Below are 72,089 nucleotides of genomic sequence, written 5' to 3'. Positions count from 1 at the left end.
CACAATATCTGAATTCACTCCGAGACAAAACATCATGGCTTAGCACATGTATCAAGCCAGCCACTATCAGCAAAGGTAGACAATACAGAAGCATGATGGCCAATTTTTACATTCCTAAATCGGAAGCTAAATTTTAATGTGATAGATTGGTGGTGGCCGTAGTAATGTGGGTGGGTGTTTTAAAAACAAGACAGCGGCAAATGCGTTTCAGAAAAAAACAACAGTAGCTATTCAAAGAAACATAATCTGAATTGTCAGATGGCATTTAAGAAACTTCATGAAATCATCTGTGATCTGTATTTAACAACTTTTCAAATCTTCTGCCATCTAGATGTATTAGATTATAACTTGCACTATTCTCAGGTGTTGGAGGAAATGATGAGCTGCTGTTCAACACAGTGAAGAGCACTCTATTAAAAAAGACAACATTTGCAATTTTCTACACTGGTAGATGAAAAAGTATACTGAAAATATTAGACTAGTGATCAAGCAAAACTGATGTAGCCCAAAACCTCCACCAGTATCATGCAGTATGGATACATAAATGGAGCTGAAGCTCTCTTACTCTTCCATTGACATGTATCTCTGCAATCATTTTCATTGTTTACGAATAACCCCCCCCACAAAAAAAGATTTTGCTCTTTCCATATCTTCATCTTGTGATCTAGACAACTGAGTAAATTCTATCTATGATTCTATTTTGAATGACTTGCATAATTAGATGGGGAGGATGCACAGTTAATCCATTTAAAAGTATAAAGAAATCCATTTAATGAATATTATGGTGCTATTACACTTAGAAACATCCAACCCTTTTGTTGAATAAAAGTTCAATGAGATTAACTTCTTTTAGTTGGTTTTAAGGAATAATCAAACATGTCCTACTCTGATAGCATACTACTATTTCTTAGTGCATGAATTCTGCATACCAATATCTTCAGTGTAGGAGTATAAGAATGAAACTGGATGATATTAGATTTCAGTTAAATAATTACAAATTAAAGAGGATCACTTCTACTTTCCTTGCTTACTATAGTACGATAAGACTGCTGAACTACTTAAACTTGTAATTATTTAACTGAAATGTTAATCTTCTCGTTTGCTATTCCATTTGACTCCATTAACTATTTTCTTAGAATTGTCAAGTTTACTTCTTGACACAGAGACACTTCCATTGGAAGACCTATTATTTTATCACATCATGTTTGACCATGAATACAGCAATAAAATTTTGTTGCCCAGTCTTTTATTACAAAAACAGTTAATAGCATGGGCCTAATATTTAAATAAAGAATCTAGGGCAGAAAGTGCAAATGACTGATATTTCAATTTGCAATGCTAAATAAATCTTTAATTATTTTTACAGTTTTGCTACATTTTTACAAATAAAATAGCAACTATAACTGTCAATATTTAAATGCAGCATTGTCTAGATTGCATTAAATGTTCATAAAAGTGTGGTGTAAAGTATTTATCCTCCACTAAAAAAGACAGCAGTTCTGGCCACAACCTTTCAAGCCTAGCTTTTTTTGACCAGAATACTGTAAGTATAATAAACTCTTAGTTTCAGCTAATGAGATATTTAATATACATTTATCCTCTTGTTTGTTTATTTATCTGTGAACACAAGTCACAAGAATAGAACATCTCTTGAACCAGGGTACCTAAATGTTAGCTCCACCTAATGACCAAATCCAAAATCTGCTCAAGGTATCTACCCAAAGCACTTATATTAATGAGAATACACAACTGTGGCAACACCCTGAGTGCAAAACTAATTCCTTAAGGAGGAATTTCATCATCCTCCAAGAATGGTTCTGGCTTGTATCTTCAACAGGAAAGATGCATCCACCTGACCACTATAAAACTCTTGCTTTGTTGATGTGGTATTCTCTGTAATTCAAAATCATGGAGATACTGATTGGTTCAGTAATTATTATATACACTGCTACAGAATATTTATAGTAGATTTCAGCCAACTTCAGTGATAATGTGTAACAGCAAATCTCTTTTGTCCACAGAGGGACCAACCAGAATTGAGAAATAGATAAATTTTTGTGCAGTTACAACTAAGAGTCAGATAGGTACCATGCTTTTAGCTCCAGATATCATGTACTATCAATTCAATCAATTCAATGTGAAAATGTTCAACCAATGTATTATATCCATGTAGTGCAGGGGTGTCAAACTCACATCATCACAGCATCGTCGCCTGACGTATCGGACTTTTTCCCCTTCGCTAAACTGAGCATGAGCGTGGCCAGCACATGGTGCATCCAGCCCATGGGCCGGGAGTTTGACAGCCCTGATGTAGTGAAAACTTGTTTTCATTATTTTTTTCCCCACCATTCTTTTGGAGTTTGGGAGTGGAATAGTTTTGTTATTGTTGTTTGAGAAAAATACTTGTCAGATTCTTTAAGATGAGGATGAGCTTCTACTTATGTCCATAATGAGGTGTCTGTGGAATGTGTGTCTGGCTACTCTCATGTTCATTGCACAGTCATCTTTCTGGATGTTGACAACCATAATTTTATTACATTCCATGGGAGGTCTTCATGTAGAAGGGAGATCATAGTTGTTGTTTTTTTCAGACCAACAAAGAGGACTGTGGAGAAGGGATGCCTAAGAGGAAGAAAAACAGTATGCTCCATGCAGTTTGCAACCATAAAGAAAAAAAATTGATTTATCGTTATTAGAATGTCAAAATAATTTCTAAACCATGCTGAAAATAAGGTTGAAAAAGCAGAGTTCACAGGGGAAAAAAATTCTGTAGGACTAATCCTACAGAAATGTAAAATCCATGAATAAATGATACCTTTGGAAAATTTGGTGGATGAAGAGAAGATCGTGATAAATGATCCTAATAAATTCACTTAATCCTCATCCAAATATATCCTAAAGATTTTGAAAATACAAATGAAAAAAACCCCAGATATTCCTAAATCAACTTTCAATACAGGGAGATGGTTCACTTGATCATTCCAACGACCCATAAATAAAGGCATCCGGTGAATCTATTTTAAATCCACATTCCTCTCAACTGTTCTGCGAAACACACACACACACACACACACAGAGGAATAACCTGCAAAGCTTCTTAAATTTGTAGTAGCACTTGCAGATCAATATATCTTGATGTGGTTTATAGAGACTGCTTAGATACAATATCATAAGAGAACAGCTTGGGAAAGGCTCTTCGTAACCATTAAAGATAAAGCTTTGGGAACAGGCTAAAACTCTGCCAGGAGAATATAAAGCTGTAAGATTAGTAGAAGATAAATTCTTATTGCTTAGGAGCATGCCCTGCTCTAGCGCTTCTGGAGGAGGACAGAAAAGTTATTAGATATGAAATTAATTCCATAGTACCTAGAATTCCACTGTTATAGACTGGATAACCTAATCACTTTATCCTTACTCCCTAACACATTAATCCACCTCCTAATACTTTACCTAATTAGAGAGAAATTTGGAGCAATGCTGGTCAGGAAGGTAAGGATTAGGGTTAAGCAAACACTTGTATTTGAAACCCACTGCCTCCCTTAGACAGTGTGAAAGATCCTTTAAGAAACTCCCACCCTAGATAATCCATGACCCACAGCAGGGAGGAGTGCTAACAATTTAGTTTAAAACTCACACTCTCAGACAAATGCATTTTTTTAAAAAAAAAACAGATTTGCTTCTTTGATTTATAGGTATTAGTTGTTTTTCCAAGGCCCATTAATGACTCTTCATCATGTACTTGTAAGGAGCATTAAGCAGGAAAAGTTGTTCCCAGCTCTGTATTATTCAAAGGCAATTTACACTAATTATTGGAGTCCATGGTGTTGCCTATATTAGCAGAATGATCAATCCCAGCAGGCTAAAAATACTTTTAAAACGCTGGGGTTTTGTCAAGATACAAAAGCAGGGCTTTCACTGAAGTGGGTTTTTTTTCACACTTTAAATCTCAAATGTTTGTGATGTTCAAAGATGAGCTTGTTTGAAGACAGAGCTTTATTTACTGATGCTAATAATGTATCACATGCAAAAGGGATTAAACAAAATATAAAAATATAACCTGTATATTTTAAATAGTGCTTTTAAAATCTATGTCCCATTCAAGATTTGTTCTAAAATATTATTTCATAATTTCAAAAGTCAGAAATATTTGTGAACCTCTTTCTTGTTAAAAAGTTTTACTACTTGACTGGTCAAATATATTTTAAAATAACTGACATATAATTCCAAACAGAGGATGCTCTGTATGGTAAATCTTACCCTTGTTTTACCAGGCTCCAAACATAAAATAGGAGAAAGAACAAATATTAGATATGTTCACCACCTTGAGTTGTTTATAAAAATAAATAAAGGTGAAATATCTTAATAAAAAACCTATCTATTTCAATGTATACACTACTATAATATGGTCTAAGTCTAATGAGATTTGTAAATTATTCTAAGGTATGTAGGAAGTTAGCACCTACCCCTCTCCTAGAAAAATGAAATATCCTGGGAAATATTAAAAAGGCAGAATATTTCCCCTAAAAAGAGTAGAAACTCAGAAGCAGAAACTCACCTCAGAGTGGCAGAAACTCAGCCCCCCACTTTACTAATGAGCCATTAAGGCTAGGCCAGAGTATTTTACATAATAAAGGCCTCTACCCATCTCACCACCTGGCCTGGGAAGATTGTATCAGCCAACACTCAGGTGAAGTCATGTGGTCCAGACAAAGCCTACAATGTTAGTTAAGACACCACCACCACCCCCGGCACTGGGAGTCTGACAGTCAATGGAATACATTTCTTGCACAGGAACAGGAAACACTAAGGTGGGGCCCACCAGAGGGTGGATAAGGGTCTCTCAGCATCTTGACCCGCCCTTCTCTTTTCACCTTGAAGCATGTGATCATCCTTTTCACTTTGGAGCTCCAAGCCATGTGGTCCTGTCCACCATTAAACCATCTTTCCAAACAGCCTCCATATTTCCAGTGTCTTTTTCCCCATTTGGAACTGAACCCAGAAGGACAATTCTTCCAATAGTAAACTCAAAACAAAATAGTGACTTGCTGGCCAAAAGAGAGAACATATTTGTGCAAATAAACTAGGACTTGTAGCTTGTAGGCGATATTGCAACTCCCTGATTGCACATCAACAGGAAGAAGAAAAAAACTGTTGTGAAAGATACTAAAATATTGAAGGATATTATTTCCAGAATCGTCAGGAATTAGTGTGCTGGTAGAATTTACAGCTATTTCAAAAAATGTCTATTTTACATTTATATGATAGCTGCACCCATTTCTAAACAGGTGTCTATTTCTTTGTCTGCCTGGAGTATAAATTAGAGAAGTTCAAGATTCATCAAGTCAGTTTTTACAGGGAGAAGGGCAGGGAATGGAAATATGAGTCACTTTTCAAAATGAGATAGGCGGCACATCAATTGAGTGAATGAAATTACAATTAATTTTTATACTGTTCAGGGAGGGTGTCTTTTTGACAACAAAGGACGATTAGATGTTGTTTTTAGAAAGTTATAAACAGACTCAGAGTCCAGATGGATTTGAAATAAGATTTTATATTAATTATAAGAATCCTTCTCATGGAAAACAGCTTAAAATGATGAATTGGAGCTTGAAGATTGGACATTAGAAGGAACAAGAAGAAAATGAAGCTTACAAATCAAAAAGTACATTTAAACTCATCTTTCTAACAGTTAAAGATCAAAATACTTCCATAGATGTATTGAAAGATATTTGCAAAAAAATGGACACAGAAGTTAATTTTAAGAATGCCTTTTATTATAGACCATATTCAAATGATGTTATTGAAGAAGAACAAGTTCTACTAGACAAGACTAAAATTGCATTGAATATTGATTTAAAAATGACAGGCTATAAAATGCTATGTGAAAGGCTATATGGATATATAAATGAAAGCAGCTGCTGTCTTATGCACATACAAATAATAAAACAGAAAAGTAACTTGGAGAACTTTTCCATATTGGATTTACAAAAGAGACCTGTTAAAGTTTAAGGATTTTATGACAGAGACAAAGAAAAAAGAAAAAGACATTAAGTTGTAGGACATTTTTTAAAGGAATTAAAGACTGAGATTGTTAAAAGTAAAGGGGAGGAATATAAAATTGATTCATTTGATCAAAATTAAAATAAATATTTTGCTATCCCTGTTAACCCTTAATGGACTTTTAAACTAGGGCTGAGTAACAAGATTTTTTTTTTTTACAGAAGTGGCATGGGATATGGGAACAGGAGATCATTTGTTATATTTTAGGAGGTGCTGATAAGTTACTTAAATATTTATATTTGTTCTGACAAAAGAAGTTACAACTTTATATTTTTTTCCTTTACTATATTCTTATTTTTTCTTTCTATTTTTCTTTCTATTCTTTTTTCTTTACTGCACTTTCTAATTTTTCTTTTTACTCTTTCATTTTTAGCTCATATTAGCTTTTAACTTTTTAATTTTAACATTTAATAAAATTATTGCAAAAAATCTGCAGTATTAATATTTTACTGTGAGACTATGATGGTTAAACTACCTTGTTAATTTACATAGGAAATGTAGAACTGCAAGAGAAATTAACACTAGAAAAAGAATGACTTTGCAGTGAAAATAGTCAGAAAAAAATAAGCTTTAAAGATAATTGGCCTATTTATAAAACGTTTGCAGCACTTTGATCCATTAGTAAAATGATCTGAATATTGACAGAACTATGTATTTATTATCACCAGATTTCTCTTCTCTGGATGCTATGGGAAAAAAAGAAAAAGAGAGAAAAAAGGTGGGGGGATGAAGGGAAGGGAAGATAAAGGGAAGGGAAAGGGAGGGGAGGGGAAGGAAAGGAGGGAGGGACGGAGGGAAGGAAGGAAAATGTTTGAGGCATGATAGAAAAACCTTTGTGTATGCTACATGTAGATTTCCTAATGTTAAAACTAGTTATGTCAAAAATTAAAATAGATTTTAATTTTCCTTAGTAGCCACTTGCATAGCTTATGGTATGCATGAGGCAAGAGATCATGTTTCAATTCTCCATTGATCCAAAATTACTGTATGGTTGAGCTGTTCTGTATTCTCATTCCACTAATAATTCCTCATCTGAGCCGTCTTTCCATATGGCAGTAATCTTAAATGTGATTTGGAATGTTCAAAATGAAGTGTCCTCTATGTTCAAAGGATTTTGAAGTGTACAGAGTTTCAAACTGTGTTATCAAAAATTGAGTTGCAGAAGTGGTATGATGTAAAAGTACCCTAATTAAGTCCCACTGATTTTAGTAAGACCGTTCTATGTATGACTACATCAGGCAATGCATTGGACTGAGATGTTGTCATAAATGGAAATGTCTCATTAAAATCAATAGGACTTAATTAAGGATATTTTTACATTTGACCATTTCTGCATCTCAGTTTTTGATAAAAACAACTTCAAGCTGTCTACACTTCAAAATCAGTGGTGGGATTCAAATTTTTTTATTACCAGTTCTGTGGGCATGGCTTGGTGGGTGTGGCAGGGGAAGGATATTGTAAAATCTCCAGTCAGAGATGGTATTTGCTGGTGCTCCAAACTACTCAAACTTTCCTCTACCAGTTCTCCAGAACTGATCAGAACCTGCTGAATACCACCTCTGTTTAAAATTCTTTGGACATATATAGGGAACTTCATTGGTGTTCATGTGTTTGTCTCCAGTTGGCCAATAGGAGTGTGCAAAATTGTTATTCAATCTGTATCCTATCCCCTGACATACTATAACAAAAGTTCCTCATCCACATACTTAATCCACATTGTAAATATATTTGACCATTTGAGGGAAAGAAAAAAAAAACCCACCCCGAAATGCTGATTAGTTCTTATGAGGAAAAGCTTTTCTTGCAGTTACTGCAAAGCTAACTGGTACAATTACTATCTTCTTGAAAGCTATAAAGTAAAAAGAACAGGTTACAATTTTGCAACCATTTTGCAACACTACCCCCACCTGATAATAAGCAGTTAGACTGGGGTGATTGTGGGGAGGGAAGGGGGTTAGAGAGAAGCATTACTTAAACTGCCGACATCCGGGAATATGGAACTTGATTAGAAAGATCAGGGAAAAGAGAGATTGGGGACAGCATTATTCACAAGCTTTGCAGAGCTTCTGTGTTGCAAATGAAATTATTACCTCTTTTGTTATTCTATTTCCAGCATATATCACAGCTGAGCCAGGAATAAATTATCTGAGCCAAAATGATAACACTGGTGCAAAGTATTAGAGCAGAATAAACATCTTATGTGAAAGGGACTTCAGTCAAGACTAAATTACGTTCAATTAAGTTCAGTCTTTATTTTCTGCCAGCTCACATTCCCTCGTTTCAAGAAGTTGCAAACTCAAGTAATGATAGTTGCAAGGCCATGGCCTTGAGGTCATTCTGCTCCAAATATGGTTCTAAATCTAATATCAGAATATAAATTGAATAAATAAATTGAAAAGCAGCTTAATTAATTGCGTGGTATTCTACATGTTTTCTTTAAATCGTTTTAGAAAATTCACATATCACACATAAGCACACTCTACAATTAAGAAATCTTCGTTTGAAACAGACATAAAGAAATTAATGCGTAAGGGGGTTGTAATCATCAACAGACGTCTGATGCATTAGTTTTTTCACAATTCATATTTCAACACAGGAAATGTTGGAGTTGAGTAAAAAATGTGTGATGTTTAAGCCTTTTTAAAATAAAACAAACTTTTTTATCTTTGTGGTTAGACTGCAACCCCACATCCTAACAATTATCAGAAAGTGTGGATCTATAGTCTAACTATTTAGGAAGTTAGGGACACGGTATTCATTTATTTTACTAATGCAGTGAAAGTGGTCATCTTATTCTTATTTTTAATATTAATATTGTAGCCAGCAGTCATATTATCATCATCATCGTCATCAACATCTAGCATTGCTTAGCTGTAGCAACACTTTTCTATTACACGTAGGCCTTGATTTATAATATTTCATTTAGTGACTATTCAAAGTTACAACAGCATTGAAAAAGTAACTTGTGACTATTTTTCACACTTATGACCGTTGCAGCATCCCTTCGGTCACATGATCAAAATTCAGATGTTTGACAACTGGTTCATATTCACATCCAATGTTGTATGCAAGATCATGTGATCAGCTTTTGTGACTTTCTGTCAAGCAAAATCAATGGGGGAGCCAGATTCACTTAACAATTGTGTTAATAACTTAACAACTGCAGTGATTCACTTAGCTGTGGCAAGAAAGGTTGTAAAATAGGGCAAAACTCTCTTAACATGTGTCCCACTTAACAACAAACATGTTGGCCTCAATTGTGGTCATAAGTGAAGGACTACCCATACATCCAGTAGATTTTTAGCTCTACCAGTTGGCTGATCAAGAGAAACCTGATTGGATCTTCGCACTACACTAGGTTGTTGCCACCACTATTTCAAAAAATGAAGATCTACCAACCTACAGCATGCAGTCCCTAAACCTCCTGTCACATCTTTTGTCTGGTAATGGAGGAGTTTTAGGAGCAGATAATATTTTTCTAATGAAGAATTAAAATAACATTGCATCTGTAATATAATTTTAAAAGCAGATAGATGATCTTCTGAAATATAAAAGACAAATAACAAATGTGTGGGAATCACTTCACCAAATGCAAAATGACAGCATCCCAAATCCTGGGTTGGTTTCTCAAGACAGATGAGATAAGAAAAAGGAAGTACTTATGAGATTTTACTTTCTGTGACACATATTAGAAATCAGTAGCGGGTTCCTGGAAGTAGAACACAATGTAATAGAATGCAATGCAATGGAATAGAATAGAATGCATGGATGACCTTTAGGAAAGGGGAGAAGAGTTACTGCCTAGGAAACAGAAATCAGACATGGGAGGCAGAAGCTCCCAGTGTCTTAATGGTCAGAGGAAAAAAAACTAAGTAAGTACCATCCTAATAGAGCAAGAAGTTAAAAGTGGACATATACCTTCACACTTGGCAAGATTCTGTTAATAATGTAGCCTAAAGTAGATTTGTTTCATCTGGTCATGTTTCCTGTCTGGTTAACCCAGGAAGGTCAACACACGGCCACCTCATATTTATGCAACTATCTCAGTCTAAGCCATAAGCCTTGTAACATATATGCAGAGTTTAGAAATTTTTCCCCCAACTGCACCTGCTTCAGACTTTTTGATGGAGGAAGGATGTAAAAACAACCCACTTGAAAAGGATTCAGAGTTTTAGAATCATTCTTGACCACTGGGGACAATAAAAAAAAAATCACACAGGTTGTGAACATCTATTATGATTATATTAATAAGATTTATTAAATATTTAATATATATTTAAATATACTTATTACTTATATATTTTTTTAAAAAGATAAGAACAGAAAGAAGGGAGTAAGGGAACTTATGAATGAAAAAATTGTGAACTATAGCTACATCAACACATAACCTCTGTATTTGTAGCCAGGGTTGGAATTCAGAATAGTGTTTTGCTTGCCATTGGGATCACATAGCAGCTGTGCATCATGCATTGTATGTAATGCTGTTGGCACTGTACTTGTTCTAATTAATACAAGTCAGACTTCATCATCGAGATGGGGAGGGGCACCAATTTTCTACCACCACTTGGAAAAAAAAATCCTCACCCAATTCTGAGAGAGAGGGAGTGAGAAACAGATCTTCCCACAATTGTCTCTGTTATGCCTAATGCCAGCTCATCTGCATAATATAAGAGACACCAAATATGCAAACAGATGTTTCTCTCATTAAAATAGTATATGCAAATACCCTGGATAGGAGTGGTAATGTTGTTTTAGGGTTGAGAGGTCATTGGGGGTAATTAAAGGTTAATCCAGTTTTCTGTTCACAGGGTGTAAGACATGAGTGGCTGTGAAGAGAAATTGTCACTTAACCTTCAATTCATTACCAACAGGCACAAGGATTTCCACTGAAATAACATAAACATATATGCATTTATCCATTATCCACTGTCTAGGCAGGGTGCATCTCACTGGAGATAGCTCAAAATGATTTGTTGTTATGAATCTAGTTAAGTAGGTGCTGGAATGCATTAATTAGGCAAACTGGAATTTGATCAGAAATATTCAGACCCCAATCTAATGTTGTAATCTCATTAAATGGTTTCAATTGCTGTGAGATCTTGTCAAATGTTAATAGAAAACTGTCTGAAGTGGTTGCAGAACCATCCTCTTTTCAAAGATAATTAAAATTCTAGCATTTCAGGTGCCGGGCAGTGGCAAGCATCTGAATGTTGAAGGCAAACAGGAGCCAGCAGGCAGCGAATCAGCACTTTCGCTTGGAGCGTCAGACAGATTGAAAGCAGCAAACAGGTTAACACTTTGAACTGAGTTCATCTCTGCCAGAAGAAGTCCCCCCCTCCCCCCCCCCACATTTTGCACCCAGGAGGAAATAAAGCGATAACTGTTTGGCACTGCAATCTACCTTGCTTCTTCTTCTTCAGTCAGGGTGGAGGGAGGTGGAAGCTAGGCAATGTAAACATCCACCCGTCCTTCTGGAAGTGGGAAGGGTTTCATAGAGACAAAGAGAAAAGTTTACACTTTGTTGTAAACAAGGGTTTGGCTGCACATCTGTCAGTCACCTCTTTAGCACCACCATTAAACCCTCTCCATTCTCATGATAAGAGGGTCTGTAAACAGCATACAAATACAATTGTTAAAATAAGTGATGGATTCAACACGGGAAAGGCAGACAAAATGGATCACTGTATATTGAAACAATCAGCCTTGTTTATATTGATGATTTATTTCATAAATGATAAAAAGATACTTGCAGGAGATCAGAAAATCAAAATGTATTTCTAGGTATGCCAAATGAAAGCATTCATTATTTCTTTGCAGTACACCAAGAAAGCAATGTTTGGTCATTGAAAGTTATAACCCATTGACCTACCATCTGGACTGATTTTTTTTTTTTGTCAGCTAAGACTTTACAGCTTGTGTGTGAGTCTCTGTGTGTGCATGCCTGGGTGGATGCATGCCTGCGACTATAGATTCACGTAGACATTATTGACTTTATCATCTTACTATGATTATTCTGGCTTTATTGTACAATGGATTATTTGTGGTGGGGTGAAAAAAGAGTGAAAAAATATAAGGTAATTTTAATCGGACGACAGTAGATGTGGTTCCCCCTCCTAAAATGTTATAAAGCAAAAGCGAAAGAATTGTAAATAGATTTTTGAATAAACTGACTACAGTATAGAAATTGATCTAATACCTAACATTATTATTTGAGCTATGGCAAATATCTCTCTATTTATTCATTCATTGGAAACTGGCTTTCAAGAAGCATGCAAAAAGAATAAAGAAAATGAGAACAGGTATTAGAACAGTAAGACCTTGAGTTGTGCACAACTAATTGCTGCAATTTATTAAAGAAACAAAACAGAGATCTTTCCTGGCTTTAGCCATATCCAAGGGGATTAATTTGTCACTCTTCAAAAACAACTCATTGGAGGAATACCCTCTGATTCTTTATTCTCACATTAATTAGGAGTAATAAGAACACTAAATACACGTGGCTTTTAAAAATTAAGAGCAATAAATCTAAAATAATCTCAAGAGGGGAGAAAACAACAAAGATATAAATGAAGTATATTTATGTATACATATTTGTATACACAAGCATGTCTATGTATATACAGCCACATATATATTGTGTATAGATGTATATAATAACAAGGTTGGAAGGGAATTTGGAGGTCTTCTAGTTCAATCCCCTTGATCAAGCAGAAGATTCTGGCCAAATGGTTGTCCAACCTCTTCTTGAAAACTTTGAACAATTGAGCGCCCACAACTTCTGGAGGCAAGTTGTTCTACTGATTCTTTATTAATGTTAATTTTAACAATTAATTAATTTTATTATTAAATACTGGTTATGTAATAATAATGATTAATAATTGATGTGTGTGTGTATGCACGTGTGTGCACAAAAATGTATGTAGGTATGTATATGACATCTGACCACTACTAATTTTAAAAGTTCTAATACTTGGAGACAGGAGAAAGATTTTGATCAGTATTCCTCAACTAAGTCATTCCATTTTTCACTGGTCATATTTACCAACAATTCAGGGATCTTTTATCCACTTATACTGAAGAGCACCAGGTTGGGAAAGTTTGTGTTAAGTCAAATTTGAATAGAATGGAGCTGAAGATTTCACATGCTAAAGAGAAAAAAACTGAAATCACAGTGTTAAAATAATGTTAATCTTAATCCAGTAAAAATAACTATGATTACCAAAGTGAGCCTAAATCACCTCAGGAAATGGTTGTAGTATCTTAATAATCTGTTGGGGTTGGGGGATGAATATATATATAATAAACTTTATGTGGCCACTGTCCAATAATTTTATTCTTGTGTAGTTCTTTCTCATGGTAAAAAATCTGGGATGATTGCAACCAATTGAATACTTTGATCAGTGCTGGCTGAGGGGATTCTGGAAATTGAAGTCCATACATCTTAAGGTTGCCAAAGTTGAGGAATACTGGTCTTGATTTTAGGAAGGTAGCTTATACAAACTTAGACCATTAGTTTAGTTCAAAATATTTTGGCAATTACCCCCCAAGATTAGAGACAGAAGCCATTCCCTCCAGTGGTGGGATTCATTTTTTTTTATGACTACTGGTTCTGTGGGCATGGCTTGGTGGGCATGGCAGGGGAAGGAGACTGTAAAATCTCCAGTCAGAGGTGGTATTTGCCAGTTCTCTGAACTATTCAAAATTTCTGCTACCAGTTCTCCAGAACTGGTCATAACCTGCTGAATACCACCTCTGATTTCCTCTCTCTGTCTCAGTGATTATTTAATATATGATCACATATTCTCTGAGCAATATTGTACAGTATGTGTTTGGAAATGTGAAAATATGATTTTAAAGCAGCGTATGACATAGACCACAAATAACAGGCTTTGATCCAGTCTGTGATTATGAGGTTATACTACAGTCAAGAGAGAACTGTTCTAAATAATCTGAAAGGATATCTCAGGTATTATTCTCTGTGCTCCTGGATCAATTTATAAACAGAGGAAATGGCTGGTCTGAGATGCTTCTCTCAATAATGCCGTCTTGTTAGTAGCAGAAGAAAAGGTTTCATTTTATCAAAGCTGAGTTAGCTAGTAGAAGAAGCCCAATGAGGCTTTCCTTGGGTCTACAGGATTCTCTTAGGCATGGCTTCTTAAAAATATAATAGAGATTCATGGTATTTCCAGAACCTGGTACTTTCCCTGCCTTTAGTTTCAATAGTCTTTGAGGCCTGAACTGATTACCTTGGATATCCTGAATATTTCAACTACTTGTAATACTTATCTTACTGGGAACTTTCCATGCAAAATGCACAGTTTTCTGTCTGTTGCGCCTTCTTCCCTTTCAGATCTTGATGATCCCACAATTGTTAGAACATTCAAGATATCCCAACAAAAAACAGATTGCAGAATGCCCATCTTGGATCACAGTGCTTGAGGAAGACACGACATCGGCATGATGAGAGCTCCCCCTAGTGTTTGAAAATAAAATGGTGCTAGTGGAAACTCCTAGCTACACCCTGTAATTATATCCTGGGAAGCATTGTGAACTATGTCCATGATAAAAGATCCCAGGTTTTGTATATTGTTGAAGGCAAGCTTTTTAACTAGATTAAAGAAACACCCAATGAAATTTAGAGGTCAGCATTTGCTGGAATTAGCTGCTCTGAAAGCACTCACCTTAAATATTGGCTACAGTGTTTTGTGTTACTGCCATGTAAGTATTTTTTTAATGGCTGATTGAATTTTAGTAGAATAGTTTAGAAGTTTACTCTTGCTCAAACTTTACTTGCTTCTTTTTTATTAATCTCACATTCTTTGTCTACTGATGTATTTATCACATTTGCACAGCTACTATCCCATAAGTGAATGTCTCTGGCATAGAACACTTAAACAGAAAAGAAAAACAATAAATACATATAAAGACAATCATTGTAAAAATATAAAAAACACAAACAAGAGAGGATGTTAACTGCAGCAAAGGAGCCATCGCAAGATCTCTATTCTTGAGGGGCCTTGCAAAATGTTAAGTAGAATGGGCTAATCTGGACTGAGATTTCACAAGGTTGGCACCATAGCAGAGAAGGGCCCACCTCCTGGGACCCCAGCAATTGCAATTCCTTGACACTTTCTGTCAAATCTGATGGGGGCACGCTTATGTAGGGTGAGATCAGTGGTGGGATTCAACCGGTGTTACTAACAGTTCGGTGACATTTTGCTGCGCGCACGTTTTAAAAAAACCTTTAGCTGTGCTGCCCGGACAGCTGAAAAGCGCTGCACGCAGGTGCGCAGTTTGGAAAGCCTCTTTTTTCCTGTTTTTTCAACCTTAGCTGTGCTGCGCAAAGCAGCCGAGGTTGAAAAAGCAGGTGGGCCAAACAGCAGGAAACACAGAACCAGTTCTGTGTCTGCTGCTCTTCAGAGCTACCGGTTCTATAGAGCCGGGCAGAACTGGTAGCATCCTACCCCTGGGTGAGATGGTTCCTCAGATAACCCACAACCGTATGCCATGAAAGCCTTTATAGGTCAAAACCAGCAGTGAGTGAAAATATCTTCATATACTATGGAATATGAAGGCCTCTTTCTATATCTTCATATACTATGGAATATGAAGGCCTCTTTCTATACATGAAAAAATTCAATTGCCACTAAGTGTTTGCTTTACAACCTGCTTGCTAAAGGTAATTGCAAAGATGATTTCCATGCTTGTAGTTTTTTTTTTTTTTGACACATCTAAAGTACTATCTTTTAATTTTACTATTCCAAATGTAAAGGGAAAAAATGCATAGTATTTTGAGTATGATTTCCCCCTCCTATTTTTAAGGGCAGATGATATTGTGATGCCTGATGGCAACATTAATTTGTCAATTTCGCAATTGGCTGAAGAGAAAATCTCATTTGAGGAGCTGAGTTTAAAAAATTTCCTTATTTCTTTATTGATAGTTCTTTGTTTGAAATTATGCCTAGCTTTTCTGAGAAATTTAAATAAAATACAATTTCATTTATTCAATAATGAAATGAAGAATTAGTGATAGAGAATCTAAAATGAGATTTAATGTTAAATAAATTTGTACTGCTAAAAGAGATATCAAAAACTGTGCCACTGAGTTTCAAAGAGAAATGGAATTGATCTGATTAACAAGCTACTTAATGGAAACATACAGCTTTTATATGCGGGGAGCAGGGAAAACAGGTATATTCATGGTTAAAAAAAGAAAAATGTTTTCAAGTTGATACTTTAGAACAACTTTTCTATCTATCTATTATCTATCCACCTAGCTAGCTAGCTATAAATGAATACTGAAATTCCTCATTTGATGACTACTGGATCTAATTAAAATATGTGTTGACTTTCTACTTTTTCCTTCCTCTCCTCCAATAAAGAACTGCAACCAATTTGTATGTTACTCTGATGTAACAGTTTAAACTGGAGAAAATGAAGAGTTTAAAAAATAAAAGAACCTTCCAAAGACAAATGAAGTGCTATCACTGAAATCTGTATTTATCTGGAAAGAAAGGGCTAAAACATTACCTCAGAATTCAAGATTACAACTTCACTGGGGCATAATGTAAATCCATTCTAGTGGTGAAACATCAGAAGACATAATCCTTTTTCAAAGACCTTTTGTTATTTTAATGTCTGACAAATTATACTTTTTTAAAAAGAGTGAGAGAAACAGAAAGAGGGAGAAGGAAAACACTTACAGTTAAGAGGTTTCTTTTACTTCAGAAAAGGAATTTCCCTGTTTAAAAAGTTTTAATTCTCCTTTACCAACAGTATCTACTAGACTGGATATGTATTAACATAAAAGTGGAGTTATTTACTTTCAATAGGATTCAATACAAAATTGCCACCAAAGATTTTTTGCATCAAATTGTTGTGGCAACTCCACTTTTGAAAAGCACTTAAAATTTAGCAAAGGCTTGTTTTGTGAATGATAATTGTTGGTCCTTAGACTTAAATTGTTTCTTTAAAAACTGTATCCATATAAATTGTTGATATTTGCATGTGAGAGAAAGACATTAAAGTGCACTAGAATTTTGCATTTTATTTTTATTAAAAATAATATGACGGAATTAATGTATATGAGCTATACTTCCATAGCCTTGGAATGTGAACTGCATTTATTTTTGAAATTAAAAAAAATACAATTTATAAAATAAAAGTTGGAGGAATGAAGTGAATCTAAATGCAAGCAAAATGGGATTGACCTGAAAGTGCTTATTTATGTATAAATCATATTTGGAAGCCAACCATTCAAAGCAACCCTGGACAAGGTGAAGTTTAAAAATGAAAAAAGAAAAAAAGATTGCCAAACAGGAGCAGCCAAAAAGAAATAAAAAGTAACTACAAAACTATCATCCAATAAGCTGACACTATCTATTAGCCTAATATCTGGGAAGGTTGAATGTCATCAACCAATGTAATCAAATACAATTTCTGGACAAGCAGTTCATCCACCTTCACCAAAAGAAGGTGAAAAGTGCAGTCAATCTATCATATATATAGAAATGTCTATTCCAGCGTTTCTCAACCTTGGGAATTTTAAGATGCATGGATTTCAGCTCCCAGAATTTCCCAGCCAGCATTGCCTTCTCAACTAATTGAACTACATAGTAACATTGCAGCTAAATAAAAATAGGTCCACAAAGGTCCTTTGTCAGACACTATTTTATTGTAAAGAGGAGTTATACAGTAGTCTACCAGCTCCTTCTTATGTAACTTTTATATTAACAGTATTGTAGTGGCCATGAAGTCAGTGTTTTTCTCCCTCTTATTTAATGGATAGAAAATTTCAATACTAATGTATGCTGATGGCTTGGGTCTTATTTCCTGTAAAGAGATTGGCCTTAGAAATTGTTGGCCAAACTAGCTAATGAGTGTTAAATAGAAAAACTGAGGATAAATTAAAATAAAACAAAGTTAGTGGTTTTGGCAGAGGTAGTATTAAAGAAAGATGGACAATTAATGCCCAACAAATACAGCAATGACTTTCTTTAAAATGCCTGGGCATCATCTTTTATAAGTTCCTTTTATGGAAAGCCAATTTAAGTAGTGTTTTAGCAACTGCATTATTCTGAAATTTCACCATTCTAAAGGACAATTGATAGCTCATGCAGTTAGAATACTTCAGACAACTTTATAACTCATATGTTGTATGGGGGTAGAAGTAAGGATACCTTCTATCACCATTAGAATAGACGTGGCATTATTGGGACACTATCAACGTACTACTAAAGCTATAATTAAAAATGAAGCTTGAATTTGTACCTTGTGGCCTCTCAAATTCATATTAATTCTTAGACCAGAGAAAGCCACATTAGGTATCAGAAAACAGAATACTATTATGAAGAGACCTTATATGCACTCTTAATTGCTCTTAATAATTTTCCAGCATTTTCCCTGTTTCATTTAAATGGGCATTTAACACTAGTATTAAATCTCAGTATTGAATAGAGGATTAGTAACATCCGACAAATCTCCCGACCAACAGTCTTTAAAGTAAAATTTTAATATTTACTATGTAAATGCCCTTCTATTTCAGCTGACTAGAAATATCAGTGGAAAAATAAAAGTTATAAAAAATGTAAAATAAAGCAAAGTAAGTAAAAAAATAATAATGAAGTTTTGCTGAGTTTAAAATCAGTAATATTTGAGTTCCAAGAATTATACTTACTGCAACAGCAATACAAAGTGGATGTCACAAAGGTAATAGAGCTAATACACAGTGACTCAGCTGAACAAGCATGCCTTCTTCGCAAAGCAGCCAACAAATTAATGAGGTTAGTTTGCAACCAACTGAAGCTTTCTAACCCAAATGGACAGAAAAAATCAAAGCAACAGAATGAGGAAAAATATGATTTGTAAGATTTACAGAGAAACATGCTGTAGAGCTCCTTTGGTAGGTTAATAGATGCTGATTATATTCATTTCTGCCTCCAGAAGCAGTTAATGGGTCAACAGAACAATGCAGATAACCCCTAAGCTAACATTTTACTTCCTCCCTAAAGTACCGGTTGGCCTGAAATGAAAATTATGTGCTTTCCACCATCAGATCATTCTTCCAAAATGCCTACTAGAATTGCTGAGTTCTATTGAATTGTTAGAAAATTCTGGGTTGGAGGTCAAGGCTTGGTTAGCTAAATTAGGTGCAGACGGTTGGTTCATTTTTAACATTTGCAGGGTTCTCTATAATGTGTTCGTTTTCATCCTTTTTTTGGGGGGGGGGGGCTTATACTGCATTTGTGTTTTTCTTTGGGTCTTCAACTATAAACTTAACCCATTGACAATAATAAACCTCAATGTATAGCATGTTGTATAGCATCACAAAGATTTTGAAGGGATCAACCAAATCAACTCATGGAAACTGTACCACTTTCATTTTCATAAAGTTTTGAAATATGAGTCAGGAGCAGGAATGCACAACTTCTGCCAGCTTGAAGATCACATCAGATTTTGCATACGTCAAAGGTCACATTTCAAAACATTTGCAGCAAAATAAGCAAGAATAGTAAAATATTGCATACTTTTAAAAAGTAAAAAAGTAATTTTTATGACAATAAATAATAGGCACAATAAATCATGTTTATTTTCAATCTGTGGCCAGAAAACAAAATAAATAACCATACACTGAAGATAATGACAATTTTTGGACATGAAATATTAATGGTGCATTGGTGCAGAATGATGTGATTTATCATGAAAAGGTGCAGTATTAGGTAAGTCTCCTTGTAAATTCTTTTGCATGGCTTATGAAGTCACTTTTACTTTATCAGATACTTAGGACTGCAGAAAAAAAAAACAATTGCAACCAGCCTGTCTTCCACTGAGGACCTGTATACTGCAGGCTCCTGAAAGAGGGCTGAGAAAATATGTAGAGGCCCCTCACATGCTGGACATAAACTGTTTCAACTCCTTCCCCTCAGGATGTTACTACAGGGCATTGCATGCCAAAACAACTAGACATAGTTTTTTTCATTCAAGCCACCACTCTGCTAAACACCTAATTCCCACCTCATTGTCTTATGCCTAAGGATGCAGTAAGGATGCAGCCCATGTAGTATTGCAGTTATCTTTATCTTTTCTATTATCTTCTCCTATTGGTATCTTATGACATCACTTTGTTGTTTATCTCTTATGATTTATTTTATGTATTTTATAATTTATGCTACAATATTTCATTCTTTTCTAAAGAATATTCTATTCTTCTTCTTGGAAATGCTGGCAGAAGCCTCAGAGCATAGTGATCAAGAAGTCATCTCCCTTTGAAGACATTCTTCTCTTGAAACAAGGTTGAAATGAAACATCTCTTTATGCCATGCTACAACCAACACATTAGTTCAAGCAATGACATTTCATTATTTAAAATAATTTCCAGTTGTTCATTTTCCAATAGTTTCATATTTTATCTGTATAATTGTACCTATTGTAGTTCTAGTACCCATTCACTTTTGCATAGTGGGGTCTTGTTCTTTGAATTACTTCATTGGATCTTAGGCAGGGATGTCAAACTCGATTCATTGAGGACATCAAGGTTGTGTTTGACTGCAATGTCAGTCGTGTTGGGGTCACCTGCAGTGGCCAAGTGCTAAAGCAGGACTTCCCTCAGACCCTCCTCCCTCTCATTATAATCTTCTTTCCTTCCCTCATTTCCTTTCTTATTCCTTCCCCTCTTTCCTTCCTTTTCCTTCCTTGCTCACTTCCTATCTTTCTTTTTCTTTCCTTTTGCCCTTTCTCCTTTCCTGTCCCCCTTGGATGCTCAAATGCAAAAGGGAAAACATTTTTCCTTTTGTTTTGCTTTTAGTTTGTTTTGCTAGCCAGCTGCCAGCAAAAACAGAGTGTGGGGGGGGGGCAAGCGGAACCGTGGGCCAGTTCTTTGCTGTTTCCAGGGCTGCCCCACAGGCCAGATCTACACACCCTTGGGTTTGAGTTTGACATCCCTGATCTAAGGCATGAAAACATTATCCACATAATGTGCACAGCAGATTTCGTTTTGGCTTGTCATAGTCAGTGCGCTAGGAGTTGGAGATAATTTCCCCTGGATTCAACTTAAACATGTCTATATGGTAAAAATAAATAGGAACATTCTGTGAAAGTACCTGTATTTTAATACAGGTAGCTTTAATACTGAGCAGTCAAAGATTTAGAAGACATTTCAGAATTGTCTACCTGTTTTCCCTTGTGGCAGATAATAACTGTTAATTGATTTGCTTATAAAGTTTATTTAAAGAGATATTAAACGATCATTTTTCATGGAGGTGTGAACATTGCTAAGCTTCTTAAATCTTCATCAGATAGGTTCTTTAGGATGCTAATATGTGTTAATATGAAATTTGGAAATCAATTTGTAGTGTTATTACCTGTCCTATACAATACTAATACTGCAAGAATTGGAGGTGTGTGTAAGTTTGTGCATGTATCTAAATACATAGATGGACAGACACAAATTCTTTCAAGCACATTTATAACCCTTAGTACACTCTATTATGCAATCCTCACAACACTGCATAATTAATACTTACCATTTTTATAGGTCTATACCTATTTTTTGCCAGCAAAATGTTGAGATTTCTGGATGTAAAACATTTTTAAATCCTTATTTTTTTGAAGACAAATTTATTTTTATGGCTGTACTGTGTATGTTACGGAACTGCTAATGCAATTGTCTTGCTTTCTGCTGCTTCTTTCAAAATTCCCTTTGATCTTACTGTTACAAATTGCCTATAAAATACACCTTGTATAACATAACTATTCAATCAGAGATCAACAGACAGATCAAAATATACTTTTTGTAATCTAAAAAGTTCTAAAAGATGTAATTTTTTAAAATGTATGATCAGTACCTTGAAAAAACTTTCAAAATATTATTTTGAGCAAAATAATATACAACCTAACTAGCAGCTGAATGGCTTTTTCTACAAATACAACCAAAAACACTGTAGATAAGAAAAATCAAGAATTTTTTTTAGATTTAACCAAGGAATAATTTCATTCTGTATCCAGCTTGGCATAATGTTTAATTAGATACTCTGTAAACTCCACAAGAATTAAAAGCAGTTTTAATACCTGCCACAGATTTCATCAAGTTTTCTTATGTTAGCTTCAACATTCAATTACAGTTGACATGCCAACTGCTGTCATTCACTGATTAAAACATCATAAATAATGTTACTGCTGTATACATTCTGCGTACAACTTCTCTATTGTTAAGATGCACCATTTTTAAACCCAAATTTTAGATTGCAATAAAAGATTTTAGTATCCAGTAGAATTAAACATCTAATATCCATTTACATGGATTTCTAGTGGTAGGAAAGGCTACCTCACAGTGTTATACAACTAGTCAGGATTAATCATGTAGGCCATCTTTCCCATTTGATTGTTTTCCTGCTCAAAATCGATAATTGTAAAAAGATATATACAACTCTAGCCACATGATTTTGGCATCCAAATTCAGAAAACAGTTTAGAACGACCATATTGCCTGCTCAGCAACTTAACAAAGTCTGTTGAAAAGTCATGTCTTCCCTTGATAGAGATATAGAGAAGGCACTGGCAGACAAAATAATTATTTTAAGGTACTGAAGAAAATAGATGGGTTTTAGTCTTATGTACAGGAAATTATTATCACTTCTAGCTACAATTTTAATGAACTGTTTGACAGAACCAGCAGAAAGCAAATGAGGAGAATTTTTTATTTTGACACGGATTGCAATAAATGTTAGTGATGTGCAGAAATATATTTGACAACTCAAATTTAAAGTGTTGGCTACAAATGCCCCTTTTAATGTTGAGATCCTCGTTACAGCTGAATTAAGGCTTCAAAAATTACTTCCTATAATCACTGAAAAGTTTTGTTAGAAAATGTCACTGAGAAGAAAAAACCTGAAACTTTGAATGCTGTTTTGCCAGTTTAACCACACCAGTAAAAAAATTATTTGGAATGCTGGAAGCTTATGATTCACACCAACAATTTGTGATTCATCAATGACAGGTTCCCATTACTTAAGGGAACTAACATCAAATGAAATCATGCCAATTTTTAATAACTAAATCTATTAAAATATTAGGCATAAAGTATTCAGATAGGCATCCAATGGACTCTCAAAAAATGCCATTGCCCTTCACACATATATCAAATATATACATACAGCATATATATCAAATTGTATATGTATATCTTTATAATTTTATTTATATTAATTAAATTTATATGGAAAATTACTCTGGGTAGTGTACAGCAATCCAGTAAAACAAAGCTTTACCTAAAACTATTAGAAACCATTAAAATAAAGTGTTACCTAAAATCATTAGAAAATAATTATTAAATAGGCATTAAAAACTATAAAAGCAGAACTTAAATAAGAAAAGAGAATACACAGAGGGATAATAATATCAACAGCCACCTCACGAGATGATCCCATCCTCTGAACACACTGTGAGTTTGACACTCAATTTAGACAATTATTTAAAGCTTACAATAGATAATTCTCCTGTACAAGGAATCTAAAATTATCCATGATCATTTCAGATACAGTATATCATCTGTATTATTTGTGACACATACTATAAATCAACTGAAACAAAATTGAAAGTGTACTTCAAAATTTACTTGGGTACTTATGATCATTGACAAACTACATCTGCCCAGAATATGAATATCATGTGTGAAAAATATAACATTGTTATATGTCATGTTCCTCATTTCTTTCAATAAATATAACTGCTTTTTACCACTTTTAGTTGTAAAGATTATTATCCTGCAAATATTAGTTTCTAGGGTGGATGGATAATAAAAATAAATGTCATTTAGATAGGTAGATATAGAAAATCAAACTTAGTTTAAAGTGGTTATATCATGCCTACAGTGAAATAAACCTTAATTTAACTGAAATGCCTATATATTCTTTAAAAGCCATTAGTGCTATTTGCTATAAAAAGATAAAATTCTTAGTGCAAGGTAAAAACTTGGATAAGCAGGTTTATATTTTTCAACTGTTTTAATGGACCCATTAAATGTTAATAATGCGATACCCTACATAAAATCTGTTTAAACTGTTCTTGAAATGCTCTTATTTCACGCAAAACTTTTTTTTTTTAGTTTACTTTGTCATTGCACCTCATACAATGAAATCAAACACCATCTTCAGTGCACATCATGACCATGACCATGAAAATAAACACAAACACACATCCTTCACACATTGAACCAGAAACCCCCGACACCACATCAACACTGCACTATACAGCAGAATTCAAAAGAGATACTGCCCTGGGATAGAAGCTGTTTTTCAGCCTATTTGTCCTTGTTTTTATTATTCTGTACCATCTGCCAGATGGTAATAGTTTTTAAAAAAAGGGTTCCCAGGATGAGATGGAACTTTAAGAATGTTTTGAACTTTCTTAAGGCTGCGGGAGCTCTCAAGCTCTTCCAAAGAGGGGAGAGGGCAACCAATGATCTCCTGAGCAATGACATTAACTCTCTGGATTGCTTTCCTATCTGCCACTGTGCAATTGGCAAATCGCACAGAGGTGCAGTATGTTAAAATGCTCTCTGCAGCAGTAGAAGGTCACCAGCAGTTTTTCATTCAGTTGTTGTTTTCTGAGAAGTCTCAGGTAGTATAATCTCTGCTGGGTCCTTTTGACCAGTGCTGTGGGTCAGGTCCTCTTTTACGGTAATGCTCAGAAACTTAAAACTGGCCGCTTGCTCCACTCGGTCTCCATTGATAAGCAAGGGCTGGATGTCTGATCTGTTCCTTCTATAATCCACTATAGGTTCCTTGGCCTTATTGGTGCTGAGGACCAAGTTAATGTCTCCACACCACGAAAGCAACCGGTCCACTTCATCTCTGTAGGCAGACTCATCTCCCCCATAGATAAGTCCCACCACTGTTGTATCATCTGCAAATTTAGCAATAGTATTACTAGCGTGAGTGGGAATGTAGTCATGCACATACAGAGTATAGAGTAAGGGACTCAACACGCAACCCTGTGGTGTACCAGTGTGAAGAATAAGGGCTGAAGAGGTATAATTACCTAATCTGACCCTCTATGAGCAGCCAGACAGGAAATCCATAATCCAAAGGCAGATTGGATTAGAAAGCCCAAGGTCCAGAAGTTTAGACACTAGTCTATGTGGAAGAATTGTGTTAAACACAGAACTAAAATGCACAAAAAGCATCCTTGCATAGCCCCCCCCCCCGCTGTCCTAGATGAGTCAGAGCAGTGTGAAATGGTCTGAATATTCCATTAATAATGTTATAATGGTCTTAATCAGTGAGTACCTGTTACTTCAATCAGTATAGGAATTATGGAATTATATATCCCATAACCTTTAGTTATCATGGCAGTGTCTAAGGCTATGAGAATTGGTTTGAAATATCAGGAGTGTTCCAGGTTGCCTATCGTTAGTCTGAACAAGGAGACAGAATTAAAGCAAGCTAATCACATAGTTGTATATCAGTGATTAAAATTGTTCCAGTTGGTTCCTATAAAAATATAAATATCACCTACTTTGTAAACATGACATCAACTAACTATCCGTATCAAAAAGATGAGATATAATTGAAATAAAAGGGTTACTGAGAGATACTACATATGCAGATAATCTTATTCCCCAAACTAAGATTGCTACACTAAATCCCAAAGAACCAGTCTTCTTTTTTCCATTTGTTCTTCTAAATTGTTTTAAAAGAAAAGATTTGGTATATCTCTTACAGAATATACACCATTTCTACCATGTTTGATGCAATTCAGATATCAAATTAAAATTGGCTTTCTAAGCCTCAGCATTCTGTTCATGCTCTTCATTGCTACATATTAATATTTATGAAATATTATTAAGCCTTTCCCAATATTAACACAGCCCATTTCCAGCATGGCTTTATGTAACCTAACCTAGACATGTCAACTTTTGATTCCTTACCCAAGGTATTTTGGACCTACTAGGTAAACTTGAGCTTTTTTCTAAATAATTTCATATCAGCAAGTGTTAGTAGTAGGTAGGAACAATCTATTTTGAATCTATTGTATCAACATCGTTTTTTAATTGCTGTTTGCATTTTTGATTCTACCAGCTCAAGTATTTCATCTCAACTGGAAACTGGAAACTCAAACTGAGTGTGGTGAAAGAGATACTTTTCAAATCTCCTGATAAGGACTGTTTTTCTAATATGTGGTAGATGACCATCTCCCTAATTGTCTCTAGGTGTTGATGGCAGCTCTCTCAGGAGTTGCATTTATTCCCCAACGTTCTCATCATTAATAGATTCATTTTTCTTGCAAGACTTTGTTAATATTAATGCTAATTTTGTTTTCAACTCTTTAGCTTATGCCTTTAGTTTTTATTATGTGTGTGTGTGTGTGTGTGTGTGTGTGTGTGTTTTTCTTAAGTTCTCGCGGGTATTTATATATATGGTATTCAGCTTTGTTCGGATATTTTCCCACATCATTATAGTTGTGCTTTTAAAGTTGTAGCAATGTTTCGACAGAATCTCATCTGCCATCATCAGGCTTCTGTATTGTGTTTGTCTGAGAGTCAGACTTTTAAAGTTGTTTCAGTTTTAAATTTGGGGCTAGCCTACTGCTGTGCCAGAATGTTTTTTTCTTCATCCTGATTGGTTGGGAGTCTTGGTCTGTGTTTATTGGTCTTGGAGTTTGCTGTGTTCTGCTTGATTGGTGTTTCTAATATCTTCTGTATGTTTTGTGGCTTTTTTTGTGTCTTGATTGGCTGACAACATTGTGTTCCTGTATTGGAGGCTTTTAGTGCAGCTTGGCTCCGAGTAAATGGGCGGCTATCATTTGTTAGGAAGCTAGGTTTCATCTGGGTGCCTGGTTGGGGTGTGTTGGAACTGGAGGTATCAGGGGGGATCTGTTTGTGCCCAGTGTTTGTCTGACTAGTGGTGTGGAGATTTTTGTTTGTGAGTGCAGGCTTCCAAATAATTGACAGTCTGGTGGAATCTTCTATTCATGCTTTCAGGTCTTTTTTCAATCTCTATGGCTTCTCTGATAATTCTGTGGCTGGAGTTTTCTATAGTGGCTTGGGTTTTGGTGCCACTGAAGTTGATGAAAGCCACAGGTCATAGCATCAACTTCAATGGCACCAAAACCCTAACCACTATAGAAAACCTCAGCCACAGAACATATATGGTATTCAGCTTTGTTCGGGTATTTTCCCACGTCATTATGGTTGTGCTTTTAAAGTTGTAGCAACGTTTTGGCAGAATCTCATCTGCTATCATCAGGCTTCTGTATTGGGTAGTGATCTTTTTTCCATTAGCCTCTCTTGTTTTAACAGCTTGGGTAATGGGTTGTGTGATGACTTGCAAGTTCTTTTGTTGTGGTATCCTGGGTCCTGCGTTGTAATCTGGGTCGTTTGTTTTTTCATCTCTTTTCCATGAGCCTCCTGTGTAGTAACGGCTTGGGTAATGCGTTGTGTGATGACCTTGTGAGATTTATTGCTGTGGTATCCTTGATCTTGTGCTGTGATATCCTGAATCATTTGCTGTGTTGCAACTTCTTGAGTTCTTGTGGTGTAATTTCCTGAGTTTTCTGATGTGATGTCCTGAGCGGGTAGCTGTGATGTAGCATTCTGAATTTTAGTCTGGCTTCAAGTTTAGGGTCTGGGTCTGTGTTCTTGGCGTGTGTCAGCTTGTTTGGTTTTGGGGTCGGGGGATGCGACAGCTGGCGAAGCAGCCGTGGTCTGTTTTCTGGATAGTGGTTGTCCTTCATTTATAGGATGGGCTTGGGCCTGGGTCTAATGAGAGGGATTGGCGGTGGTGTCCCATGTTATTTTGGGTCTGGTGTTGATTTTCGTGGCTGGGACTCATTTGTTGGTGAGGGCTAGCTTCCAGATGTTTGGTAGGCGGGAGGTATCGTCCCATCTATTCATGTTAAGGAGGTGTTTCTCTATCTCGATGGCTTCCCTGATTATTTTCTTGCTGGAGTGTTCAGTGTTGGATATTAATTTGGTTCCTTCGAAATTAATTTCATGTCTTATGGCTTTAAGGTGCTGGAAGAGGGAGGAAGTATTTTCTTCTCTTCTGACTGCATTTTTGTGTTCTGCGATGCGTGCATTTATTATCCTGTTGGTTTGTCCAATGTATGTGGCTGGGCAATTGTTCACAACAAAATCATTACAAAAGAAATGACCCAGCAGATTACAGCACAAGATCCAGGATAAATCCACAACAAAACTCACAAGGCCATCACACAGCCCATTATACCAACATCAACTCCATCAACCAATCAAGAGGCAGCAGCGCAGCCAACCAGCCCAGCACACCAGACCCCACCACCAGTATTTATAGAGAGACGGCAGCTCCGATCACACACTGCTTGCACTGGCATGAAGCCGAAAGCACCAGCCTGAGGATGGAGAGTGGGACCTCACCGAAACATCGCCAAGGTACTCTTAATCTTACACGGGAAAAGACCCAAACACACCTAGACCTACATACCTGTACCCGTGTAAATCTACATACATATATATATATATATATATATTCATTCTTTAGTTTTAAGAAACTTAAGCTGAATACCACATACATACATACATACATACACACACACACACACATATATAATTTGCTAGAGTAGCAGGATGAGATATAAACTGACTACATAAATTACATCATTAAATTGAACAAGATTTATCTACAATTTCTCTGTCATATCTTTCTTTTCAAAGAAGAAATAAGGCAACTCATTTGGGAAAGCAAGGAAAAATAATCATTATTTTCTCTAGTCATACATTTTCCTTAGGCTATATTGTATTGTCAGTTACAAACTAATGAAAATATTCCTGTTACTGTTTCAAGGAAACTGAAATTTCCCCACTGCATGTGTGTTTTATTTGTTTGTTGGTTTGTTTAGTCTACCATCCATTTCATTGTTCTACTGGCAATGCCAAATCAACACAAAGCTGTTATTTGTATATACAAAGTTTGAAGGAGAACAAAAAACATTGTCCTCAATTTGATTTAGATTCCAACATTATTCATCACCATCCTGTAAACAATTCAGAATTACAGGAAAGCTTTCTGCACTAACTCTGATGGTCAGCTGAGTAAAACAAATTAGGACAATGAAAAGTTAGTTCTAAAGTAGCAACAGCATTTATGCATAGCCATCTTGTTCTTCGCAATGTTGATGTTTCTGAATTGTCACTCAAAGGTTAACTATATTCATATTTCCATTGGCATTCATCATAGAACTCCACTGAAGTGCGATCAAAAATATGATGAATGCCAATATGAATATGAACTGTTGCTGCAACAGTCATAAAGATTGATTATTTGCAAAGATTGATTATAAGCCCTTTTTTCAGTGGTGTTCTAATTTTGAAAGGTTGCTAAACAAATGATTGTAAGTTGAGGAGTACTTGTAGCGCAAAAACACTTGTCATAAAATAAACATAAGTAATGACTCTACGTGTCGAGTTCCTGTTCTAAACTGATGGCAAGAAAAAGATGGCAACTCTATTTTGTTGGCTGTTGAAGAACGTAGAATTTATTTATTTATTTTGATATTGTCATTAAACTAGTTGAAATTCTAAACTCTAAGGAAAGAATCTAACTACATGTTGAAATTTATTGTATATGTTGATGATACTTTGATAAGGTTTTACACTCAAATGGGTCCTTCAGTAGGTTAATTTGTCTTTGAATATCTAACTCTAGCAACATTATGTACACTTGTAATGTAACTCAAGTTGGAAACTTTTCCTATTTTCTTTACAACAGCCTGTTCCCCTTTCAGTAATTCTTCAGAGATTTATGATACTATGCAGTAAACCTGCTTGGTCAATAATTTATAGAATTTGCTGTGTATTTAACTGTCAATATAACTAATAATAGTTAATTCCACATTACTTTATGGAAAACTCATCTTTGTAAAATATTATGTTTTACGGAAAGGGATGAAGGAAATCACACATCCTGAGGCTACAAACAAGAAAAATATCTATATTAGTACAGAAAACCAAGGACTTGCCATAAACCTTAAAATTACTATTTCTTTATAAAATGTTTAACCCAAGTTTTCAAAAACAATCAGTTATTGTTAGATTTATATTCCTTATCCTTGAAATATATCATCTTACTTGATAAGGACCAGAAACCTTGCCTTCTCAGTGGCAGCCCCTGACTTTTCAAGCAATTTTCCACCTAATCAACAATCGGCCCTGCAGGACTTCAGAAAGCAATTAAGACATGGCTGTTTGTCCAAGCATTTGATTCAAGATAAGCCAAGCTCCTCTTCTGTAGGGGGAGGACTAGATTCTGGTAGCCATTTAAGGGTTTTAGTTTATTTTAGTGGCATATATTGTTGTTTTTCTGAATTTTTATTTAATTACTATACCACCAGGGTCACATGTTTTAGGGTAGGTGGCTATATAAATGCTCTAAATAAATAAATAAGAGAAATTTAAATGAAATGTACTTCAGAAATTACTGAAAAATTTACTTGATGTTTTCAGAAAATAAATAATTTTATATAAATATTTAAAGAAATGAATTTTAACATATTGTTTAATTTAAATTAAGACAATTTATTCATATTAAAAATAAGTTAATAAAGCTGTTATATTTTAATGTTAATTATTTTTGATAAAACACTTTACAATTTGAATGTTTGTGTAATGAAAAAGACAGAAAAGTTAAAAGGTTGAAGGTAGCAGGCCTGAAATATAGTAACATTTGGAAGAGAAACCAATTGTTCAATGACTCATTCAGCAACAGAAACATTACAAACTAAAACAAACAAATGTATAATTTATGTATCATATATATTAACAAACCTTTCCACCTGCTTTACAATTTTTCAGCTTTTCTAGACAAAACTAATTACATGTATCCCATGTTGCTTTTTGTTTCCCATCTTTTCTTTGCTTCAAAACTGTAAAGAAATACAAGCATATGTCAGTTTCCACTGAAGTACTCTTCAGAAATTTTCAGAAAAAATTCATTTAGCAGCAATGTCTAAATTGTAACTAAGTTTTTAATATTTCAGCAATGAAAAAGGAAAAGTGTAAACCAAGGGTATTCAAACACCAAGTTTGAAGTTTAAGACTTGTGGACTTCAACTCCCAGAATTCTTGAGCTAACATGACTGGAAGAAGAATTCTGGGAGTTGAAGTCCACAAGTCTTAAAGCTACCAAGTTTGAAGACCCTTGGTGTAAACATTTGAATAAAGTGTCAGTTGCACTAAAAATCCTACACAAAATAAACTATTCAAAGAAAAAGCCAAATTTAGAATTAAACAAATATGGCTCAATCTGAAGAAGAAAAACATTTAAGTCTAATAATCAACTAGCTGCAAAAAGAGATACCCACTTACCCCCATGCAAGTTTCTTCTTTTTTTGGGCCTCTTGAATAACCTCTACATCTTGCTTAGCTTTCACAAAATTTCGGCAAGCAACAGCTTTTGCAATTTTCACACCAAGCTAAGGAAAAAAGAATATAAGTAAGTCCACAGAAGTTAGACAAATTAAATTAGGCAAAGCATAACCATTTTTTTTAAATAAAAAAAAAGATACTTGGGGAATGGTTGCATGGATCAAATTTGTCCTATATCTACCATGGAAACTATATATATTCAGTGGATGGTGTGGTCAGTTCTGATTTTGTGAAGTAAATATGAATTGTATATCTAAAAGACAACATAAAAGCATAAAATTGAAGCTAGCAATACTCATGGTAGGCTGACTAAAATTATATATATATATTAAGCTAATTATATATATATATTAAGCTATATTAAGCTTATATACATAAAGTTTTTCCAGCTGAAAATAAGGCAAAGTGGACCTTATAGTACAAATTTATCTGTTAAAATCAAATTGTCCCTTGAGTTTTGCTTATACATATAATACTTGGGAACTGGGCACAAATGGGTCTATGACTGGAATTTTCTGACTTTCTTAAGTTGGATATACTAAAGGAGGAATACTGAAAGACACCAAAAGGTTAGAATATAAAAAAATGTATGGAGGGAATATAGACAAGCAAGAAAAGAACCAAAAGTTATCATCAAATCATGCTGTTAAGTCTTAATGTAAACAGTAAATAAGCATGCTATTCTTGGTTCATATTTTTGCATAGAAACATAAATTGTTCAATGGAGAACTTGAGGAAGGATATACAAAGCCATTAGAGAAGATGTACATACATAATGGAACATATATGATTGGTTAGGAGAAAAGGGGAAAACATGCTAGCATGAATATGTATACATAGTGCATGCTAGCATGAATATACATGTGTTTTATACAAATATTCACTTCTATTCATGTACATATACAAATGCAGAAAAGCAATCTTTTCCTCAAGAATAACCCCACCTATAATTTATTTTACAATTAGAAGACAAGTCTGTCTATTTATCTCAAGGCTGTGCATGAAAAAAATGTGTTATCAAATCAAAGTAATCCCATCCTCCCAAGGATTTTGTGCAACAGCCTTGAGGGATTTCCTCACCTATCCAATGTATCTTTTACTGAACAGCAAATCCTGGCGGAGTTTTATTTCATTAGCGCTCTACAGAGAGAATCCTAGAAGCAACCATGCCAAACATTTAGGAGGATGAGACTATATAATCATTTTGCTTAGTCTCTCTATGAAGACTCCATACAGTCTTCCTATATATATATTTAACACTATATAAAAACAGTAATTTCATTCTGGAACTTCACTAACTGATAAATCTCATTCTCTCAATTTTTCGTAATTAATATTGTAGATACTATAGCTCCTATACTATAGACTTGCAATTTTATGAATACAGGTGGTCCTTGACTTATGACTATAATTGAGCCCAAAATTTCTCTTGCTGTGAAACATTTGTTAAGTGAATTTTGCCCCATTTTACAACTTTGCTTTCTTGCTACAGTTGTTAAGTGAATCACTACAGTTGATTAGTTGGTAACATGGTTTTTAAGTGAATCTGGCTTCCCAATGACTTTGCTTGTCGGAAGGTTGTAAAAGGTGATCTACATGACCCTACAACACTGCAACCATCATAAATATTAATTAGTTTCCAAGTGTCTGAGTTTTGATCAGGTGACCATGGGGATACTGCAATGGTCATAAATATGAAAAATGGTCTAAACGAACTGTTGTAAGTTGAGGACTACCTATACCTCAAAAATAACACTTATTATGAAAGGAATGAACAATGAACTTTAATGGAAAGGATTGAGAGTCTTTTGCCAACACCAGAGGGCTACATCTGCTGGGCAATTTTGATTCGGAGGGAAATGCTTAATATACAGTATCATTAACCTGGATCATTAAACTCATTTTAGACCAGGGAACTCATGTTTATTGTTTCCACAACAAATCTAGCATAAGTACCATGAAGTCTAAGGACATTAAATGTCACATATGCTTTTTCCTGAAGTCTTCAAAAACAATACAAATGGAGTGAAGTGCTCTACAAATGGCTTTCCTCAAATATTATGCAGAGTAACATTAGGTGCTTTGTTTTGTTTTGAATATTGTATGTGGAGGTTTGATGAATATAACTGCATCACTAATAAATTAATGAATTGCTTCCAACATATTTTCTAATTACAAATAGGTAAACTCTTTTAAAAATGGCTTATCAAATAAGTCTCCCAGATGAAAAGGATTACATTTCTTTGTTGTCCAAAAATATATTTTGCAGGTTACTTTTATTTTTGTTAGTTAAAATATATGTTACAATACCAGTGAGGAATTCTTCTTCATGGACAACAAAATGGGTTTATATAGGTTGTCACTGACCTTAATGAAGTGTGCCCCTCATGGTTGTAATCATAATCATAATCAATTGGGTCACCACATGACTGATCTGATTTTATGACTTTTGAAGCAGACTTTAAGTGCATGCTATATTCGTTAAGCAAAACAATGGTTTGCTATAGGGTCAGTTTTGCTGAAAACCAAAAGTAAATGCTGGTTTTTGGCAAGACCAAGGTAAAATGTGGTTATGTGACTGTGGGATGCTGCAAACAGCTATAAATAGGCTGAGAGTCTACTGACTACCTTCTATCGGAGTTCAATTGAGAGTATATTATCCTACTGTCTCTGTGTATGGTTCTCGAGCTGCACAGTGGCAGAGAAAAAGGCAATTCAGAGGGTGATTAAGATGGCCCAAAACATCATTGGCTGCTCACTCCCCTCTTTGGAAGAACGGTATAGGAATAGATGTAAGAGGAAGATATTTAATATATTGAATGACTCCTCTCATCCGGGACATCAGCTCTTTGAACTATTACCATCGAGAAGGAGATTCAGGGTATTAAGAACAAGGACGACTAGATTTAAGAACAGTTTTTATCCAAGTGCAGCTTTGAGTTTGAATGCAGGGTCATAAGATTTTGTGGAATTTAATGGCTGAGAGTAATGGGGTATTTACATTTTTAAATTGTATAGAGATTATTGTATCTGTTCTGTTGTGTTTAATTTTATTTTTCTTTCAATAGTGTTGTCCAGTTTTACTTGTGGAAGAGCACCTCATTTCGTTGCACCCGCTTGCGAGTGTAATGACAAATAAATTCTTATGTCTTATGTCTTATGTCTTAAATGCAACTTGGCTGCCAAGCACATTAAGTGCAGTCATGTGTCTGTGGGAGGGGGAACTGGCCACTGAAGCTTTGAATCTGGAGGGTTAAGTACTGCCCCAGGTTGGTCCATTATAAATTCAAATGTTAGCTAAGCCAAGGACTACCTGTACTCAAACAAGAATTATGTCCACTGATTTTTATTATACTTATTATTTGATAAAAGTATAATATACTAACATAAAATTACACATATAGTAATGGTATTAACCATTAACCCAAATATACAGGACTTATTACACAGGGCACATTATATTTTGAAATTTCATATCCACATTCCCATATTTCTGCCATTAGACTGTCTGAAAAGATTTTATAATATCAAATACAGCCTAATTGTGATGTAGACACAAGCACTTACATAGAGGCCCTACAGGTGCAGCTTTTCTGTCTTTCAATATCACCAATTAGGCTTATATAAATTCTTTGCATTGCTATCTTTTGTTTTGATTTGTTAGGAATGAAATAACTCCATGTAATTACCAAAGCATAGATTCAAAAGGGCTTAAAATGGTACATACTGTTACAGACGGAAAATATGTTTGATAATTTAATAAATAAATAAAAGTGATATTTGTATTGGAGTAAAAAGATATTACAGAATATTAAAAGTAACCTTTAAAAAATTAATTGCAGAGAAAGCACATAAAATAAATCACTGACTATGCCTTAGTGAAATGAACATTTTATGCTTCCATATACACTCATGCATGTAGTTTCATTTCCCATTTTAACAGGACCCCCCAAATCTTGGTCTTTATTTTTTTTTTAAAGGTCATCAGATAATGTAGCAAGCTGCAATGCTATAAGAAGCAATAAAACTTGAATAAAAATATATACAACACTTTCTTATGTAGTCAAAGTATCAGCATTTTCCATATAGAACATCCAATATTTTGCTGCATTTTAATTAAGGTGTCTAAACATTATCACAAAGAACTGCAAATTGGTCAGAGCATGCAGTAAAGAAAATTAAGCTCTAAAGGCTTTTTATCACCACATTTCAGGAACCAAGGGTGTAAAATGTTCTAATTTGGGATATATTAAAAGCCATAAAAGGTCTTTCAAAAAGATTAATGGTACTTTGCTTGGATTTAAGATAAGGGCTTTAGCTGGTTGGAAAAGCAGGGCCCTGGCTAGACCCTTGAGGCATTCATCTTTACAGCCACTTGGAAGATTTGTAAAAGCGTCTGTATAACCTCAAGCAAATGCATTGCAACATTTTTTTTTAAAGATCCGGTCAATTTTATACATTTAATATGTGAAGTTGTATTTAATATGTGAAGAGTAATGTTGATATAGTGATTCATCTTCATTACCATTTTTAAGAGGAAAACTTTTTTAATCAAGTAAGTTTTTCATGAGGCAAAAAGCATTCATTCATATTGAAGTTCAAAGATAATCATTTCAGAAATCTTGCTCTAGCAGCTTAAAGAGAAGAGCACAAATTTCCTATCCATTATTTTTCACAAAGAAAAACTAAATAGCTATCAAGAATACCTGGTGACAAATTTTAAAATCTTCATTTTCTGTCAAACAGTTTGAAGGTATTCTTTTTTTTTAAAAAAAGAGCCAATTATCATATTAAAGTTGTTTTGTGTCTATGTGTAAAATAACAGGTTTCTATATAAAATATTCATGCTATTCACTTTTGTTCTTTAATTAAATGAAAACAGATGTTTTCTAAAGTAAAGCGGAACCATTACTGAAGTACTTAAAGTGCTAAAGTCTTTAATTTTTATATCAGTTTGGTCTACAATTCCTTATTGTCTTTACTCAAGCTCAACATTAATGTCAAGCAAGTTACCTAGGAGACGAAAGAGATCAAAGAGACAAAACCCCCTCAAATGTCTGATTAATCAAGCCTGCAAACAGCTTATTTCTTTTAGCCTGCATGCAAGTATGAAAATGAGATTCAGGGAGCCGTACATTGTGCAGATTTGTTCATTCTTATCAGAACAAAGCCAGCGGCAGCTTATTTCATGGATCATTGGCACTGTCATCAGTGCTACACAGAACGGGTGACAGCTCCTCATTTTAAGGCTTGAACAAAATTAGCAAAAAGTCGGCACAAATTAGCCTCTCATCTTTTTAGTAATATGACATTATTCATTTACTTTTTATCCAATTTTTAATTTTTTCCTTTCCTCAGCTATCCCTCTCTAGTGTTCCTTGAGCAGCATCATAAAGCCCCCTTCTTTTTTTAAAAAATGCTATGAAACAGATGAAGTTCAAATGGTAAATAAAGTTGAGGCAGAAAAAAAAAACATTATCTCATTCAGCTGCAAAGATACTTAACTGAAACTTTCAGAAATCATTATAAAATTATTAAGATGTTTGGTGAAAATGTTTAAAGATGAACATTCATGAGCTGTATGGGCCTTGATATCCCCTAGAAATGCTCTTCTAGAATTACCATTTATGTGTCAACCAAATTAGGACACTGGAAGTATGGAAGCTAACTATTACAGTAAAGTAAAAGTCATAAAACTCATTCCTTTTGGAAATTTGTGTACACAGAGTTGTCTATGGGAGAGGTGGGTGGTATGTAAATTTAATAAATAAATTATATTTATAATAAATAATAGTAAATAAATAATAATCCTGACTTATTTCCAGGGGTAATACAATGCTATTTTGCTTAAGCTGGTCTTTAGTGGACTCATAACTGTGGCTGACCTTATAAATATTTGTATTTTACTTTTTGAATACCTCGTTGGGCCTTAGTGGTATCAAATTCAAAAAAAGCAACAAACAGTGAAACAGCCAGGCAGTTAGAGATAAAGATTTATTTCAAAGACCTATTGTAATATACACACTCTAGGATAAGAATAATTTGATGGAACATTCAAAGCTAAATTCAAAACTGTCATATAAGATCTGTTCTATAAAAGGCTAAACCCAAAGGGGTTTTAGCAGAACATCTCTATTCTAACAGGTCCTGAAGCATCCTGTGGTCTATCAGAGAAACCAAACAGCCTTTTAATACTGTATTACAGTTTCTCATCAAATATGAATCTAGTTATTTCAGATTCAGCCTTTGGCAATGATTTCCCCCTTTTATGTTATGGAATGTTATCCACTACTGATGTATATTAAATATATAAAGCAAACAAGAATCTCAGTTGATTTTGAAAGAGAAAATGATAATCTCCCAATTGTTTGTTCAACTTCAAAATACTCCAATCTCTTTGTTGTGTGCTACTGCTATTTATTGTATGAAAATAACATTCTACTGCTGGATATTTATATAAAAATATAAAAATACAATACTGTTCATATATTTTAGTTTTGCTTTTTATTAAAATATTTTAATGCAAGTAAATTCTTCCATTCATAAAAAAATAAAAAATTAACCATAAGCTGTTAGATGTTTTACAGTTCCCTTGTAAGAAAGGCTGCTTTAAAAAAAAACTGTAGTACTGTTTTCAGCAATTTCTTTATCTCTGTTCTTCTAAGTAAAGAAAGCTTATTAACAAGCTTTGAACTTAAAATCACATTTACAATAATGTGCCATCAACAGTTTTATAAGCTAATTAGAAAAAAAGATTAATTAATGACTGGCTGCTAATAAAATGGCAATCATGAAGAAAGAAACCAAGGGTGCTAAGCTTCAACTACCACCAATTAAGAGCTAATTACAAACAAATTATATATGTGTTTTGCTGTGGGCTTTAATTTACTAAAATGGTTTTAATTAAAAGAGAAAACATGCTGATTAATTGAACTGCAGAAAAAATCTACAGTATAAACTGTGCTTTGTCTCTTTAATTAGACTTGTAACATTTGATTTTTTTAAAGGTTTGTTAAAAATGATATACATAATTAAGAGGGCACATGCTATACAATCATAGGTGATAACCCCTGTCATATAGTAAAGTTTAAGGCAAAACACCCTGATCAAGGGAAAATGATTCGATTAAGAAAACAGAATAATTAACAATACAGTGCAGTATTTGTCCATAATTCTTTCCAAATATAATAAATAATTTGAAAGTTATATATGGTTTTTGTCATTAATTTTTTAAAAATATTTGAAAAGTTAAAATATTAATAAACTATATTTCTTTATATTATATAAACTGTTTCTTTTAAGCATTATTTTTGCTGAAATTGTGGTATATAAATTTAAATTTTTTTTCTATATTATGTGCCACAAAATTCTTCTACATAAACACTTCAGATAGAGGGTATAATGTATAGGAGAGGAAATCATTAGCTTTCTGTGGGCTTGTACCTATGAATTACCACATTGCGCTCCATATTAAATACTGCAATAGAACCTGATGGTTGATTCTTTTAAAGTGGGAAACAGTTTAAATGTTGATAGGATACTTAACATAAATGGCTATCAAGCATACAGTTATTTATATATCAACAATGTGAGTAAAAGTCAACAGAAAGAATGTAAAAATTAGGAATTACGATAGAATACACAAATCAATTTGAATTATTTCAAACAAAAATAAAGAGCATATTCAAACAATAATTATAATTGTGAAATCATTCATATCAAATGCCAGAAAGCACTGGCTGATATCTAGAACAGTTTTGATAGTATTATTTGTATTTAGAAAACAACTAAAGTAATGTAGGATGTAATTCTATAGTCATTTGCTTAAGAGTAATCCCTGATATACTCAATATAATTTACTTCTGAGAAGACATGAGAAGAATTAACCTATCAAGTTTCTCAATAGACAGTCAAATAAGAATTATTTTTTCTCTTTTCAAGACATAGTTATTTATTTTTTTAACCAAAACACAAAAAGCAAAAATATAGCAAACCTACAGGTTACTTATACTTATGTCATCACACAAGCAAAATTTTTCATCTTAGAAATCTGCAAGACTGATTTCATTTTTTATATCCCTTGACTTTTAAGGCATCCATATAACAGCAACTAATACTTGGGGTATATAAGGCTTGAATGGGTTATCTGCTTTAAGGAAGCCTCAATCATACCACTGCACTGAAGGAGATTCACAAACTGAAGTGGGTAGCTGATTTAAAGCAACAAACTGAACTGATTGGCTCTAAAGCTTTTCAGAGATTCCACAGCTTTTTCTGATGCTTTTAGAATTTTTGCAAACACAGAATATTACAACCTCAGTTCCATACCTTGGGGGATATTTGAGTGTTGTGATAGGCTCTCTATTATTATTATGAGCAACCAGTAAATAAGATTTACCACTGCATTAAACTCTAGGGTGATTCGCGCTCTTTTGGAGTAGCAAGGCTAACATACTTTGGGCTTCATTCACTTTTTCACCTCTCAGCTTCTTTAATGTGGCTAGCCATAAGCCCCAACTTTGCTCTCTCTTTTTCTAATGGAATGTTATATTTCCATGCTGTTGCTGCAAATGCAATTAGGGCTCTAATTCAGTTTTCAGCATTCTAAATATTGGCTCAAGGCTGATCTTACTTTTACATTCTACATAATAGGGCAGATATAAGCCTTGATAATGAATGAATGGCCACCAGATTAACATGGCTCAAATTTACTGCTTTAAAAGTAGAAATGATCTGTAGCAAGACTACAGATATTCTTTCTCTGAGTCTCTTTTTGTTACATTGTATCAAGCTACTTCTGCTGCTTCTCCAAATACTTGCCACAATTCTGGCACAATCAATTACCGATATTGAATAGGTCATTTCCACGAAAGCCAAACTTGCCAACAACATACATGAACCCCCCTGACTCCGTAAAAAATTCAGTGATCACCTTCACAACCCCTATAAATCTTCCTTCCTGGAAGAGGCCCAGCTTTGTCAATGTGCCCTACCCAGCTTGGCACTAGGCTAAGGCCAGTGAATGTGGATCATTCCCAGGAGGGACCATCTTTTCAACCAGCTAAGCCAGCACTTCTGGCAGTGCTGAACACCTATGCTATGTTTCCCACTACTTCAGAAAATCTTGTAATCAGATAAATTCTATGACATGCAAAAAAAAAAAGCAAATAAAATATATGTCATGACTGAACTGAGATGCATAAGAGCAAGTAATGACCATCAATAGAAATTGTAAAAAAAAATACCCTATTGACAAAAAAGGTTCCTATAAAACAAAATGACCACTGATTTAAGATCAAATTGTTCAATTGGACAAATGTGCCAGCCAACAATAGGTAGGAAAATAGTGAACACTGAAGGAATCAAGATGCCCTGTAGAAATAATATCAAGAGTTTGGATGAAGAAGATCACTTTAAATATATTCAGGTTGAGAACATCAAGCACACTGAAGTTAAGAAAGTTAGTAATGAAAATGGGTGTGGAAGGTAGCAAATAACCAGAAAGGTTAAGGGGGGCAAGGACATTGGAAGAATATTTGAAGAGGATACACTGAAGCTACTACATCATGAAGGCTTACTGAACACCAAAGAGGTGAAAATGGTCTAAAAGTAAGACCAGATGAAGAATAGAGAAGAGACATGGCAAAGCAAAATATTACACAGCCATTTAATAAAAAAAAGAACCTGCAAGCAAATCAGGCAACAACATCTGGCAATGGCTAAGAACAGGAAAGTCAAAGCAAAAAACAATGAGGCTAATTTTGGCTGCACAAGAGCAAGCATTAAGATCAAACGTATACAAAGCCAGAATGGAGAAGACATCAACAGAAAATACCATCTCTGCAAAGAAGCTAAAGAAACAGTGGACCACCTGATTAGCTGCTACAAGACAATTGCACAGACTGATTACAAGCAGCAGCATAACAAAGTAATAACAGTGGTGCATTAGAATTCACCAAGAAATGTCTTGCCTACAAGCAAGAAATAACTTTATAAAAATGAAATTGTTGTTGTTGTTTATAATAATGTGATATTACAGCTATAGTTCTTTAACTGATGTTGATTTTCAGATACATCAAGTTCTTCCCAACAACCTAGGATGTGTAATATAGTAGTGGATGTATGTGCAGATCTCCACAATGTGATATGTTGTAATTGACAATATGGATATTTTGTCAATGTGCTGCTTTTCTGAATGCTGTCAAAGATCCCAGTGTGCTGATAACCACTGGGATCACCACAGGTTTACTGGATTTTTATCCTGCCTTTATTATGTTATAAGGAACTCAAGGCAGCAAATATACGTAATACTCCTTCCTGCTCCTATTTTACCCACTCTTAACAACCCTTAAGGTGGATTGGGGTATAAAAGGGTGACCTGCCCAAAGTTGTCCAGCTGGCTTTCATAATTAATGCAGGACTAGCTTTCTAGGACACCACTTTAACAACACACCAAAGGCCATAATCTTATTATGGTTAGCTGCACAGTCAACCAGGTATTTAGACTGAAAATGGCATTTTATCTACTCATTGAGTCCTTCCCAAGGACCTGTGACAAGTAGGTGTTGTTTGATGGATGTTAAAAATACTGTCACAAGATCTAAGCTGTTCCATATAAAGCTACCTTTTGCAATAGGCAACGGGCTGATAGTGATTTTGTCAATACCAATGATATTCAAGTGGTGCTCCAGAGGTTTTGGGATTGTACCCAAGGCACTATTATTATTATCTTTGTTTTCTTTTGGCATAATTTTAATTTTTGTCTTCAACTCTGGTATAATTTGGTACTGCAATGTCCAATTTATGGACTTTTTATTTTTCTTACTGACAATTGAGTTTGGGGTGTTATGTGGCAACTCTATTTGAATTCTAAAGTCCCAGAATACTTGAGCTTCTTCATTTTCTATAACTTCTATTAATCCCACCAGTTCTGGCTTGTGGGCAGATGGTGCTTCTTGAAAATATTAATAACAGATCACTATTTCTTTGTGTTAATTCTTTGTATAGTTGTGATGAGTATACAACTTTCTTCCAGTAATCCACAGCTGCTGGTCCTTGTTTGACAACCAACAGTCCAGAATCCTGTAGTTCATTTGTCCCCAGATATCCAGGTACATCCAGCAGAATCCTTATTGACCCAATTGACAACTATTCTGGTATAAATTACTTCTTACCATATTGCTTATGGCAGAGACATTATTTGCATGGCTCCTCTAATGAGACCTATACATTATAGCTGAATCTCTAGATGTCATCTTCCTCAGAATACAAATGCCCCACAACCACCTCAAGGTAGTGCTTACTGAGGGTCACAGCTGCTAGTTCTTTAACTGATGTTGATTTTCAGATGTTTCAAGTTATTTCCCAGAATCTAGGATGCCATAATATATTGGCGCAGTATATGAGCAGATCCAAGCAATGTGGAATCTTGCAACTGATAGATGGAAATTTTGCCAATTTTCTAAGATTTATGGATATGGCACCCACTGTGCTGATAACAACTGGGACTACTATGGCCAGTTTAACTTCAATTTTCAAATCCTGATATCTTGATACCAATTTTTAAAACTTCTCCCAAATCTTTATCATTTATTCTACTATCCCCTGGAATTGTCAACACAATTTTGAACCAAGCTATATCCAGCATGTTATGACATTATTTGATTAAACATTAATATTGGTAAAAGGGAAGGAATATAGCATTTGTCTATTTGATCAAAGTTAAACCAGATGTTATTACTCATTAATAGGCTTTTGTTGACCAAGCTGAATGAGGAGGGTTTAAGAATATGCCCATTGACAACAGATATATGGGATAAAGTGATGGTTTCCTATATTTTAAGAGAAAATGTTGTTTAAATTGTTTATACTAGTTGAGATGAAGAGGGAAGTTACTATTTCTTTTTTATTATAGTCTTTTTTCTTTTTCTTTCTTTACTCTTTCATTTTCTTTTTTGTACTTTGTACTTTTTCTTTCTACTTTATTTTTTGTCGTTTGTATTAGCTGTCTTCTGTACAATTTAGTACTTAATAAAATTATTTGAAAAAAATATATTAAGAGCACTACTGACCATGAACACAGGTAAATCGGCAAACACTGTTATGCTGTATAGTATTTTCCCCAAAAGCTTTTGAAGAAGATATTCATCAAACAGTTGACTATTACAGTATCTCAAAATCTTACAAAGATACGCAGATAACAAAAATATCAACAAATCTGATATTTATCTGACTATTTTGTAAACATTATTTGTTGGCAATTCACAGAAATATAACAAATGTACCACCCATACAATAAAAAAATTTTTTACACAGAATATCCTAAACTATTCTATCAATATTCACTTTAGGAATAAATTAAAATAAAATATTTCTCATAATTCCTGATGCTTCAGAGAAAAGTTCACACTTGTTAAAAAAAAAAGCACCCCAAACTCTTCTGAATATTCATTTCTTAACACTATTATATCAAATTAACAATAACAGTGCAAAGAGGATTGTCAGGTATATTAAAATGTAATTGCATCAAGTGTAGCATAGTAAAATAAAGTTACTCATGTTTCAATCTGCTGTTTCTATTCGGATTATGTATATTATTTATAATTTCTTCAATTCCCAGGCAATCTGATTCCATAAAAATTGGTTCTCACTGTGACATAATGATAGTACACTGACAGCTGTATTTTAGCATTGCTTAGCTCTTCAGGGCATGTGTCATAGCTTCTCTTAGCCATCTCTTTATTTTTGGCCTCATTTCCCCTTTAAATACTCATGCTGCTCTATCTGTTTCACAGGCTTATAAATGTTATACATCAAAATTAGTTTCACTTATTATAGAAGGAAACATTTTAAAGCATTCTGGAATCCATGCCTCAAAGCAAAGGCTTTATCAGCGGGTTCCTGTTACTGCTTTTTGAGAAAGGAAAATATCAGTGATCAAAACTGTACCTGATCTCTACAGAATACTTACTCACTAAACATTCATTCATCAAATTCAAAAGAAAACAACTATATCAAGAAATTTATTTATTTTAGTTGAAAATACATAAAAGCAATAGTGACACTTAGTAACTTGTAGTCAACCTTTATTATTATTTTTTAGAATTTGGTCATCTAAAGAATATGAAATAAAGAAGAATAGAAATCTGCAAACAATGTTACCTAATATTCAGGCCACTGATTACATTTCTGAGAATTCAGAATTTCAAAAATAGTAAGGAAACATCTTTGTTAAATGATTGCATCTCAAAAGGGGAATTGAAATTTTGTTTAGCGTTCTCAGTAGAGAACAATTAGTAACTGTACTTGCTGTCTGTCTATTCATCCCATCCATAAAAGAAAATAATAATGTGCCTCAAATATTAATTATACAAAAAGTCATACAAAACAAGGGCTGTTATTCCTCAGTTAACAAAAGCAATTTGGGCTAGAACTGAAACCACTAAGTGAAACAATCATAAAGCATGATGTCATGTTACCCCTTCATTTAGTGATGGCAATGCTAGTAGTCCTAGAAGTCATTATTAAAGTTGCAAATTGCAATCATGTGACTACAGGGATGCTGCAATGGCCCCGAATGCTAAGGGCCAGTCATAATTACCATTCATTCATTTATTACTGTTTCAATAGTGAACTACTGAATGAATAGCCATTAACAGAGGACTACCTGCATTATACTTTATATGAAAGTTGATAATTAATTAGATAAAAGGCTGGAAATAAACAATATCAAATTTTTCCCCTTAGTTACCAATTTCATCATAAAACTTTTTATTCCCAAATAACATAATTGACTGTTTTTCTCTCATTAAACCTGGTAGGCTATCCTAAATCAGGTCAAATATATAGTTCTTCACCTCTTCAATCCAATTAATTAATCATAGCTCAATAAATAATAGCCACAGACTATTGATGTATCTTTTTACTTTGTACCTTGGCACTATCCCTTACCAGTTTATATAGTCTTTCAATTAAGATTGAGAAATTATTTTAATTAACTCATGTAAAACAGCTAATAGAAAATATAGATTTGATAAACCATACATAATATATAGTATAATTTACCATTTAGATACAAGAGCAAAATCTATTATGTTATGGTAATTTATTTGTAGGCTATGACATCAAATTGTAAAGAGGATTTCTTAATGTGAACATTTAGAATTAATCAGAGTGGCCTCATTCTTTTGTATTATTATGGAACATTTATAATCTTGATATACTAAAAAAATCCTTTTTCCACTTTATACTGCTCAATATATATTGCCATTTCCCAATTTTACACCAGTAGTCCCTATAATATTTAAGCATATTAAAATCTAGCATGAAGTAGTAGCTAGAGGATAATCAGTAGAGCAACTTGGCCATTCAAGAACTATGTCTTTATATCTATTGGATCCAAGTATTCATTTAAAACTTGTCTCTTGTGTTCTGGCACAATTTATTTATTTATTCCATTGCACCACAAATTGCAATAGAGACAATTAAGAATAGAATATATCCACAGGATTTCCTAAATAACTCCTGCAATTCCCAAGCAATAATAACTTAAAAGCTGTTCCATAAAACAATTGTAAATTATGTCTAATAATATAATTACCATATTGAAAATATAACAAAATTGTAACTTACCTCTCGAGTAGCTAATCTATCACTTAATTCCTCAGCTTGGGCAATATTGCCTTCAGCTACACATTTATCTATACTGATTTCAAGGCCAGACTAGAAAACATACCAAAAAGAGAGAAAAAAATGAATGGTCCTCCCAGAATATTAACTGAACATTACAAAAATGTACTAAAAATCTATCAATTCCAAAATAATATGAACATCATATCTGTAACTTTCATATATAGCAAATCACATGAGAAAAATTAAGAAAAAAAGTAGATAAGGAAGCAATGACTGAGTAGGGCTCAAAATCTGCTAATTATCGAGACAAATCCATATAGTTTTCTTGCCAAAAAAACTGAAGTAGCTTGCAATTACGATATTCTTTTTGGGATATTCTTGACATTACAGCTTAATGAGTAGTCCTGGAATGTCTTCCATCCAGGTTGGAATCAAGTCTGACCATAAGTGGGTTTTGATTTCTAATTTGACTAGTCTGCCCTATTGATAGTTACAGAACTGTTGTATAAGAACAAACTTTTGTATTATTTTCACTTTACTTTTTCAATAAATTCAGCATTTTAAAATGTTAACTAGCTTAGGTGTATCATAATAATATTTCATTTCAATATCTGATTCATCCATTTTTTCCTGAACAAAATATGATATATCTGTATAAACTGCATGGAAAATCCAAATTATTACTGTATCTTTGTAATTCTTAGTTTTTATATTAATCAAGAAAGTGATTTCCAAAATGGCACCTCTCATTTATTTCACTGTATTATTGAACTCAAACCCATAAATTGTTAGATGTAGGAAAAGGATACACTTTTAGTTTCTAAAATCAAACATTAAGAATAAGCTTTAAAAATACAACAGCAAATCCTAAATTATTTTAGCTTTTACAAATCAACTGCAAGTGGGACCAGAATTTCCATTCCTAAGCAAAAGAGTTGTTAAGTGAATTGTATTAAATTTTGTGACTTTCTTTGCCATGGATGTTAACCAAATCACTGTAGTTGTTAAATGAAACACATGGTTGTCAAGTGAATCTGGTTTCCTCCACTGACTTGCTTGTCAGAAGCCAGCTGGGAAGGTTGCAAAAGATGATCACATGATCCAGGAATACTGCAACTGTCGTAAAGACATGCCAGTTTCCAATGGTCATTAAGCGTGACAAATACTTGTAAACCACATTTTTTTCAGTGCAGTTGTAGCTCTGAACCATAAGTTTATTAAAATAATTATGTCTTCCAATTAAATTTCAGTAACCAATATGACCCTTACCATATTAAGAAGTGATAATCTTGTCTTTCTTTTTCCTTAACCATTCTTTTCTTTTACTTGTGTCTTTCTTAAACAATTAACCTGAAAGTGGGCATTTTTTTTTTACTGATTCATAAAACAAAAGGTTTTTCCAATTGATGTGTGAAAATGAAAGCTTTAAATGAATATATATATTTTATACTGACATGTATCACTGACCATGGAATACCAGAAGACTGTACTCTCATTCTTAGTCCAAAGCAAGAGCACAAGATCAACTTTGTCACTATACGGACCTTATTTTCCCCATTCTTGCTTTACTTTGGCCATACCAATCAGCATGAGTAATTTATGGCTGCTGGGTTACATGGGTTCTGTGTGTCTATGTATAGGCATGCATATACATCACATTCCACCTTACCTCGTTTACATATTGGTCCTTTTTATATAGTTTGCTATTAATTTTAATGTTTTAATTTTTAATGCCTAATGTTGAGATGGGCAACATATACACTTTGTAACGCAAGCTTAAAATCAATTTTTAAAAAATCTAGCAATCACCTTTTGAGTAGTTTCCTTGCTTTCCAGTGGTTTAAACCTATCATTGATTCCAAAATATTGAGTGAGCTCTTTGAAGTGTCTTTCTTTTACAGACTCTTGGCTACAAAGAAAGGAAAAAAGAAAAAAAAAGTTGGGCAAGATCCTACCACAAGAAAAGTCACACATATAAATATGTAACATATTTGCAGTACATTAAATTAATAATTTTATTATTGGCTTATGTAAAGAATATGTATTTTACAGAATGGTCCTCCTAGAATATTAACTGAACTACTGTACAATTTTACAGAAATTGTATTTTCTTCTATTTTGTGACTGTAATACAATTCAATTTTATTTGCATTTGCATATTTGACATAAAAGAATGTACTTATTTTATGAAAACAAAACCCTCCATATCTATTATTTAGCAGATGGGCATAAGTAATATTTCTTCAAGTAATATTACTTGAAGGGATCACTTCTGTACAAAAATTCAGCGATTTCTGAATCACTCAAAGAGAATGAAGAGAAGCGGAAAATTTTTGACTATGTAAAAATAAATTTTAAATAATCGTGTCATAGTTTCAAATACCTTTCAGTTATTTCTTCACTGCTTTTCATTTTACCTAAAATAAAAATCAAACTCTAAAATTTAGTATGAAAAATTTATCACAAATTGATACAAATGTTTTAGGACTTAATTCTGATGCAGTAATAGACATGATAAAAACAGTGGTGTTTGAGATATAATTAACAGTGAAAAACAAAAATTTAAAATTAAATTCCACCTTAGACAGTCTACTTCCAAAGCACTAAACACAAATGTGTACTGACACTTAAGTTCAGAGGCAATTAAAGCTTATATGCTCTGAAGAATAATATATTTAGCTGTATGTGGATATTAAGCTAGTGGTGGAGGGACCACCTAATAGAAATCTGAGAAATACACTTTATAGTATTTCTTACATTGCCGAAGTTAAGACAGTGATGGAGTGATACAGCCAGAGGTAGGTGTTGTTTTGTTTTGAAGGTTCAGACTGAATGGCAGAATCAGTTTTATTATACATTGCCTTTATACCTACAGCCAAATAATTTGTAGAAAAGTTATTTTTGGTGCTTTAGTTAATCAAGCCTCCTTATAAGATTTCCTTAGCCATATAAAATTGGGAAAAAATATTAAATAAATAAAAGACAGTCAAAAGAATACTTCATAAATGGGAAAGGTGTGTGTGAATGAAGTAAACCCTTTAAAGGTAAGAACACTATCAGGAAACAGGTCATTAACCACTGAAGATACATATTTTCAATCATAATCACTTACTACAACTACAACTTCCTGCATAAGCATTGTGTGGATATTACCAAAAGTAGCATTATTCCAAAACAGAATAATAATTACAGAGAGAAATCAGCTTAATGAGTTTCTAGTACAAAGTTCAGACTAATTTGCATACAATATAAATATGTGAATACCCAAACTGCATAGTCCACTGTAGCCCATAACTCCTGACCTTAAGTGATTTGCCAGCCTCAGCCTGTAGAATAACTAGATTACCAGATTTATAGCACTGCATATAAATAAAATGTTAACTCAAAAGCCACAACTGAAGAGTCCTTTTTAAAATTCTATATGGTCCAACCATTAAAACTCAGAAAAGAATGTCTGGGATATAATTAACAGTGAAAAAGATCAAAATTTAAAAAAATGCAGTGTGGAATTGACATTTGTTCTCTTTCAGCCTACTTCCACAGTAAAACATAAGATATCCACCTGTAATGCCACATGCAAAAATTACAATAAATGAACAAAAATGCATAAACCTATTTCATCCATGTGAATATTTTCTATGATGAATGACTTCTCTAGCCTTATCAAAAAAAGTTTAGAAAAAGTGCTCATAAATTCCATCATGATTTGTTCTACTGCAAGTAGGCTGTGGTTTAGAAAAAAATGCCAAAGCTTCTATGAACACCTGGAGTTTAGGTAAATATTTATATGAACTAGACTACGGTAAATATTTTTTTCTACTAGATAACAATGAAATAACATAAAATCAATAAGGCAATAAAATTACCTAATCCTAACACCAAGTTATTTGGGAACTTTATTGTAGTGTTCCCTACATTTTAACAACTGGAAACAAACCACCTTTTGGGGAATGTTTTCTCTTTTGTCGTTTATTTCTTTGACGTTTTTCTTGATTTTTCATGTCAAGGTTTTTCTTTTTCAGATTCTGAAATTTCTGTTGAAAGAAAAAAATGATTTCTTTTACTTTTGTTTCATTACTGTAAATTGGGTAACATAAAACAAAAAAATATTTTAATTGATCCACAATACCAAAAAAGTACAAATATTCATAACGCAACAGTAAATGAAGATGATTACAGTATACACTGAACATACACAATTCAGTTCTCATATATTCAAGAATTATCCTGATATTACTAAATGATACTTTTCACTTTCTTATGTAGGAACATTCTTTCGACATTGACTTTGAAACTCTAAATAAAAGCTAAGATCCAAAAAGTTTAATATAAGCAAGCATGGCCAATGGGATTCTATTTTCTCCTCTAAAAAACATAACATCACTGAGCATTATGATTGTGGAACACTTCAGAATACATGGGAATGAGAATACAGCAGTTGTCTATAATAATTAAGACAGCCACATCTTCATTTAGAGTTATCTTACTGAACATACCACTTTTGAACTTTTTTCTATGTGTAATTAGTCTTTCACACTATCCTAAGAAGCTGAGTTTCTGAAGTTAAGGTAGCTCTAAAACAGCTACATCTCTTTCAAGTTCATGTGGAAGCAATATATATGTGTGTGTGTGTGTGTGTGTGTGTGTGTGTATGTGTATATGTAATGTTTTATTGAATAGGAGAGATGCTATCCTGATGATACCTGAAGCATTTCTTCAAAATCGTTCTTAAAATATGCAAGCCTTAACAAACAAGTGTGAAACACATTTAATGAAGATAGTAAGTAATCATTTATGAGCAAGTTAAAATTCCATAACATTACTACAGAGAAACACATATAGCAACAAAAGACAAAATCTATTTTGAAAACCCCAAAGAAGATCAAAAATATTCCAGTATATAAGCACTGAAGTGCCTACATATTTGGTGAAAGGGAATTATCACAACATCTTCCAATCTTACTTTAAGACAGAAGTTTGTAAAACAATGTTATTAAAATATTTCTTCTCTATAACTGAAAAGTTTAAAAAGATTACATTTCATTCAAAACATATTTAATTTACTCTTGCCAGAAGGATTACGTGCCTAGATATCACAAGAGGAATAACTAACCTAATATTTCAGGTTCAATTGAATACAGAGTTGTAAACAAACCTACATTCCACATATCTAAGGGAACTCCAGGAAGGCATGCCAGACATTCCTGTTCTGCAGAAGGAAGTTGGTTTTCAGCCATATTTTTTTCCTCATGATCACAAGTCTGTTTGTCTAGGAACTTCTTTTCTTCTTGCTTTTCATTTAACATACTCTCATGAAGAGATACTGTTTCTTCATCATCTGAACTTACAGCAACATCAGCTTCATTCACACCAGGAGGTAGCAGACCACTCCACATCTCTACAAATGAAAAGATCAAATACTCACTACCTTCATGAAGAAATCTTCAGCAAAATTATTAAATGCACTGCACTCCTCCATTTTTATTCATTATTGGAAATTAGTTTGTTCGTTATTAGAAATTGAATATGAGAATAAATTAGCCATATAAGGATTGAGAAAAAAAAAACAAATTACAAAAATAACAGTGCTTCATTTAAATAGCTGAAAAATACATTAAAATTAATGTCCAATAATGTCCCTACAAATTATTTTTAAAATTAGCAATGTGCTCAAGTAAATTAAATATTACATAAGTATTTGTTTGAACTGCTGTTTTAGCAGTTATAACAATAAATATTTTGAATCATATTACACTTTTTTTAAAAAAGAGGAGGTACAAGAAAGTGCAAATTCAGATGCATTTGAAATCTTTGAATAAATGTGCAGCACATTCTCTATGATTATTTAACAAGATAACATACAGTGCAACACAAAATTTATCAAAGTTTAACCTTGTGAATAAATTAGTATACTACAATAGAAAGAAAAAGAATAAAAATATAATAAAAGTAAAAAATATAAATAAGAAAAAGGCAACATGGCTTACATATTTAAAATGAAAAGTAAGTGAAAAGATAAATTAATTAAATGCTAAATATTTGCTGATATTTTCAGAAGTCTTTAACAGTACCTTGGAAGAAGATGACTAATTTCCAATTCAATAGCACTACCACTGAAAAAGCCTGTCTCCTAGTTCTAAAAGGAGAAAATTCTCAAGTTAGAACAAAATTTTATTTTGGTCTTCAAATGTACTTTAAAGCACTTGGTACAGTACCGAAATGTTTTTATACATAAATAAGTTCAAGGTGGACTATTGTCTTTACATTTATAAAAGTTGGCAATTGCATATTTTCCCTAGACAGATTTATGATTGACCAGCTTTTCAAACAAAACATTCTGTAGATGTTCTAGATGTCCTTCTTCAATTTATGTGTATATGTGCAGTACAAAAATATGGAAGAGGACAAAAAATACAGAATGGAAAATGTCATTTCAATACTTTGCATTGTTCCATGAACATAGAAAGCTATTTTGGACTCAGTCTGTTTCAGTTATAATTCTGAATGGTATGGCACTCTCCTTGAAAAATATCTGGGCTATCCTTCTGCGAAGCTCTAATTCTTTTGGCAGACACAGAATATGGCCAGATAGGCCTATATCGAGCTTCAGCATTTGTTCCAGTTGTAGCCATATCTTGATTGAGTGTCCAGTGACGGTAGCCATGCCATATCACCACCAAACTAGACAATCTCAATGGACTCAACATAGCAAAACTACTCAAAATCATAGGTGCAAAATACTAGTAGAAGATAACCATCTCACTCATGTTTTACCAATATTGCAGAAATTGCATCGGTTGCTTGTAGTTTATGAGGTTCAATGTGTTGGTTGAGACCATTAAAGCTCAACTTGGCTTGGTACCTGGGTTCCATCATGACCATTTTCTCCAAGAAAAAACATGCTATCCACTGTATTCATCTCAGTTATCTGGTGAAATTGAAGGAAGTATTTTTCAGTTATGGAACCTTTATAAAATAGCATCCCTCTTAGGAGATTTTAATCTAAATTGTAAAATTAACAAAGGATAATTCATTCTACATGATGTTGAATATTTCAGGTGCTGAAGGTGCTTACAGATGAGGCATTAAACTGTTTTTACTAGGTTTTTTTTGTCTTATGAATTATCAGTTATATTTTATTTTTATTGCCCTAATTTGTTATTGTGGACCATTATTAACTTTCTCAAATTGGTGTTATGTAAATAAATACCATACCACACTCTCTAAAATTTTGTGTAGTTTTCCTTTGAATGACTCATCATCCTTTTTTTACAGGAATGTTTTTCTGTTTGCTTATTACTACATTTTGGTTTTCTTGTTAGTCTTTCAAAAACAGATAGTCAATTGAATATTTGTTACTTATAACAGCAACATTATAAACATTTCTCTCCATTTGTTAGGTTTTATTTTAGAAAATTCTGATAATTTTTAATAAAATAAGATTGTGCAGTCTAGATAAATAGATAGAAGACTAGAGATCTCCACATCAGAGGTTTGATAGTCACCTATCAGGATGTTTTAGGGATGCACTGAGCAGGAGATAGTACTAGATAAGCTCCAAAATCCTTTCCTACTTTGTTCCACAATGAAACAACACATTAATTTTATTCTTGATATACACTACTTCTGAATGGAATTTTTAATTGTTAGCGTTTCTCACATGTGTAGCATTTCTAAGAATAAACTAAAACCCAACTGATTTCTACTAAACTTGATAAATGTATATAAAATTATGTATTGCTGAACTTTGATAGTCCCTTACTCTGAGTATGCTTAAAACAGTGAAACAATACAAAACAATTACCTTTGTCCTTTTTGTTTTCCTATTCACCACTTATTTGTATTATTAAGAGTCCGATAGATTATATTTAGGCACACAATTTGAATATACACTTATTTATGCTTCATTGAAGAAAAATCAACAGTTTACCAGTTTAGAATCCCAAGATTTCTAATCCAAAAATACATAGAATGCAAAAGGATAGCTACAGATTACAATAGGTGACACAAGACCACATTATCCTACAAAGATTAAAGCAGCAAAGCAACACCTGAATATAAAGATGCCTATCTTCCTTCACAGAAGAATATTATCTTTTTTGCCTCAAATCTCATTATAAGGGCAAACCTACATAGAGATATAAATCCAGCATTACTACACTTAAGTACAGAGCAGGTACAGGAGGATCCTGTTTTTAGAGCAAACATACTCGTATGGAATGAGTATAGCTAAAACTTCTTTCCCCCATCAATCAATTAATCTGCTACATTTAATTTATGGGATTGCAGTATTATAGCCCATCTGAGAAGGAAATAATCAGAAACATCTTAATGTTTTCAAAACAGAAAAGTAAACGTGCTTATCACCATTCCTCTTTTATTCCCAGACCACCCTTGTCATTCATTGCAACAGGTCTTAATCTAAAATTATAAAATAGCCATGTTAAGCGAACTCCCTTCCATTACACACTTTGTTTATAAGTTATTTCTATTACTGACCAATCTTACACTAATGTGTGTGTGTGTGTGTGTGTGTGTATTACACACGTATGTATGTATGTATGTATGTACACAGACTCGTTTCGTATATTGCAGCAAACATTTATGATGTTAAATGATTCAGCACCTGGATTACACCCCCCTCTATGTCCGTGTTGCAGTTCATGGTTATCCCGCTCTTTAAATTCCTCACCAACTTATCTACGCAAAATGTTCTGCAGCTAGTATGAAATGCTAAGGAGCCCCGAGACCGTGGAAGCTGAGGTGATGTGTAGCTCGTTCTAGTTTCCTTTTACACAAAAGCAGCACCACAACCACCGCCTAACCTAAACGCAATTTCCCTTTTCCCCCAGACTACCGTTGGCGGCTTTTGCTCTCACCTCACAATAGCCAACACATCGACCAGTCAATAAAAACAACTGAAAAACAGGGTGAAAAGAGAGAGGGAGGACGAAACTCCGGCACAAAAGACGTTTCAGAGTTGGGAAAGGAACGCCTAAGGCGCTTCTTTCACAACAAGTCGTGTCGGCCGGGCTCATCTTTCCCGTATTGCACACCCGCGTCTGCCACCGAGACGCCTTGAACCCAAAATCCAAGTCAAACCGCCCAAGCAACTTACTTTTCTGGTTCCTTTAAACCACATAGTTGTTCCCCCCCCGCCGCCAAAAAACCCCACTCAAATTACCAGCCTGACTTACCGCCGGATCTTGTTTACATTGCCGCCATCTTGGAGCTTCTCCCTTGACCGTACGAGCTCCGCCTCTCCGCCGAAGCGCATTGGCCAGTCTTTTGGCACGAGCGTCTCTATAGCAACCGGGCGTTCTTCTTTTTCCCCTGCCGATAGGCTCCTGTCGAAAAATTCTCAGTTTTTTCTGGCGGGCCGTTCTCTGGGTTCGCGGAAGCAAAGTTGAGGGGGAGATTCAGAGGAGCCAAGAAGATTGAAAATGGTCTCGGTATCACCTCTAACACACATACACACTTACCCAAAATTATATTAAAATACCATTCTGAGAGTACCCGCATATTTAGGCTTCGCCCTAACTGAAGAAATTGTGAATTTCTTTTAATTATGTGCCATCAAATCGTTTTGCCCTGCTGGAGATAACTTAGATTTTCTCCATGACCAATAATTGTTCATAACCTGGTCTTTGAGGTCTTTCAAAATTGCACCCATTGCCACTCTTATCTGGATCTATCCATCACCTCTTCTTCTTCCTTGTATGTTTCCAAGTATTAGAGCCTTTACAAAGAGCTGGTTCTTTGCATGATGTGTACAAAGTAGGATAATTTGAGTTTGGTCGTTTGTGCCTTGAGTGAGAATTCTGCGTTGATTTGTTAGATGAGCCGTTGGTTTGTTTTCTTGGATGTCTAAGGCATTTTCAGGAGTCTTCTTCAACACAAAAGTTCAAAGATGTCAATACCGTTCCTATCCTGCTTCTTCAAAGTTCAACTTTCACTTTTGTGGAGGAGTATCACATGGAATATCAAAGCTTGCATGATTTTGGTCTTTATAGACAGATACAGCATGGCGTTTTTTAAAATCTATGCCAAGGCCTAGCAATCACTAAATAAGGCATCTTTGGGTTCCCCTCCCTTGGCTTTCACAATAAAGCAATAAATAACCAAAACTATATAAATTATTATTTAAAAAATATATAAACAGAATAAAGGCATCAAATTGCCAGGAAATGGATAGTTGTTTGTATATCTTTCTGTTTGGGTACCAAAATAATACAATTGACTCATGGGGAGGGGAGTTTCGAGATCCTGGACTTTGAGATTTTTAGATCTAAATTGGCTCGCGCTACCTCAGACAGACCTAGTCCACAACTTGGGAGTTCTCCTCAACTTGTGACTCAAAGATCAGGTGGCAGTTGTGGTAGGAGAACCTTTGCACAACTTTGGGTTGTGTGTCAGTTGCAGCTTCTGGAGGAGTCCCTGCATTCAGTCATTCAAGCCCTGGTCCTCCCATGCTTGGAATATTGCAATGCGCTGTATATGAGTCTACCCTTGAAGAGAATTTGGAAGCTTCAGCTGGTACAGAGTGCAACAGCATGGGCAGTCTTTGGGACCCTAGAGTGGCCCATGTTACACCACTATTCTGAGCCCTGTTTTGCTTCTGGTGCAATTCAAAGTGTTGGTTATTTCCTTTAAAAGCCCTGTGTGGCATATGTCCAGGTTACCTGACAAACCATCCTATGGAACAGTTCCACCCCATTCATGCCAGCAAAGGAGGCATGCTGCAGGTGCTGTCAGTCAAGGAATTTTGGAAGCAGGACCCAGAAGAAGAGCCTTCTCTGCCACGACCCTGGCCTTTTGGAACCTATTTTCCCCTGAAGTGTGGTTGGCTCACACCTTCCTAACTTTCTATAGTCGCCTAAAGTCCTGGCTTTATCAGTTGGTTTGGTACCCCAATGGGAAATTTCACACTGAAGGTGGTTGATCAATTAACAGCAGTTCCCACATTTCCTCCCACCCCATATGTTGTCCTTCTTTTGTTCCCATGTTTATTATAACTTGTATTTTATTGTAATTTTAATGTGATTTTATATATTTATTCATATATTTATGGTTTCATTTTAATGTTACAAGCCGCCCATACTTGCCTTGTGGTGAATGTGCAGCAAACAATTTTAATAATAATAAAAAACTGCTTCAGCTTAGCCAACATGATGGCGATATTTATTAATACATTGATGTAATTGGCCATATTTATCAATACATATTGGGAAATTACTTGCATCACTACAGGTAATCTCTCCCTTATTTTAAGACATGTTAAACCATGAGCTATGATTTACAAGTCACAAACTTTGGAATCATATATCATGCAAAACCCAAGCCAAACATTGTGGTTTAAATAATGAATCAAATTACAGAATTGCTTTTCAAAGGAATAATCAAATAAGGAATTATTGATAAAACTATGAAAACCTTGTGTCCCTTGTTATACAGAGGTTCAGCTGTGTTAGTTTTTTGTAGATAATGTCATTTGCATTGATGAGTAAGAAGATCACAACAGTTGCTAGGCTACTTCTATTTATTATAAACATACCTACTGATTTCTGTATATTAATCAAAGGATTTGTGTACAAGCTGGATATAAATGTTTTCCTGACTATGAACTCAACAACTTAATCAAACAATCCATAAGAATACTTCAAACTGATATTAGTAATCATCATGTTTCAACTTGAATTGTCCTTCTCTCTTAAAACCAAACATTCCTTATGGAAATGATTAGTAATAAGCATCTCTTTTAAGGTCATGGGATTGGGCTGCACAGATTCAAAAGACTATAGAGAGCAGTAATATTTTGAAAATACCCTTTACTACCAATGTAGATTTTGTAGCCTGTTGTAAATATAAGTTTAGTCAGTTAGCTTTTATTCCGACAAGGAGCCAGGAATCCATATAAATGATTCCTTTTATCGTTCAGAATAATTATCTTTTGAGTCTTCTTAGACTCATTATCCTTACCTTGAAATCTATACCTTCCATTGGTTAAGCAATTTAATGTGTATTTTGATATTCTGTTATTAGTCCAGTAATCCCAGAACTCTTAACATCCAGATAAAGTCATTTGAACTGAATATGTCTCTTATGCTACAAGTAATGTTCCATTGACAGAAGAGGATTTTTATGCCAATACAGATTGTTTTCAAGGAATACAGTGCTTTGAGTTGCTGGCATCAGATAAATTCCTATACTATCTACCTAGAATTCAAGGGTTGGATAATAATACAAATAGATGAATTGACATAACTGGAATAATTGGTAGTTCTGAGATTAAAATGTGTAAATCTATATTTCCAATTTATGATTTTCCTTTTTGGGGAAACAAATAATTCTTATCATATCTTTGATTTTACAAGTAATTCTTAGCTTATTGATTGCTCACAAGTGCCATAGGAATTAAAGTGAATGTTTGCTCAGTGAACTTTCTTGTATCTAAGATAATTAAGTTTATATCAAATGTTGGCCAGTTTTACATCCCGATTAATCTCTGTCTCACTTTGTGTGTGTGTATGTGTTTCTCACATCAGCAATCTTGTTGTTATATGTTAAACATTTGATTTATTTTTTTCAAGTTAGTGGAAGTAACTTCCTTTTTTTACTCAAATTCCTATCTTGGAAGTCTTCCAAACAATTGCTCATATAAATGAGATGTGTCAGAATGTGAAATAGCTAAAAGGATCAGCAATTACACTGTAGGCTATAGAACCATTGTTGCTATTGCTTGAAAAATTAAGGTAATAAATAATAAAATAAAGGTGTTGTGCGCATCACGCATCTGTGTCAGCATTGGCTTTAGTCAAACTTCTCTAAATAGGACAGGATTTGCTACTGCAAACATCAAAAAATCTATGCCATATTGTACACAACACAAATCAATAGGTGGATATATATCTTATTTCAGGGTTGTGTAATCTGACAGGCAATAAAGAAAAGTAAAGATTTCTCCTGTTCAGTTGTGTCCAACTCTAAGGGGGCAGTACTCACCTCCATTTCTTAGGCAAGGGAGCCAGCATTGTCCAAAGACTCTTCTTGATCATGTGGCCAGCATGACTATATTCCAAAGAGCATGGAACACTGTTACCTTCCAACCGAAGTAGTGCCTATTTATCTACTTGTGTTTGTATGCTTTTGAACAACTAGTTGGCAAGAACTGATAAAAGAATGGGAGCTCACCCCTTGGCAAGGTGCGTGAGTCTTGCTGTCAGATTACCATTCCATTTGCTGAGCCATAGCACCTCCTATGCCACATTGTAAACAGCACAAATTAATAAGTACATATATATTTCAGGGTTGTGTAATCTGAAATATCAGCATACAAAGGGCCACAGCAGGTTTTAAGTAGTGTTCCGTGGTCCAAAGAGATAAAATACTGAATCAGGATATTTTTAGTCTGCTCTCTTATCCAAATAAAAATAGGCTAATTTTTGCCATAGTTCCTTCTGGGGACATTCTGGGACCACAAGGCTAGTGGTGGCTTGTGAGCTGTATTTATTATAAACCTGCCCCACCCAAATACCTTGCAGAAAAATCATGAGGCAACAAGTAGAATTTGAAAGAAACCAGCAAATATCCATTGATAAAAATACATGTAATATATTGAATGGAAATACATCATTTTTGTGCTTTATAACATACCCATAGCATAGTCCTGTAGCAGATGTATTGCTCACAGGTTCAATTCTTAATTTCCCCAGGCAAAACTGAGAAGGACAGGGCTAACATACTGACTAAGCCTTGGTTTAGTTTTGTTTAGTTTGGGTTTAGCAGATTAGCTCATACTTTAACATTCGAAGCAATTTTATTAAATAATAAAATTACTTGGTAATGGCTGGCAAATATGCCCAGGATTATTATTTTATGTTTATACATTTATTTCATAATTGGATACATATCAGAACTAAGTCACATTACATTTCTTGTAATTTATTTATTTTCAGGTTAACTGATTACACCATTGCATCATGAATTTGACTTGCACACAAATTCTGATTTTCATATACAAAGTCTATATTGTCCAGCGTAGTGCCTGAACAATCAGTGTGTCTTTGGAGTATCAGTATTTAACATATCTTTCTATCACATATAAAATAGAATGTATTCTATATATTTTGACCAAAGTTCTTTTTTTTAAATTACAACATCTCCCCACTGTTGTATTTCTAGATCACTACAGTCAGTTATACTAGTCATAGCTGGTTAAAGTGATAAATTGATTAAAGCCATGATATGAAAAGCATACGATATTTGGCAATTATTCTTGATTTAGATAAACAGAATGTCAAGCAATATCTAAAATACATCCCTTTAGTTGACAGATTTTTTTTTTTAAATTTCAGTGCAAAAGATTCTAGAAAATGATTAAATGAAGGAACTCAATCTTAGACATACTCTGGATTTTTAAAACTTTGGTTCACACAGAATAACAACTCTTGTTTAAACATTTGGTTGGATATTGCTTGAAAACATTACTATTAGAAATAAATGTTCTTTAAAATTTATATTGCATGTGTTTGCACAGAAGAAAGCAAATTATATAATCCTAATGTTAAAATGTATATTTAAGATAAATCAAACAATCACATGTCACTGTATGTTCTTGACAGTGGCTGACAAAAAATCTGAAATTATTTTCTTTCAAAAAGAAAGGAAAATATTAATTTTCTTCATTCTAGATAGTGTTTTGGAAATAAGCTGAAATAATCAAGAATGGAGGTTCTTGTTTAAACATACTTTGAAGAATTTATTGTATTAGTAGATTACAGTCATTGTGTTAGGATAGTGTCTATGCCATATTCATTTTGTGAACATAATGGGAAATTCTACTGAGTGATTGTGTTTTAATAAAACACCCCCTGCTGAAAAGGAATACTAATGATTTTAGAAAGAGATATATAAAGACAAAAATAGCATCTAAATTTTCAGGTTTTATTTTGTATTAATCTTTTGAAATAATAATGTTCAAGATAGTTTTAAAAGGGTTTAATGCTGTCTGTATTTTCTGTCAGTTTGAGATACATTTATAATAGGATTCTAACATCTTTTAATCACGTAGGGTGAATCTTAAGGCAAATTGCAGCCAATAGAATTTTATAGCATTAACTCATATTGGGTAGACAGACTAGGATTCATTCAACCTTTATAATGACCTTGAGATCAACTGTTGTGTTATAGAGTACATAAACTTCCTGGAAATATTTTAGAAAAGTTGGTATATAAATATACTAAATAAATCACTGCTCCTGTACATCAGGGTTGCCATTATGGAAAGGGCCAGAGTCAGTGGTGGGATTAATTTTTTTTTTACTACCAGTTCTGTGGGTGTGGCTTGGTGAGCTTGGCATGGAAGGATACTGTAAAATCTCGAGTCAGAGATGGTATTTGCCGGTTCTCCAAACTACTTAAAATTTCCACTACCAGTATTCCAGAACTGGTCAGGACCTGCTGAATACCACCTCTGGTCAGAGTGTTACATCAGCCGTTATATGAAACTACTAGAAGGGTTTTTTTTTCACCCAAGTCCAATTTTTTAAAAACAAAAAGTTTTTATCTCCATTTATTTAATATCCCAAATTCAGTCCATAATTTGGCATTTGAAGAAGATCATGGCCCAAGTGCCAGGATAAGACAAGTGTAACACTAGGCCTTTAGCATAAAATGGCCTGAATACCAGCAGGTAATTATTTAAAGAGCCATTGAGGTTATGTTTTAGAGGATAAAATGACTCTAGCATAAGTACAGTGTTGAACTATTACCTTTCCGCAAAATAAAATTTCTAGTTTTTTGAAGTACAAAATGTACTTTAAAACAAAATGTTCCCAGTTGTTCTTTCGGGGGCTATTGTTCACAAGTGCTATTATTATCTCTGATTATCTTCCCAAGAATGTATTCTTACCATATTTTCTTTTCAATTTATTATTTCTGTTACAATTAACATACATCTATTTTGCATCCTTATTTATAAACTTTAGTTTAAAAGTTTTGTATTTTTTTTGTTCATCTTAATCTTTCAACTTAATTTGGATGGGCCTGGAAAAATGATGACTTCACTTCAGATTGGTCTGTATTTTAACTGGATTTATATCCCAGTGAGAAAATATTCCTAAATATTATAAATATATGCAAAGTTACATGGAGCACACTTCTTACATATCAGAAATCATTGTAATTTTGGCTGCAGTGTGGAAATCAATCAAGATTCTGCCAATCCCCCAAAAACATTTTTTCAATCCAATTCTGATTTCTTTTGCAAAGCATTAGTTAAACAATTGAGTCATTTACAAGATGTTTTGCTTAACAGACTTAATACTGAATATAGCTGAAAGATTTAAAAATAAATAAACACACTAATTCTGAGTTAGCAGATAGTGATTGAATGATTTAGAAATGAAACCACTCACAAGTGTTGCCCAACTCAGAATTTGGAAGGTTAAAAAAAGCTGTAACATCTTATTAAATCTACTTTTCTATTTTTAAGCATGCCTGTTTCAGTGTTATCAGAATTAATACAAATATTAAAATAGATGATCTTTCATTATGAGTCAAGTATTAAGATCAGTAGAAGGGAAGTATAAGGTTAGACAGAAGAGGAAATGTCTTTGGGGATTTTCATAAGTTGGCAGTATTTTTACCAAGCTCACTTTTCCTATGCGCTAAAACCAGAGGTCACATGATTTTGGAATGTGTATCCAAAGATAATACTACCTTTAGAAGACTCTACTTACAGGTAAGTAACTCTTCTTTAAAGGAGGTATCTTTGTGAGGCAGGCTGTTTATAGGAGCAATTTGAATTGAACTTTAAATGAAAAAGGCATATCTCAGTAAGTGGTAATAATTTTAGTCATCTCACTGTAGCTAGGGGTTGTGGAATTCATTAGCACAGATTAACATATAAAGTGGGTGAGATATCGAATAGCAAACGTAAGGTTTAGGGACCTTAATTCATCACTGAATGAACAGCGTGTACAGTATTAGGGACTATGAAATTTTTAATTTACACAAAGTGTCCAAGAATATAGGGAATAAATTTAAACCCCAAACAGATAATGGAGCTGTGCCCTGCCTCACTGGCAAGTTGAATTGTTTTTACACTGAGTGAAGAAAGCTAATTATCCCAAGCACAAGGAGACTGCTAAAAATAATAAGATTATAAAGAATAATTTGCTGATATAATTACAACAAAATTGGGTACACACAATCGTCAGATACATGTATTGCTTGACCTGGGTGAGAAAGTGAAATAAATCCTTCCTCTATAGCCTTCGTAAATTTGTTTTTATCATCTCAAAGTGGTGTTTGCATAGGCAACACAATTTGCATGTGTAATGTGGCTGTACAAATTGACAACAAGTAAATTATTCAAAGAAATAGGCTGGTTGTGGGTCTGAACTATCTCCACAAAGCCTATTCATTTTGAAGAATCACTGAGACGTGAAGCCCATGCATCAACCATTTTCTGACAATCCTCAGACTTATTGTCTCCTAAAATGTCATTATGACTATTATTTATAAAGCTAATTCATTTATTAATATATATTTAACTCTGACTTGTCATGCACCTTAGTAGGCTTTCTGCTCTCTGCATATTTTTTGAATAGATGAAAGAGTTTTGCATGCTGTAATGATTACTCTAAGCTGCTATAGATTTATAGAATGCAGCTTTATTATCTACTTGCATTAATACCTTTTTATAACTTTTTTCCCCTTAGGGCCATGAAATATAAATGGCAAATGACATATCCAAAAGATTGTGTAAGAAGAGATTTTCTTGGAGTTTGCTGAATATTAGAACAAAATGGGTTAGCTAACTGTTTAAAGCTTATCTCATTTTAAGAGGGTATAATAATTATATTAGATTGACTACTCCCCAAGTTACATGCATTGTCCACCCATTTCAGGAAAATGGAGAATATTTCCAAAATAGAAAGATTTTGCTTATTATTTCCTGTAATCAAAAAAAAGGGGGGGGATTAGTTTGATAAGCATGCAGGGACTAGATAGGAACTGACACTTGCCTTATCATAGTCAAATTGCTTGTAGATGAAACTGTGATGAGAATATTAATAATTTAACAGATTTTTTTTCCTCTTAAGCAACTTAGGTTATTTTAAGATATTTGATATAAAAATACTGTATTTTATTTAAAAAAACACACAAACATTAGACCTTTCTGGAAACAAACCAATTGATTAGAGATGCACATAGTTGCAGAAGCATGGATGCCTCTGAGGAGTCTCTTGGGAGGGACTATTTACCTTCAAAATTTTCAGACACTTCATTTTAAAGCTTCTTCTGTTATCTTTGTTTCTCTATTTTCGCCTGATCATATTTCTCTCCAGGTTTGTTCTTTTTGCCCTCAGTTATTTCTTTTGTTCCCATTGCAACTACAGTGCTCTTACTTCGCCACTATGTCCAATCTGGTTACTAGTGATTGTTATTTTCCTTCTTTATCTTGTCTGGAAGTAGAGTGGGGAATGTAAGCATACTTGTGTGTCTCTGTGTGAAGGAATAATTTGTATGTGAAAGGGGGAGAGGACCAGTAGTCTATGCAAATGGGCAATCAATTAATTTTACCAGGAATTATTTTTACAAATAATTTAATTTTAATAACTAGTTATTTAATTACTTTTTTCCTTTCCGTCCTTTTCAGAGTGTTGCTCCTGGCATGAATAGTTGTATGTGTGTGAATGTAAGGGAATGTGTGTTCTTTTGTTTATCACTCTTGTTTTTTGCCAGGGAAAGGCAGCTTGCTTGCTTATTTATTTATTTACATTTCATATTTCTAAACCCTCTCATCTCCCTCAAAGTGAGGCTTAAAGTCAAGTCATTCTTCTTTTTAGTTAGGAAATAATTACCAAAATGAATCTCCGGTGTGTGTGTGTGGTGTGAGACATCATCCACTGTAAATACTTTTCTATCACATTATGTTAGAGGTCTTTTGTACGAAGCCAATCAATTCTGGTCCATCCAGAACACCAATGCAATGTACATGATGTTGAGCTATCATTGCTGAAATTATTTTCCACTGACAAGAATACTGGCCTCACTCAAAAATGTTTGTTTCCATTCTTTTTCTCCTGAAGTCAAGGTACCATGATACACTGCCCCGGGTAAACCGAATGTATTTTTGTGTTTCATTACTTGAACAAGAATGGACTGTGGAGTATTAAGCGTTTAGAGAAGGACAACTACAGGGATACACAAGGTTTCTGAGATTTGGTGGGATGAAGGTGATGGCTGAGCAGAAGTACTTTAAAAATCAATAAAACTTCTAAAATATGGCCAAAGATTAAAACAGGAGAGAGGAACTCATGAAGTTATTGAGCTGTAGCTTCCAGTATTTGGTACTCCTGGCTATGCCGATGGCTTTTGGCTGCTGTGCACTATTGTTCAACAACTTCTGAAAACTAACAGGCTTCCAATCTTGGAGATAAAGATTTAAGTGAGGAAACATTAACTCGCTTATTTTCCTTAAAGCTATGCTTCACTTCACTGATTAAAGTTTAAAATTTGCCTGTTTAGTTCTTGAAGTAGACCTACGAGACCTATAGAATATGCAGTTGACCAGACTGAATATAGCATCAAAGAAATATGTTTTTGACATGCAAGGCTATTTAAATTTTCTAGTGCTTTCTTAGTCTATACAGTTTCCTTTCTTTTCAGAAGAATATATTGAGATTATTTCATTTTATTTTTACTCTTTTAAAACAAAATAGAACATGTCTTTTCCAAAATGAGATAGTGATTATCAAGAATATGTGCATGTAATTAAACTTTGGTCTATATCATTTAAACTAAAAGGAAATGATGTTACTCTTTGATCCTCAAAAAGAAGCTATGCATTAGTAATTGCAGAGTAAAAGTGAAAGTATTGCACATTTCCTATGAATGCTTTCTGACATGTGTCAAATGAGCTCATTATCAATGAGACTCCTCAGGTAATCACACATTTGGTCATAGATGTTCAAAGGCCAACTTCTTGAATTGTTCCTACATGGTTGAAATACACTGCCAAAGTGGGAACAAGGATTGTAGCTTTAGCTTTTTTGAGTTGTTAACACTGATTTAAAATATGGTTCAATTTTTAAAAAAATATTAATCCAGAAAATAGGTTCATTGGTTATAAAATTATTATGTTTCTTTTCTAAAATCAAAACACTTTCCCAATTGACATTTACATCTAGCTCCATTATTACAATCTTTTATTCAAGTTTCTAATTCCTTACTTTTATGAAAATGAATACATTTTCATTCGGAACCTTTTAGATAATTAGGGTTGCAACACACCTCAAATGTAAACATAAAAAATAATAAGAAATTTAAATGTTTCAGAGGATTGAGTCTGTTCATTTGTATTTCAGGCTTGAAATTAACCTGTTTAACAGATTGTGTATCTTAAATGAATTACCACTAGTCCTCTCACTAAACCAGGATCCATTATTGTAAGTTCTCCATTATGCTCCATGACTATATACTTTTCTTTCCCTTCCTTACTTGTCTGTATCTATATTTGCTTGAAAAATAGACCATCTTCAGCTAGATGAGACCAGCTAAAATACTTTTTAGGAAACTCGGGGTTTGGGGGGGAGAACTGAAGACTTACACGGAGTAATTTTTTAGATTCCTTACATATTATTCAATATTGGAAATATTTTGCTGTTCCTATTGTGTCTGCTGGATGTCATCCAGTAGCATTTTCTGTTTCACTCCTTAAAACTAAAAACATCTGGCAGATGAAATAGTTCATATTCAAATGGTGCAGTTTATTTGAGGGGAGGGGAATGCCACTTCATGATATTTTTTATTGTTAGCCACCCAAACCTTCTGAAATAGGAAGCAAACCAATAAAGCAAATAAATAAAAAGATACGGGCTGCAAAAAACCCAAAATAACCAGCAATTCGTTAAAGTTTTCTTCCAAAGGTGCTTTTTCAAGAGGTAACTGGACTCATTGTTTTTCTTTGAAGACATTTTGCTTCTTCGAATCACAGTGTCTCCAGAGTGTCTTCAGAGAAAAGCAAGTGTAGAGCTGGTAGCACTAAAAGCTATCTTTTAAAGCATTTAGAAATAATGATGAAGGAAATCTTCTTAGGGATTCTTTTTTTCATCCCAAAGACCATCTTTTATATTTCGTCCATTTCCCTTGGATAGTGGTTTGCTATATTTATGAAGGTGACTTTGTATGGTGAAAAGGCCTGATCATATGCTAAGACCTAGTTTTGCACCTTAATTGGCTTTTTCACTATCAGGTTGGCCCAAACTATTTATTGATATAGATTACATCTTCAACCAATCAAGAGATACTTTTTTCCCACTCATAAGATCAAAAATAATTTCCCTAGGAATTGTAATATATACCTGCCACATCTTGGGAATTTTCCATCTTAATTGGTGTTTTGTATAATTTTTAAATTGTGTTTTGAAGCAAACTGAGCTATAGCACAATATTGGCCGGGGGGGGGGGATTTGTATTCTCAGAATCTGGAGATTTCACAGTGGTGCCCAAGAGGAATAAGTGACCTTAGTGTAGTAGTTAAGGCACCAGACTGGAAATTGAAAGACCATGAATTCTAACTCTGCCTGGATTTCATATGTCAAAGATGAATCCATCAGACAGGGCGATGTGCCTCTGTTCCTGTAGGGGAGAGCGAGCGAGCGCGCATTCTGGTTTCTGAACCTGGCAACTGTCAATTTGTGTGTGGTCAGAATTAGCATCATTTTACTGAACACTGGCATATTTATCCTGATTTACTACCTTTTTCTTTTCTTGCTATTATTTAAAGAGTCTAAACTGAACTGATCGCTAGTTTTATCTGAGACCACATTTATTTCCAAGGCGTATTACTGAACTATTCCCAGATGAATGATAATGAATTAAAATGGCTTTAACCAGCTATAGGGAAAAGCTCTGTTTCTAGAGCCGGCAACTTTCTTTCTAGTTAATATTCCTATTGCCACTTATGAGTAGGATACCAGAATGAGGAGAACAAACATGAAGGAAACTTCATAAGTTCCAAGTTCAAGCAGTTTTGTAGCATTTAGCTCCCATAAAGTGTACAAATTGCTTTTTCTTTGCTGTAGTTTATTGCTGTTGCTTGATTATATCAAAGACATACCAGTGAGCTGGGTTGAATGGTTGCTTTAATTGTGCCAATGTAATTAAGATTTAAGAGTTAGTTTGATTATTATTTTGATACATGTTAACAATTAATAAGAAGCAATTGAGAGAGAGAAAGAATTGGGAAGAACAGAATGGTTCAGAATAAGAAAGGGACTGAGATTAGCATACATATTTAAATTATATAAGAAATATATCATATAAATGATAGGATTGGATAGCTGAAGTCAAAACTGGAGGTCAAGAGATGTGCTGCATTCAGATCTGAAGCAAGCAAGGATACTTCTAATAAAGCTTGATCATTCTCTTTTTACCTTTGTCAGCTCCTTTAAAAAGCTGTAAATGCACACTATTAATTTTAAGAAAAGATGCAGGCCTTTTAAGTAGTAGCCAATAAGTAGGAGTGGATGCTGATGTTGGAGCTGAATCACCCGTGTCTGTTTGTATCTGAATATTGAACCCCAAAAGTAAATATAAAGTAGTGGGACCAAGAAAAAGGATCTTCTTTGTAGTGGCTCCCTCCTTGGAGAAATAAAATTTGCTTCCATTGTGACACTCTTCTGAAAGGCCCTGAAAACATGGTTCTGCCAACAGGTCTGGGGAGCCAGGTAATATGGAGTCTATCAATTGGTTGATCTGATTGTTGTTGCCAGGGGCATGGGGATTTATTGCTTTTTGTATTGGGGTTTTATTGTTGTAAGCCTCCAGGAGTCACCATGAATAAGCTGAGTGTCCATAAAAAAATTCTTAATAAATAACAAATAAAATGCCAACTTTAATGTTTCTGAACAATTGACAGCCAATAAATAGCAGTAGTATATAGTTTTGGTTTATAGTGTTCAAATTAAATATATCTGGATATTGCACTAGAGAATTAAAGAGAAGATTATTCCTAGTGAGGAATGCAATGTCAACATAAAACACGAAGGATATGCGTATTTAAATGACAAGAAAGATTTCAATCAATGAATACTAATAACTCATATTCCCATAGCAGTTTCTAGTATCTTATCCAGATTACTCAACAAACATATTAAACCTAATATAGATTACTTCTCGGGTTAAAGTATGTATCATGGCTATCCTTACATTAAAACAAGAAACTGTATTCTCAAATGCCTGAGTAAAACTTTTCATGTTGAACAAAATCTACCAGTTCTAGTAATTAAAGAAAACATATACTCCTAAGAGTGTATGTATAGTATGTAAAATTAGATAAATATGACATTATTTGGTAAAATTGAACATTCAAATATCACGGCAAACCTCATAATGTTATACTTTCACTTGGAAAAGAAAAAAAACGAATGCTCACAAAAATCAGTCAAAATCCAGGCATGTGACATAAATTTTGTTAATATGGAGGATAGATTCACACACCATTTTCACACAAGAAAGAATAATTGACTAAAATATAAACTGCAATAAGTATCTATCTATCTCCTTCCTTCCTGCATAAAAAGACATTAGGACACAGGGCACTTTTTATGGACCCTATTTTGGGGGAATAGAAAGAATGTCCATTTATTTATCTTTCTCTATCTTATCTCTTTGTCTTTAGCATGGCCTATCTCTTCTCCCATTGATCTTGACTGAAACTTCTGTGCAAAATGTTCTCTGAATGTAAGGAAATATTTATGTTTAAAAAAGAAAGTCACACACATTGCATGTTCTCAGTGCAACCAATGATTAATCTTTGACATATTAGTAACATTTTTTTCTTTTACAGATGACTATCTCTTAAACTGTTGTAAATTGGATAAAATTAGATTCATAATACAAAATAAATGGTAGAACTGCTTTTCCTGGCACATCCCTGAATCCATATAAACTCCTTTTTAATGGAATTAATTTTGTGATGGATGGTCTACTGTTTAAAGTAACCACCATACTGTATATAATCCTAATGATGAAATATTTGACCATATAAGCTAATGCAAGCTATTATTTGGGGGAGGGAGAATGGTCCATAGAGGAAAAAAAATATCCAAAAATGCCTTATCTTTGTCTTTTTTCATTTAACTATGGAACATTTTGTTGAAAATCAAACAAACATTTGGTAAATCTTATACAATTCTTGGTAACTTCTGACTGAGTACGTAAGATTTTTTTCTTCAGAAATCAACTATATAACATAAGGTGACCTATTAGGAGTGTGTCTCCTGGTCCTCTTATTACTCTGGGTCATGTATTTCTTCTTGTTTCCCTCTTCATCTTCTCTGGTATTTAATTTACTTCCTTGCCTTCCTACATTTTACTAGGCTCAGATTAAAGTCAACTGATGCCCTACGTACAGCTCCTTGGCCCTTCCATTGCTTAACCGGCAAGTCATTAAGATTGTTGAAAACTAAACATGAGTGTAGCAATGAAAGAGTATTATAGGGCAAAAAACTATGTAGCAACTCCTTCCCTTGGTGCTCTAAGTGCATACGTATTTTGCTAAATGGATAATTCAGAGCTGCCAGTCCTATGTATAAACATGCAACCTTCATTGATGTATTATCACATACAACAGAAGATTCTTCTCGAGCCCTTTTTTTCTCCAATAAGGACACAAACATGCATTACCAGGAGTTGTTGTTTCTTCTCAGGCAGGAAGAACTTTCTTTGCTTTCCATGTAACATTCATGGACTTGTATTCATGGACTTGTAAAACTCCTCCATTCACTTGATTAGTAACTCATTCTCTGGGGGACCTAATTTCCTGTAAGTCTCCTGAAATGCCTCAACCAGATCAGCAGCAAGCAATATTCCAATCACAAATGATGGGCAAATGATAGCACAAAGTAGTTGGAAAACAACCTCAATCGTCTTTTTGCCAACTTAGAAAGCTAAGGGGGAAAAAAAATCACTTTCCTATCCCAATAAATCAGGAGGCTCTATTTGTCCAGGCCAAATAAAAGGAAGTTTGGACTCCTTTATAACGAGCTGAAGCTGTCTTTGAATCCACCTTTTGTGACCTCTGTGGACCTTATTCACAGTCCATTAGACAAGGTGTTATCTGTCAGGTGACAAATCCAAAGGAAATTGGGTGGATTTTTTTGTTCACCTCTTGATTTGGTTGTGAACAGGAGCGTTCGGGACCCGGGTTTTCACTGTATTAGCTTTTTTGGCTGCTGCTGCACACCACTGGCTCATGTTTAAGTGACTATCCACTAGGTCTCCAAAATTCCTCTCACAGTTACTGTTTTTGAGCCAGGTTTCACCTAATCTGTACTTGTACCTTTGGTTTTCCTACCTAAACAACTTAAACAACATGAAATTTAAGGTGAAGAAAGCTGCCTTATACCTTAAATTTCATGTTGTTTAAGTCTGTCAAGGTCTTTTTTAATCTGAGCCAGAATGCCTAACTCTAAGCCAGAATGTCTCTTTATTCCCCATGGTAGGGTTCCCTCCCTATCAGGCAGTGTCTTCTGCACAGTATTTTTTTAAAGGCCGCTGAATGAATTTCTGAAGAGACATATTCAGATGATATATCCTAAACCAGGAAAGACTACTTGTCCAGTGAAGGAATACCTATTTTGCATGCAAAAGTTCTCAGATTTAATTCCTGCAGTTCTAGTTACAGCAAAGGAAGAACCCAATTCACGGACAGGAAAAGCAATGTAATTGTCTGAAGACATATTAAACCATGAACCACAGACAACTTGGCCACTGAAAAGGGATTGTGGGAAATTGGGAGTACCACAAGGTTGCCTGTTTCCTTCTGTGTATTGATATGGTGCTATATGGATTAACGGACAATGAGATCTAATGCAGCTTAGAAGACCCTACTGCAGAAATGCTAAAATAAATATTGTTGAAATAAAAATAAAAATACTTGTCAGCAAGCCCATTCCTGTGAGAGTTTTCCTGAGTGTTGGATGCTTTTC

At 34.1% G+C, this 72,089-nt stretch overlaps 1 protein-coding gene across 6 annotated transcripts; it reads right to left on the bottom strand.

The window, feature by feature from the left end:
* Positions 1 to 30,572: 30,572 nt before the first annotated feature.
* FAM204A (family with sequence similarity 204 member A) lies at positions 30,573 to 55,336 on the bottom strand. 6 transcript variants are annotated; one of them, XM_087932657.1, is made up of 10 exons: positions 55,284 to 55,336; positions 52,861 to 53,014; positions 52,158 to 52,222; positions 51,246 to 51,484; positions 50,027 to 50,120; positions 48,470 to 48,503; positions 47,896 to 47,995; positions 46,087 to 46,176; positions 31,396 to 31,502; positions 30,573 to 30,953 (listed from the first exon to the last, which is right to left on the bottom strand). In XM_087932657.1, exons 4-10 carry the CDS (start codon positions 51,480 to 51,482, stop codon positions 30,902 to 30,904), a joined length of 714 nt encoding a protein of 237 aa, XP_087788783.1. In that variant the 5' UTR covers positions 51,483 to 51,484; positions 52,158 to 52,222; positions 52,861 to 53,014; positions 55,284 to 55,336; the 3' UTR covers positions 30,573 to 30,901. The 6 variants fall into 6 exon arrangements, with proteins under 6 accessions (XP_087788783.1, XP_087788782.1, XP_026560628.1 ...); XM_087932656.1 differs by having other exon boundaries at positions 52,949 to 53,014; XM_026704843.2 differs by lacking the exon at positions 52,158 to 52,222.
* Between the last annotated feature and the right edge of the window lie 16,753 nt (positions 55,337 to 72,089).

This window comes from Pseudonaja textilis, chromosome 4 (assembly GCF_049901715.1).
Source record: "Pseudonaja textilis isolate UNSWEBS1 chromosome 4, rPseTex1.2, whole genome shotgun sequence".
NCBI lineage: Eukaryota > Metazoa > Chordata > Lepidosauria > Squamata > Elapidae > Pseudonaja > Pseudonaja textilis.
The sequence above is the reverse complement of the archived record's forward strand: the minus strand, read 5'-3'. Positions and strand labels throughout refer to the sequence as shown.

What these genes read in the sequence shown, in the direction of transcription:
- FAM204A (XM_087932656.1), bottom strand. Translation starts at nt 52,968, where the DNA reads ATGGTCATGATGGAACCCAG. An exon ending in ATGGTCATGATGGAACCCAG is followed by an intron (nt 52,223 to 52,948) that starts GTACCAAGCCAA and finishes TTCTCCTTTTAG; the next exon opens with AACTAGGAGACAGGCTTTTT. An exon ending in ATTAGTCATCTTCTTCCAAG is followed by an intron (nt 51,485 to 52,157) that starts GTACTGTTAAAG and finishes TTTCATTTGTAG; the next exon opens with AGATGTGGAGTGGTCTGCTA.